The sequence below is a fragment of the Lactuca saligna genome, chromosome 3, assembly GCF_052625555.1.
Source record: "Lactuca saligna cultivar CGN05327 chromosome 3, ASM5262555v1, whole genome shotgun sequence".
NCBI classification, from domain to species: domain Eukaryota; kingdom Viridiplantae; phylum Streptophyta; class Magnoliopsida; order Asterales; family Asteraceae; genus Lactuca; species Lactuca saligna.
Window position 1 is genome coordinate 75,691,345 of NC_136419.1, and position 72,089 is coordinate 75,763,433.

Genomic DNA, 72,089 nt, shown 5'->3' on the forward strand with positions numbered 1-72,089 from the left:
ATCGAGCCCATGACGCAATCTAATAGACCCAACACTAACCTCTCTCTCTCTCTCTCTCTCTCTCTCTCTCTCTCTCTCTCTCTCTCTCTCTATATATATATATATATATATATATATATATATATATATATATATATATATATATATATATATATATATATATATATATAATTTGAATCACAATTATGCCCACCATAGGGGTTAGTGAACTACACAACAAGGTGGGTATATGATTGTAAACGGGAGTTTGACAATTTTTAGAGCACGCATGCAATTATAATCTATCATCTTTTTTCCTCCCAAATTATAGTCTTTCGTCTTTTAATAACTAAAGAACATTATATTATATTAATAATTTATTCGTTATTATGACTTCTTCAAACTCATAAAAACTTGGATCGCAAAGACAAGATGAGCTCAACTGGACATATCTCGGACTTAACACAAAAGTTATGGGTTTAACATAATCCTTTTCAAGTGGTCAAATAATTAGAAACCATCTTTTATCAATCCTACATGCTTCAATCTTAGGAGCTATTTTCTCTAAAGATTTTAGCACTTACATATTATTTAGCTCTCAAAAACTTGATAAAATTTAAATCAACTCATTACACGCCCAAACTTGATTAGTTACATGTTTCGACCTTGTTTCTTTGTAATCAAACTCAAACTGCATAGTGTAGTATGAACAAGTTTGAACTCGAATATCTATTGAAGCAATATGAGTAGTATAGATATAAACATTTAAATGTGTTAGTGTCGTTTTCCCATTTTAAAATATTAGATTTTTACAACATAAAATTGAAGATATTTTTCTCATTGGTTGATTCTAAATATAAATGCAACAACTAACATTTAAAGATGATGTCAAACAATATTTTATAGACATCCATTATGCTAAATATCACCATTTGTGGGCCTTTGTTTTTTTCCCTAGTTGATTATTTCCACTTAATGTTTTATTGTCTAAATCATTTGCTACATAAATATGATATTTTTTAAGCATTTTAAGAAGAGATTAAAAATCATACAACATTATACATAATACACAATTCTCCATACCTCCAATATTTATAGGATTCTCTTTGCAACTTGCATCATATCTTGAAAAAAGTGGTAAAATAGTGTTGTATAGCTCTCTTTATTTTGTAGCATAGATAAGACACATGATTATATCCACCGAATCCAATCTACTAATAAAAAGCTTTTTGTACCATATGATCGTGTCCAATCATGCTTTAAAGTTTAAACAATATGGCTTCATTTTGTTTAATAGAAACGAAACAAATAAAGTAAGTAATTGAATTAGCAACATAATAATAAACAAATTAATGATTGAAATGTGTTTGTTGTGTTTAAATTTAAATTGGTAAAACAAACAAACCACAAACCTCATAATATAAACTCCATAAACACATATATAGATTCATATTAATGTTCCATTAAGACATCAAAATCTCTCCTTATAAAAATCAAAAACAAGATGATGAAATTGACAATAGACAACAAGCATGCTTAAAAAGCATTACCCTCCGGGATTAAAGATCTTTCAACAACCCAAACCCCAAAAAATTATTTGTGAAAAAGAAAAAACTTGCATCAAATGAGAAAATTACCATCATACCCAAACCCTAAGTGAGATATCTAAGAGGCAGTCTTTTGTGCTTTTTGTGGTAGGATGTTATCGGGTAAGGTAAGCTCCACGGGTGTTTCACGCACCACACCAATCATGGAATCATATTCTTCATCTTTTCGTGCGAATTTCTTACGAAGTTTTTTCTCCAATTCAATCTCCTCAAATCCCTTTGCGTTTTCAGAAGCATGAACCATGGCTAAGTTGGTGTAATTTGTGGCTGATTGGGATATGAATGCGATTTCTTCTTCTGTTAGCTTCCTCATGAACTTTGCGGGGTTTCCTCCCCATACCTATTCATTCATTCATTGAAAAAATTAAAAAGGTTAGGGCGGGGTTCGTGGTGGGAATCGGAATCCGTGATTCCATTCCGTTTCTTGTTTGGTAGTTGCCGAAAACGATGGGATTCAATTCCTTCGTATTCCGTTTTGCTATTCTATGTAATTATTCCTAGGGTTGGGTGAAGGGAATTCTATTTCATTCTCCTTTTTTTTTCATTAAAAAAAGACCAAAATACCCTCGTTATTTATTTTGAAATAAATAAAAATAGAAAATTAATAGTGAATTCCTAGGGTTGGGTGAAAGGAATTTAATTTCATTCTTCTTTTTTCATTAAAATGACCAAAATACCCTCATTGAATATATTGAAATAAATTAAAATAGAAAATTATTAGTGAATTCCATTTCATTATTCCTAGGGTTGGGTTAAAGGAATTCAATTTCATTCTTCTTTTTTCATAAAAAGACCAAAATACCCTCATTGAATATATTGAAATAAATTAAAATAGAAAACCAATAGTGAATTCCATTTCATTATTCCTAGGGTTGGGTTAGTAAAGGAATTCAATTTCATTCTTCTTTTTTCACTAAAAAGACCAAAATACCCTCACTATGTATATTGAAATAAATAAAAAATAGAAAACTATTAGTGAATTCCTAGGGTTGGGTGAGAAAGGAATTCGATTTCATTCTTCTTTTTTCCTAAAAAGACCAAAATACCCTCGTTGAATATTTTGAAATAAATAAAAATAGACAATTATTAGAGTTCCTAGAGTTGGGTGAAAGGAATTCAATTTCATTCTTCTTTTTCACAAAAATGACCAAAATACCCTCGTTGAGTATATTGAAATAAATAAAAATAGAAAAATATTAGTGAATTCCTAGGGTTGGGTAAAAGGAATTCAATTTCATTCTTTTTTCATTATAAAGACCAAAATACCCTCATTATGTATATTGAAAAGAAAAAAAAAATAGAAAACTATTAGTGAATTCTATTCCATTATTCCTAGGGTTGGAAAGGAATTCAATTTCATTCTTCTTTTTCATAAAAAGACCAAAATACCCTCATTATTTATATTGAAATAAATAAAAATTAGAAAATTATTAGTGAATTCCATTTCATTTCATGCCAACCAAATGTGTGAATGATTCCAATTCCATTCCATATTTTCATTCCTTTCAAAAACATTCTGCAAACCAAACGTCCCCTAACTGTATAAAAAAAACAATCAGTTTATTCAAAATCATAAAAATGAAAAGTTTATATTTTTTTCACACAATTCACCAAATGAAATCCTTAGTGCGTGTTTGGTTCGTTGTTGGAATCAGAATTTGTGATTCCATTCCATTCCTTGTTTGGTTGCCAAAAACAATGGAATTCAATTCCTTCACATTCCCTGTTGCTATTCTATGCAATTATCCTATTTCATCATTCCTAGGGTTGGGTGAAAGGAACTCAATTTCATTAAAAAAGACCAAAATACCCTCATTATTAGTGAATTCCATTTCATTTCTTGTCAACCAAACGCATGGCAGATTCCAATCCCTTTTATAAAAAAGAATCAATTTATTCAAAATAATAAAAATGAAAACTTTATATTTTTTTTCACACACCTCGCCAAATGGGATCCTTGTGTTTTGCTTAACAAGAGCTCCAGCTGCAACCATGGCATTTTTTTCAATGTGGGTCCCATCAAGCAAGGTGGCACCCATGCCCACAAAAGCTTCATCTTCAACAGTGCATCCATGTAATACAGCACCATGACCTACAAAATAAAAGGGTAAATTAGTAATTTACAAAAAAGACAAAAAAAAAAAAAAAAAAGTAGGTTGCTATTATTTGCATACGCACCTACAGTTACATTGTTTCCTATTGTTGTTGGGAGAACATTTCCACTAATGTTGGATTTGGCTACATGAACAAGAGCATTATCTTGAATGTTTGTTCCAGATCCAATACTGATACTGTTCACATCACCTACAAATAGAAGGGTAAATTAGTAATTTTGAAAAAAGATAAATCAAACACCACAGAAAAACCTTAAATTGATACTTCATACATTATGTAAAACAACAGATCACAAGACTTAAGAGCATTGAAACAAGTATGAAATATGAATAACTGAATATGAAGAAATTTGGTCAAAGTTTTGCTTACCTCTAAGAACACATCCATACCAAATAGAGGAACCACGCCCTACTTGAACATCACCGATTACAGAAGCACCAGGAGCAACAAATGCATCTTTGTCAACCACAGGGTCTTTATTAAACAGATTCATCAGTGTTCGATGCCTAGACACTAAAGAGAGATTCGAGATAAGTTAAAAACACAATTCGAAGAACAGAAAAGGTTCGACGTATCAGTCTACTCTTGCATATGTTCATGATAGATCAAATTCATGTTACAAACAGTGAAAGTGAGAACGAACATGATTCTCTAAAGAACGAATCTAAATTTGATGAAAAAAAATGAGCATGAGGTTATTTCAATTTCAGCCCTAAATTGTTTGTGGTCTCTTTGGCATTACAACAAACACATGGAAAGCAATATGAAAAGAGCGATGTTAGGAGAAATGGGTTTCGGAATTAGAGTGAAATAAGGATTGTGTTGGGGGAGGTTTACCTTGTTCTTCGAAGAGGTGACTGCCTTGGAGGCTGCAGCCGACACGATCAACTGTTTGGCCAGCTACACGGATCCAGGATCCGACGACGTAGATTGCTCTTCCTAAAGTCCCCATTATTTATCGACGCAAGAACCCTAATTTCTGAGCTTGGTATGCTGATTCTCCGATCGAGAGGCGTTTCTTATGCTCTGCGGTCTTGAGGAGAAGGGAGTGTGTTGAGCAACAGATTGGGGAAAAAAGGGGAAAATGAAATGAGTTTAAGCTGAGTTGGCCCGAGTTGAACCGAGTCGGCTCAAGAAAGGGTTACGATTCAGTGCGACCGAGTTTTTTTTTTTTTTTTTTTTTTTTTTTTTTTGTCCACCTTATTATTTCAAGATTTAATACACTTTTATTTATACGACCGTATGTAACCAGTTTTTTGAAAGTTTTTCCTACATATGAATATGAGTTTTGAACAATTAGGATTATTAAAATGGATAGTTGGTTATTTATTTGTGTTCACCTTCGTAATATTTTTGTTTCGATATATTATACGTCTTTTACGAGGGCTTTTTTCGATGGTATCAACTGATTCAAATTTTTTGAATCCTCAAGAAGTTGATTTAGAAAATGCTTCAAAAACGTCTTAAAACTTGAAGATGTAATCGCTTGTGCTCTGGGATTTTTCACCTCTATAGTTCTAAATAACAACTTTATTTTTATCATGTGAAGGGTGCCACAAGATAGTTGCGATAAATAGAAAATATAGATTTGAACTAATTTTGATAGGCTTTGATCAATGCTCCAAATTGCATTTAAAACAATATCATTTAACCTGCCTCCAAAATTTTGATTTATTAAATCATTGAAAAACAAGAGCTTTCATTTGATATATTGTCCATTCTACATAGCCTTCATTTTAAATATGATATTTTAGCAACCTCTAACTCCAATAAATTCTTTTTTCACATACATTTGTTTTTTTTTTCACATTTGAAAGTGGTATAGATTCAGCTATCATTTCCAACTTATCGATGTTATATTTTTGTTCATTAATTAATATGTTTTTATTCTTTTATACTAGTTTATAACCGTGGAAACCACGGTTGTAAAATTAAGTAAACTTTTATAGTAAAACCTCAAAATTACTAATTAATTATTTCAAATAAACTATTAATTAAGAGATTTTTTTAATTATATATAAAATTATAATCATTGATTTAAATAAATATGTGAAATTATATCACTTTATAATTTGTATTAATTTCATTTTAATGCTATTAATTTAATGTAGATAGAGTGGAAAATTTAAAATTTCAAATGAATAATCAATATATTGACAAATGGCAATTATTAATTAGAAGATATAATAAGGTGACATTTGGCAAAAGAAGAATATAAATATGCATTAATTAAGAGGTTTAATAAGATCACACATGTCAAAAGGAGAATAAACATATTATTTTACTAGTTTATAACCCGTGAAACCACGACTACAAAATTAATTAAACTTTAATAGTTAGAACACAAAATTATTAATCAATTATAATCGTTAATTTAAATAAATATGTGAAATTATATCACCTTATAACTTGTATTAATTTTATTTTAATTTTTATTGCATTGTTATTAATTTATTGTAATTAAAATGAAACTTTTAAAATTTGAAATAGAGAATTAATAGGTTGACAAGTGGCATGCATTAATTAAGAGGTTTAATAGGGTGACACATGACAAAAAAAAAGAATAAAATGTGTATTAATTAGGAGTCCTAATATGATGACACATATCAAAATGAGATTAAAATTATTCTTTTATTAGAATAGGGATTAGAATAGGGATTTTAGGCGGAATGCTTTGAGCTTATCAACGTTTTTAGAAGTTGAAAACATGGAATTAACATCCACTGATACCACAACATGAAGGTTCTCATCTAGTAACCAACTATTATAAAACCTAAAATAAAACTAGAGGTTCAAAGTTGACATTCAAGCTAAGGAGGATGAAAGGACGGTGATAGGAAAACTTACATGGAAAGCAGTATTTGGGCAATGATTGTTGAAACTGATAAAGCATGCTAAGTTTGGCATATTCGAAGCTCACAAATTTGTAATGGAGAACCCCATATGATATTTAAAGATATTCAGTGTGATAATGAATGAGTTAAATGCATCTAAACTAGCCTCGTAAAAAAAGTTGAATTAAGATAATCACTTTTGAACCTAACTGCATTTAACTCCTTAAGAAATACACAAATACCGTTTCTAGAATTCTCTATGGAATGTAGATCACCCTTTATGGAGCATATACACTTGCGATAATGAAATCTTCCAAGATCCTATGTACATAACCAAATGAAAGACAAATAATTTTGGTTAGACATCATGTGCTTGAGATTGAATGTTAGGGATTCCAAAGTAATATAAGACCTCCCGATATACCAGTTATGTTTACATAAAAAAGATCCATAACAGAAAGGTCCAAAATTTTATAAAATAAGTTTTTAATGAGTCATCGAATTGGGTTTGGATAGACATAAACTTCAAATTATGTGAGATTTTTAGTTTTCTCACCCACCCTAATTTGTGGTTTCTACTTACTCCCATAATATTCAAAGAAAAGAAATTTATCATAAGGTATGATCTTCACTATCACATTCGCCCATCAATCTGAATTGATCATGAAAATCATTGAACTCAAAACCAAGCTTTTCACCAATGTAAATGGTATCTACAACTTCCAGAGTTTTCTAAGGTTATCTTCAATCACATGAGTTAAAGTTAACCCAATAGTTATGTTATATATGACCTTGTAAAGGATTTTCATATATGAGGAGTTACCATACATAGAAGCCTATTTTTGGTCCTTTATTTTGAGAGAATGAACGAATCGTTTGGGATGGTGTAGCACCTGGTTCCCGGTACGTATTTCTTGTAATTAATAATTCTTAATTCATGCATTTTTGCCTTGGACTCGGCGAGCTGAAGGACCAACTCACCGAGTAGGAGTGGGATGAGACGCGGGGTCTGAGCCTCGGACTCGGCGAGTCGGTTCCCCGACTCGGCGAGTAGGCCCTGTTTGGGTAAAAACCCTAACTGGGGTGTTTGCACCCTATTTAAGCACTCTAACTCGGCCTCCCTTGTCCCTAGCACTTCCAGAGAGCTGTGGAGAAAAACCCTAACCCCTATATTGTTCTTGTGAGTGAATTTTGCTTGGTGAAGGAAGTTTGGACCTTAGAAGAAGAAGGAGGAGGTTGAAGAGTTCAAGAAGGGGAGTAGATCTGAAATCTACACTATGAGAAGCTTCCATTCAGGTAGAAAGGAAGACACAGATCTAGACCTTGTGGACGTATTACAAGCATAAATTTTATGTGGTTGAAGTGATTGAGGTCCCCATTGAGTGTATGACCTCATAAAGAGTTTGGATTTGCCTTTTGGAGCTTATAGGGCCATGCATGCACGTAAAGTTTGCCACTTTATGTGATAAGCATGCCTTAGGAGCATAGATCTATGGTTTTGAAGCATTGCATGTCTCAGATTTTGTCTATATGGGAAATGGGTCAAGGGACTCGGCGAGTCCCAAAGTGGAACTTGGCGAGTTCTTTGAAGATGGCCTTAGACTCGACGAGTTGGATGAACAACTCAGCGAATCCTATGAAGATTGCCTGGTACTCGATGAGTTGTTCTTCAAACTCAGCAAGTCAGATGAACAGTTACTGAGTAAGAGGGGTTTAAGTGTTGAAGGTCCAACCCTTCGTATCTACACACGGAATTAGCAATTTAACGTGTAGCAATGGTCCTAGAAACCCAAATCCTCATAAAGGATGCTCTGGTGAGGATTTGGAAGCGAGTAGGAGATCTGCTCGTATGGACTCAGTGAGTTGTTCTTGGACTCGGCGAGTCGGATCGCGAGCTGGTTCTCTCGTCCCAAGTAGTGAGTTAAGGGTAACTCAGTGAGTGGGAAGAGGGACTTGTAAAGTAGGACCGGGTTAGTGGGAGAAGGACTCGGCGAGTCGGTGCCATGACTCCGCGAGTCCACTCAACTGGAAGTTGACTTTGACCAAGGAGTTGACCTTGGACCAGGGGTGGGTCAGTCATCTGACCTAAGGGTGTTTATGAGTGGCTAATCTATGTTTATGATTTATAGCTGGAGGATTACCGATTCAGCAGTCAGGCGCTTAGCAAGCAGACTTTCAGTAGCTACTTTTCTAGGTGAGTTACCTTCCAGTAGCGGTGGGTCTAAGGCCACAATGTTGGCCCACTAGTAGGAGACGTATGATAGATGATTGTCTTTGTGATATCATCTAGGTTTGTTACTACCTGATATGTTATATTCTAGCATGATATGTTGTATGTGATAGTAGTGGAGTTCGGTTGTTAGGACCGAAGGGTAGTCGGACACCCCAAATACGTCTGACAGTATGTGATGGTATGTTTGCATGCTGGCTTGTTATGTTATATGCGATAGAGGTAGTAGGAGGGGACTAGTCCCCGAGTTCGGTTGTTAGGACCGAAGGGTAGCTCAGGAACCCCAGATATGTCTGATAATATGTATATGTTATGTTATATGTGATAGTAGTAGTAGGAGGGTGAAGTAGTCCCTGTGGTTCGGTTGTTAGGACCGAAGGGTAGTCAGCACCCTAGAATGGCTTGACATGGGTATGTCGGCATCCCAGAATGGTTGTACCGGGTAGGTCGGGCACCCCAGAAATGCCTGGCAATATGTATGTGATATGATTGTATGGTATGTGGTACGATGGGGGGACTCATTAAGCTTCGTGCTTACAGTTTTCAGTTTTGGTTTCAGGTACCTCTTCAGCGAAGGGGAAGGATCCGACGCGGTAATGGCACATCATACACACACTTTAGATTTCCGCATTATGAGATGTTCTGGGATTGTACTCTGACATTATTATTATTTTCATGTTTTGGGTTTTCAGACACGAAATATGTTTTATGAAATGATATTATCGGATGATGTTTTACTACAAATATTTTACAAACCACTTATTTAAATGAAATTTTTGGGCATGAAAATTGGGTTGTTGCAGATGGTTTTAGAGATTTTAATTAATTAATTTATTTATTTTGTTTTAAGGACAAAAAAATAAGGGAATACAATAGCTAGAGAGAGATAAGAGTTGAGTGTGTCATTTATGTGTGTAAAATTTATCACATGTGTAATAGGTGTCGACACAATGTTGTTTAACTTTAATTTGGGCCCAAGGTCATGTGCATCCACATTACTATCTAGATCTAAATATGGATTTGACTCGACCGACTCATGTATATGAGGATTAGCATCATCGGTTATTAAATTTATGGTTGGAATCCTCTTATCCAGGATAGGGGATAAAACCTTTGGTATGTGACATTTGCGATTACAAAAATACATTAGGACCGGAGACAATTAAATAAAGGAATTCTTGGATCACCGACAACCGGAGACTCTACCGAGGGAGGGTTTACGTTATGGTTACCTTTATCCTCCTTATTTCCAAATTCATTATCTTCCAGATCAATCTCGCTATCTATAATTATGATTTTGTTTTTAGCTTCATACCTATCATCCACTTCATGGTCATGCATTTTTAATTCTGGTTCCTTTGTAAAAGGTGGCCCCTAAAACTAAGGCCCTTCGAACCCAAATGAACAAAACTTGATTTCTCCATGTAAATTGAATTTCCCCATTAATCCTTTTACCATAGTTAATGTAAGTGTAACATCCCGTTTAAAATATAGCGATGAAATAATAAACCTGGAACCCCCGGAAGCAATGTTATCATTATTTTACATTATTATTGTCTAAAATCAGATAACAACTAGTTGGGCGTTGGTTTTAGGAAACCAAATGACAAGAATTGAATCTCCAAGGGTTAATGTGTAACTTTATGACTCAATTTGTAGAGATTTTCATAAGGAAAGGGGTGTTTGGTATTATTTGGATTTAATATGTAATGATTTATGGAAGCAGGGACTAAAGAGTAAAGTTTAGACCTAAGCTGAAAAGAAATTGTCATAGAGGGGCCATTTGGTAAAATATTGGGTCAAAGTTGAAAGGATTTTAAGGAGTCAGGGTCTAAATGGTAATTATTGGACTTTATTTGAAGAGATTAGAATGGGAGGGACCAGATTTGTCATTTTCTCTATATGTTTGCATGGAGCCGGGTATATAACCTCCTTACCCTCTCAAACCCTAACCCTAAAACTGGTTATGATACAGCCGTCACCCCCTACCTCCCTCCAGCCACCACCCCTAACTTCCAGCCGCCACCACCGTTGCTAGCATCTCTAACCTCCGAACCTAACCATCATGTCTCGTCCTTTTGACCGAGAGATTCATTGGCTACCAATTTGGAGCGAGGAATGTCAACATGAGGCTGTGAAACCTCTTCAGTCGCCATTAAGCTGCCATTCTTGTTGTTGCCACTGTTGTCATTACGAATGAGAGGAGAAGTCATGAATCGGAGCTAGTTGATAAGAAGGTTATATGGCCTTTATTCCATCGGAGAAGGCAACTCATCCTCTTCCTTTCACTACTGTGGTTCTGATGACCTTAATCACCACCTTTAGCCACCGTTGTGGCCGTTAGGGATGCCACTATCGTCGTGTAACAGCCCGGATTTCCAGGTATCTTTTATTCATATATTTTTTTGGTGTTTTTTGAGGGGCTCGGCGAGTTGGAGCTCAAACTCACCAAGTAGGGTCGCGGTTCTGGACGCGGGTTCGTGCCTGGACTCGGCGAGTCCAAGGAATGGACTCGGCGAGTCTGCGCTGTTTAATGAAACCCTAATTTCCTGGTCTTAAGCTTTATTTAAAGGACCTTATGGCCCTTCATTGCGGCTACCTTGATCCTTGAGAGCACCAAAGCAGCTAAGGGTTCCTGTGAGTGAGATAAGAGGCCATTGTTCACCAAATTTGTGTGTATTTGCAAGAAAGGAAGGGGGAAAGTCAAGCTAGAAGAGTTGGGAGCTTGGATCTACTTCCATTTTGCCAAGGGAAGCTTCTTGAGGTATCTTCAGAGCTTATTTCCGTGTTTTTGTTCATATGGTCAAATCTAGGGTTTCTTCTTGCCTTGTTTGCTTTGTAATTGAAGTGTGAGAGGTCCCATGGGGGTATGGTACCTAGATCTAGACCTTAGCAGGTCCAAAAAGTCCCAAATGCCATGCTTTATGTCCTTCCTTTTGGGTTGGAGACTAGGGTTGCCATCTTAGAGGTCATTTCTCCAAAAAGAGCCTTGTAAGTGTTGCATGGTAGCCAAGACTGTGACTTTACGTGATGAATGAGCTTAAGAGGGCCAGATCTACGAGTGGATGGAGCGGATCTGACCTCAGAAGCAAGATTGAGTTGATGCATGGCATGGACTCGCCGAGTCTGAAGAACAGACTCGGCGAGTAGCATGAAGATTGCCCTTAACCACTCGGTGAGTGGTCCTGCCGAGTTATGGTTGACTCAGTGAGTCATGGGGAGTTAGAGAGGGTTGACAGGTGGACTGAGTTGAGTTGGAACTCGCCGAGTTGTTCTTGTGACTCGGCGAGTTGAGTCGTGGTGGCCCTGCGATTCTTGCCAGATGGAACTCGTCAAGTCAGGGGAGTACTCGACGTGTCTAAAGAAGAATCCTAGAGAGTTGGTGAAAAACTCTTAGACTTGCTGAGTCGCTCTAGTGCACTCGCCGAGTCCGGTCAAGTTGACCGTTGACCAGAATTGACCAGTGTTGACTTGATAGGGATAGTCAACTTTAGTGGCAAAAGTATTAATTAGAGATATATGATGTTATAGGAGGATTATAGCTCGGGGGATCGAGCACGAGTGATTTCCAGGATTCGCAAGTTATCGAGATATACGAGGTGAGTCTTCTCACTATACTGTACCCGGAAGGGTTTGAATGTGTGACCGGAAGGTCGGATATGATATGAGATATATGCATTATGTGTGATAAGTTACACGTTATATGTGCCATGTATGATATGCTTGATATGGGCCGGAAGGCATTATGTTATGGGCCGGAAGGCGAATATGTTATGGGCCGGAAGGCATTGTAAAATGGAACGTAAGGTTGACGTGGGTAGGACCGGAAGGTTTACCCAGTCGGGACGGAAGTCCCCTGAGACACATGGAACGGAAGGTCAGGGCCTGGAAAGGCGTATGTGCGTAGGTTCTATTCTGGGGAACTCACTAAGCAATTATGCTTACAGTTGTTGTGTTATGTGTTTCAAGTACTAGCGAGGACCGTGGGAAGGCGCCGGTGTGATCGTACACACTATCGGGAAAAAACAATTTTATGATCTTTGTGATGTATTCGGTTGTGACAATATTGTTTACGTTGAATTTAAAATATTAATCGATGTTTGGATGTTTGAAAAAATGAAAAATTGGTTTTAAAATTTACGTCATTACACGTCGTCACACACCACCAAGTGGTGATTGTGTCCAAATTCCGAGCAAGGTCTCGTTGGGGGTGTTATTGCTTGACTGAGAACCCAAAGGAGATCACCGCCACCACCTTGAGGTGGTGGCTGTCATCCCAAAACGTTTGTTGTCGTCGTCGGGGGCCACCAGGCGGATGGTTGGGGTATATCTCGCATATCAGAAGCATGTATGGATAGGTGATTTTTTTTCTTTGGTGTGTTTGTGTGTATAGGGTAGATTGGCCGAAAAATTAGGAACCACCACCACCGTGAGGTGGTGGCTGCCACCATCGACCACCATAAGGGTGGTTGTGTGTGTATTATTTTATGAGTGTGTGTTATTAAGATATTATTGTAATTTTATTATAATTCGTATCGAAATAATGAAAAATAAAAGTCTAAACCACCACTGGTCGTCGTGTTGGGTGGCGTTGTGCTTGCCTTGTTGTGTTTGACTTGTTTGGGGATGCTTGGTCAAAGCGGGCCCAATGAAGCCCTAATGGGCCCAAGGAAACCCTAATTCACCTAATAAAACCATAATGGGCTCAATGAGGCCCAAAGTGACCTAAAAGCCCAAACATTCGACTAATAGGCTAGTATTGGGTAGAAACCCTAATTAGGGGTTGGAAAACCCTAATGGCTTAAAACCCTAATTTTGGGAATTGATCGGGACACACATAGGAATTTGTTAGTAAACTTAAAATATTAATTAATGATCCATTTCAAATTAACCTAAAGCAATATTGTACTTAATATATTAAATCCTTAGTGGATTAAGTCCTTAATGGGTTAAGTAGGAACACTTAACCCTAATCGTCATTTCATGTGAAAACCCTAATTTCACATGAGCTTTGAGTTGGGCCTTCCTATTGGGCTTTGGCGATTAGACTATTGATGGGCTATCCAAGAACAAGTTAATGGACCAAAATAATTAGATGAGCTTTAGGATAAGGCCCATGTGAGGACTGGGGCCTAATTTGGAAAATTAGGCCATAGATGGGCTATAATTGGGCCTTTATGATTATGAGATATTGGGTCATTAGTATACCAATAGTTTGGACTAGAATTAATGGATGGGCCTTAAGGAAAGACCATGTAAAGGTCTGTGCCCAATTTGGAAAATTAGGCCATATGTTGGGCTTTGGCCCATTACTTGACTATTAGGCCTTTTGAGTGTGAGTTGGACCTTGGGCTTGGAACCCAGTTATTAATTGGGTATTTTTTGATGTTGGCAGTTTGGGAATCTGTCAACCAGCAGCTGGAGTTTCATCCACAGGACTTCAACAGTGCTAGGTGAGCTACCTCACTATAATATAGGGTCTAAGGCACCAAGGCTGGCCTATTAGATATGTTATCCTAGCCGTGTTAGTATGTTGAGTATAAAGTTAGTGTTGCATGCTAGTGGTTATGCCAGTTAGGTAGATCTGTAGGACTACCTGTATTGTTATATGATTATCTGCATGCTCAATGGTTATGTTATATGTTGATATGTTATGTGGTATGGGTTGATGTGATACTGCTCAGTACGGTAACCAACAAACCCGAGAGCATTCTAGTTATAGGCTAAGGGAGACTCGTATTGTAGGATCGATGGCAATCCAAATGTGAGCTGGGGGCCAGAAGGCAATCCAAACTCACACTGTGGGCCCATGGGTAATCCAGTTTGTAAAGTTGTGGACCCATTGCATGTTGTTTAGTTTGTTATGTTATGATATTGTTGACATGGTTATGCAGATTGTATGTGTATCAGTATTTTGGGGGAACTCACTAAGCCTCGGGCTTATAGTTTCAGTTTATTGTTTTAGGTACATCAGATGATCACGGAAAGGTAAAGGCGTGATCGTACAACTCCTCACCTTTTATGACTATGTTTCTGGGATACTCTGATATAGAATTGTTTTGAAAACAAATTGGTAATAACTAATGGCTTTTAAATGTTTAAAAAAGTTATAAATTGGCTCGAATTTTATGGATGTTACAGTAAGAACCTGAAATATATATAGTTTTGACTTCTAGTCAAATATTGATCTAAAGTGCAAAATGGTCATTTAGAGGAATTTAGTAAGTTTATGAAGTTTTAACTTCATGAATATTCCAAGATAAGTTTAAGTCACTTAGATGAGATTAACTAAGTGAATTCAATAAAATAAATACATGAGAAGATGTATTTTTGGCTAAAAGGGAAAAATCAGAAGTTTTATGCTTTTTGGGCCAAGTTTGTGAATTAATAGATTGAGCCCATAACAAGTCAATTAGAAGTGACTTAATGGAGTTATATAACTCATCCCCACCTTCTTGTGGATATAAGATTTGTGGAAAACGAAGATAAAATGAAGAAGATATGCATTGTTGAATATGCATTTGAAAATAGGACAAATTTGGTATTTTAAGATTTTTACATGGCTTAATGGCTTAAGTTCCATATTAAGACAAAAGTAATTATATAGAAGTGTAGATATTTTCAATACCTTCACATTGATATAAAGGCCACTGAAAACGGGTAAGACACGAAGAAGTTATGCACGTTTGAAGTTAGAAGAAAAATCATCCGTAACACCATAAATTTTCAAACAAAATTTTCATTTTCAAAACCACATAATTCTCAATATCCTAATTCAAAACCACAATATCAAATTGTAAAAAACACAAATTCATAAATTATTTGATTAAAATCCAAGATCCCCAAAAGATAAACTTCATCTCATGTGTACAATCAAGTTGGCGTCTTCCCGTGATCCTGAGAAGTACCTTAAACACATATCACATAACACGGTAAGCACAAAACTTAGTGAGTTCCCAAAAATACCACATACGTCACATTAGCCTCTCATGGCTATATCTCAATGAATACCCTTCGATCAATGTGTCTCAATGGAGACCATCTGGTCCCACAACTCGGTTTGGACCCTCCGGTCCTAACTCAATAAAGCTCAGCATAATACATTACATAAATCACAAAGACATAATGCAGGATATTACAATACTCAATATAAGCATACAAGACCCTCCATTCACACAAAGTACCACTCATAGTAAGTATAGTGAGAAGACTAGCCTTGTAAGCAAGCAAATAAACCTCGTACCCCTCGAACGGTCTAATCCTCGCCTACATGTCATAATCATCTCTAATTAACACTTATAACCACAAATCTAAGTAAATTCAGTTAACCTCCCTCTCTAACTCTTGGAATGGGTAAAAGACCATTTTACCCCTCCATGGTCTCCATAATCCATGTCTTGATAAAACCCTAAAAGTCAATAGAAGTCAACACTCGAGTCAATAGTCCATGTTGACCCAATTCATCGAGTGCATCTATGCGACTCGTCGAGTTCCTTCGTTTTCCTTAGAATATTGTGAAAGTCCAACTCAACTTGCTGAGTTAACTCATCATCTCGTCAAGTTACAACGTGTCCAGACTCATCAGGGAAAAATCCTAACCGACTCGTCGAGTCCCTTCAGTCTATTTTTTCATTCAGACATTTATAGGAAGAAATGATTTCTCATACTCTGGATATAACCTTCTAAGGCTCATTTATCACGTAAAGTTGCAAGCTTTACATTCATGCATGGCATCTAGGTATCAAAATGCCAAAACAAGCTCCATAAAGGGTTTCATGCATGGAGACTTTCCCAAAGCTGGATAAAGCTTGGATCTTTCGGCTTATGGGACCTCAATATGTCCAGATCTGGAGTCTCAACTCCATGACAAGCTTATAACATTCTAGAACTCCAAGAAGGATGGGAAAAGGCTCTAAATTCTCTAAAAATGAGATCTAACCAAAACAATGAGCAAGATGGTGACTTTTTACCTTCAAACAGAAGCTAGGAATGAATGAACACCATATCCAAAAGCTCCTTCTCGTCCAAAGTATTTTGCTCTTCAACTTTCCTCCAAGAATGCACTAAAACTCACAATATTAGCCTCTATTTCTCACACACAAGGTTATAACTCGACTAGGGTTTCACACAGTGTAGTAGGGTGACAAGGGTAGCAGAAATGAGGGCTTAAGGTCCTTTAAATAGAACATAAACTCGAAAAATTAGGGTTTCCTCACTCAGCTCCTACTCGTCAAGTCGGGGTCCTCCGACTCGTCGAGTAGACTCAAAAAATCCTGCGGCCATAGTATTCTCTACTCGACGAGTTGGTGCTTCCAAATAGTCAAGTTTCCCTCTTAAAATGAATAAAATAATTTAAATGTCATACCTGGGAGTCGGGATGTTACAATTCTCCCCCACTAGAATCAAACTTCGTCCTCGAAGTCATCCTCTGGAAACAACTCGGGGTACTGCTCTCGCATCTCAGACTTCGGCTCCCAAGTCCACTTGGATCCCTTCTAATGCTCCCAATGATCCTGAACTAAGAGCACCTCTTTATTCCTAAGGACCTTCACCTTCTGATCCAAGATCGCTATCGCCCTCTCAATATAATTCAGGCGATCATCAACCTGAATGTCCTCTAAAAGGACCATTACTGTCTCATCTGCTACACACTTCCTCAACTGGGACACATGAAAGGTCTTATGAATCTGACTCAACTCTGCAGGCAGCTCTAACCGATATGCTACCTTCCCCACTCGAGCGGTCACTCTGAAAGGACCGATATATCTAAGACCCAACATTCCCCACTTCCTGAATCGGATCACCTCTTTCCATGGGGATACCTTTAGGAGGAAAAAATCTCCGACATGAAACTCTAGCTTTGAATGGCGCCGGTCGACGTAACTCTTCTAGCAACCCTAGGTCGTCAGTAACCCCTGTTTGACGTGCTTTGTCATCTTGAGCACTATCTCAATTCTCCCCATTGCTCTCTTCATTATCACACTTCCTACCCGGACTATCTTAAGGCGATTGGTGAAAATGAGTTGTTGTCCATAATCACAGGGGCGGAGCTTCAACTATTGATTTGGGGGGGGGGGGGGGGAATATAATATGTATAAAAATCGATGAGCAGGGGGGCCACAACCAAAATTTTATATTTTGGGCCTAATATATATAAATTTAAAGTAGAGGGGATAATTGTAACAAACAAAAATCAGGGGGGCCACATCCCTCCCTGCCCCTAATAAAGATCCACCTCTGTATAATCAACTATTGAACACTTATGTCTGACAAACAAGCTGATACTGACCCATAACGCAAAATGAGTGGATGGGTCCTTGCACTGAAGACCAATTATGGGTATCACTGTCAGAACCCGTCTAAAGAATGAACCTCAATACTCGGCTCTTAGGCACTATAAGAATGACCTGCCGATCCACATGGTACCGATATCTACACTAGGTCTGACTTCCAATAGGACAAAACCACTCTACCACCAACCTAGGTCGATTCAACTCCGATCCCGAACTAAATGATCGTGCCCGAGCGGGGCTATCCACTGATATCCGAAACATAAGCTCCAACTATCTCCAATACGTAACATGTCCCGAATTAGAAATGGAATAGCCATAGGCTACTCTTAGCACCTTCAGTAATACGACTCCACCAACATGTAACACCGTAAATTTTCAAACAAAAATTTCATTTTCAAAACCATATAATTCTCAATATCAAATTTCAAAACCACAATATCAAATTATCAAAACACAAATTCATAAATTATTTGATTAAAATCTTGGATCCCCAAAACATAAACTCCATTTTGTGTGTACAATCAAGCCAACGCCTTCCCGTGATCCTGAGAAGTACCTGAAACACATATCACATAACATGGTAAGCACAAAGCTTAGTGAGTTCCCCAAAATACCACACACATCACATTAGCCTCTCATGGCTATATCTCAATGAAGACCCTTCGGTCAATGTGTCTCGGTGGAGACCCTTCGGTCCTACAACTCGGGTTGGACCCTCCGCTCCTAACTCAATAAAGCTCAGCATAATACACAACATAAATCACAAAGACATAATGCAGGATATTAAAATACTCAATATAAGCATACAAGACCCTTTGGTCACACAAAGTTATCACTCATAGTAAGTATAGTGAGAAGACTCACCTCGTAAGTAAGCAAATAAACCTCGTACCCCTCGAACGGTCTAATCCCCGCCTACATGTCATAATCATCTCTAATTAACACTTATAACCACAACTCTAAATAAATTTAGTTAACCTCTCTCTCTCTCTAAATCTTGGAATAGGTAAAAGACCATTTTACCCCTCCATGGTCTCCATAATCCATGTCTTGACCAAACCCTAGAAGTCAGCACTCGAGTCAACAATCCATTTTGACCAAAATCGTCGAGTGCATCTATACGACTCGTCGAGTTCCTTCGTTTTCCTAAGAAGATCATGAAATTCCAACTCAACTCGTCGAGTTGATTCATCAACTCACCGAGTTACAATGTGTCCAGACTAATTATGGAAAAACGTTAATCGACTCGTTGAGTCCCTTCAGCCCATTTTCTCATTCAGACAATTTTAGGCAGGAATGATGTCTCATACTATGGATCTAACCTTCTAAGGCTCATTTATCACATAAAGCTGCAAGCTTTACGTTTATGCATGACATTTAGGGCTCAAAATGCCAAAGCAAGATCCATAAAGGATTTCATGCATGGAGACTTGCCCAAAGCTGGATAAAGCATGGATCTTTGGGCTTATGGGGCCTCAATATGTCCAGATTTGGAGTCACAACTCCATGACAAGCTCATTACACTCTAGAACTCCAAGAAGGATGGGAAAAGTGCTCTAAATTCCCTAAAAACAAGATCTAACCAAAACAATGAGCAAGATGGTGACTTTTTACCTTCAAACAGAAGCTAGGAATGAATGAAAACCATATCTAAAAGCTCATTCTCGTCCAAAGTCTTTTTCTCTTCAACTTTCCTCCAAGAATGCACTAAAACTCACAATATTAGCCTCTCTTTCTCACAAACAAGGTTATAGCTCGAATAGGGGTTCACACAGTGTAGTAGGGTGACAAGGGTGGCGGAAATGAGTGCTTAAGGTCCTTTAAATAGATCACAAACCCAAAAAATTAGGGTTTCCTCACTCAGCTCCTACTTGTCGCGTCGGGGTCCTCCGACTAGTCGAGTAGACTCTAAAAATCTTGCGGCCAGAATATTCTCTACTCGACGAGTTGGTGCTTCCAAATCGTCGAGTTACCCTCTCAAAATGAATAAAATAAATTAAATGCCATACCTGAGATTCGGGATGTTGCATCATCATAAGTTGGAATGGAATCAACATATAAACATTGCTGATCTGCGGCCACCACAACGTGGTGGAGAGCCACTACGTTGTGGTTATGCATAAAAAAAACAAATTATAATATGTTTAAATAGCTTATTTTGACCATTCTTCATTGGGGGTCGATTAGGAGCTGAAATGGGGTGATTATGATGCAAAAATGGTGTCAATATGAGCTAGAGATGGCAGATTGATAGGATTATCATCCTCTCCACATTAAGGTAAAGACTTCTCCCTATGTTCAAGCTTTAAGCTTGAATGGTGAGATTTCTATTTTGGTTAGATTGGTTGAATTGATCAACTTATTGCTTGATTATGATGTCAATGATAGTGTTTAGATGCTTTAGCCAAGCTTCGAAAGTGATTTCCATGGTGAAATTTATGTATGTGAAGTCAAGGTTTGAAACCCTAACTAGTGAATTTAGGATTGATGCATTAGAGGTTAGATTATAATGAATTATGTATTATGGGTCCTTAATTCATTGTTTGGATTGGATTTAGAAGTAGAAAATGTGAAGTTGGAATGTTGATCGATTAAGTGGTTTTTTTGACCATAAGAGACATTAAAATCTTAATAGGTTAAGACATGTATTAAGACACTTGTATATGTATATAAGTATGCCTAAGAGCAAAGCAGATGGATTAAGATGCATCAATTAAAGAAAGGAGCCAAAAAAAAAGGTAGTTAGTCCTTATTAACTGAGAAGGTGAGTTATTACTCTCACCCATTAGATTATGTATTATATATATATATATATATATATATATATATATATATATATATATGCATGTATGTTGTATCTTGGGAGACTAAGTGAATGTCCCCAAGTCATGAGATGAAGATAAATGAAGAATATACGTGTAAGAACATGTAACTTAGCATGTAAGTATATTAAGGTATGTATGAGGTATGTGTTAGAAGCATGTAGTAGTGCATGCAAATATACCTAGAGTATGTTAAAAAGATGAGAAATATATTTTTTATTACCCAAGAGATAGCAGAAAGTGATAGAATATGATTATGTGAAACATAATCATAAGAGTAAGTATGTCTAGACATTTATGGTATTGTGTATGATACCTATATGTTACTAGAAATAGGTGTAGATTAAGCACGTAATGAGTGGAGCACTAGATATGTATTAGAAGATCTCTTAATGTGATGAAGAGATAGATAGTCAGTGAGACAAGTGTTATGTGACGAGTTACATAACAAAGATAGAGATGTAGAGAAAGATGGTTCCTTCGGGGATAAGAGTATGCTTACTATGAGGACAATAGATAGAGGTTTCCTCGGGGAGAAGAGTATGGTTCCTATGGGGATAAGAGATAGAGGTTTCTATGGGGACAAGAGTATGGTTCCTATGGGAACAAGATATAGATATTCCTTCAGGAATAAGAGTATGGTTCCTACGGGGAGAAGAGTATGGATCATAAGAGGACAAGAGTATAATTCCTTTAGGAATGAGATCATGTCCTTATGGGGAAAGAGTGGATTATTACCTTTAGGAATGTAGATAGATGGTTCCTGCGGGAATCCATATTACTTATGGTTAGAGAAAATAGAGAAAAGGTTCCTTGAGAGGAACAAGATAAGAGAGTTCTTTGTAAGAACTTAGGGATAATTTGTGAGGGATTAAGAGTAAGGAATGCATGAGGGATTCAAGAGAAGAAGAAGATTAAGGATCCATGATGGATCATAAGAGAGAGGAGTAAGTCTGGATGAGCGTGTCCGATAATGATAATGGGACATTGTTCCCTTAATGTATGGTATGAGATGAGACCGTTGGGTCTAAAGGAGAATAAAATGTTGAGGAATCAGAGATGAGAATAGAAAAGAGAAAGAGTAAAGAAGAGATAGAACAGAGAATATAGTAAGAGATAGAGAAGAGACAGAGTAGAGAAGAGAAAGAGTATAGAAAAGATAAAATATAGAAGAATTAGAGGTAGAGACAAAGAAGAGTATTTGCGAAGCATGAGGTAGCCTGAGAAGAGGATTAAGACAGGGCATGGGATGAAAGAAAAAAGAAAGAGAATAAGAGTAGATGATAAATCAAGAGACATATGAGATGAGGTAGATGAAAGATAAATAATATCATTGCATGCTATGAAAGAAAGAGTTAGATGATTGAGTATGAGAAAGAGAAGAAAAAAGATAAGAAAAGGTATAATGAATAACTCACCATACATAGTGTCTAATGTAGAAGAGATTTATGTTTTGCAGGTTTAGGTAGAAGCAGTTGTGGTACTAAAAGACCAGACAGGAGCACAAGGTCAAGAAGTAGCTAGTAGGATGTTATTATTTGTATTTCCTTGTTTTTTATTTTTATATATAGATTTTGTTGTAAACCCGTGTTAAACCTAGGAATTAAATTGTTTTAATTTTAGTAGAATTCTACATTGATAGATAAAACTATGATAACTCCATTTGATAATTGTATAGAAAATTTGGGTCGTTATAGTTAACAAGGATTCACATTCTACCTACTTAAAGATATATATAATTCCAATTTGATTATGATAGGTGTAGTGCAACATCTGGATTTCCAGGGTTATTATGGTGTAGGTTAATCTTGTGATTAAAGGAGAGACTCGACGAGTTGAGGATCCAACTCGCCGAGTTGCGTCGGGCTTCTCACGCAGATTTAATGAGTGGACTCAACGAGTCAGAGGAGGGACTCGCCGAGTAGGTGCTGGGCAGAGAAGCCCTAATTTCTCAGGTTGGGATCTATTTAAAGGTCCTTATGGCCTTCATTTGCGGCCATTACACCCTGAGAAACCCTAGAGAGCAGAGAGAAAGCATGTGGTGTAAGATGAGGGCTAATTCATCATCTTTTGGTGTGTCTTAGCAAAGGGAAAGATGGATTTCGAACTAGGATGTCTTGTGGGACTCAAATATTCAATCATTTCATTCAGAGCTGCTGTGAGAGGTAAGGATTCATGTCCATCTTCGTTTGGGTGATAGATTTCATGAATCAAGGGTTTCTTCTCTCGTTTTGGTAAGAGATCTAGAGTATGTGATGCCCCCTTGTATCTATATCTTTAGATCAAGACCTTGAGAGGTCCAGAGAGTCCCTATTCCCCAACTTTATGCAGTCCTTTATGAGTTTGGAGCTAAGGTTATCATTTTAAGGGTTATTTCTCCATTTATGGCTATATGTGGGTTGCATGAACGTAAAGTTTGAACCTTTACGTGTTTATTCAGCTTGGGAAGGTCGGATCTATGGATTAGAGGAACAGATCTGACCTCAGAAGGTCGTTTGAGTATGATCATGAAAGCAACCCACCGAGTTCATAATTGGACTCGACGAGTCGAGTCGGGTTGCCCCGCGATTCGAATCGATTGGAAACCCGTCGAGTGGAAGGTTCACCCGATGAGTCAAGTGAGGCCTTGGAAGAGTCAGAAGACACACATGGACTCGCCGAGTCTGGTCAAAGTTGACTGTTGACTTGAATTGACTTCTTTTGACTTCGGGGTGTTGGTCAACATAAGTAATGGAGACTAGGGAGGGGTAAAATGGTCTTTTACCCACTTCCCGATTAGAGAGGGAAAGAGTAATTGTTGAGTTATTTAGAGTTGAGATTTCGAGAGTTAATTGGAGATATTGCCTTATGTGTTAGGCGGTGACGAGTTCGAGATTCAGGTGTGAGGGTACTACGTTCTGCTTGCCAGGTGAGTCTTCTCACTATACGTTACCTAGACTGGTATTATGAGTTGACCAGAAGGTCTTATGTGCTATGTATGAGATTGTGTGCCATGTGTGAGATTATGTGCTATGTGATGTATGTATGATATATAATTGTATAGACCGGATCGGAGGGTCCAACGATTCAGACCGGACTGGAGGGCCCAATGAGCTATGACCGGACCAAAGGGTCCAACGAGCTACGAGACTGGAAGGTCCCGCTGAGATACATCGACCGGAGGGTCGTACAGTAGCCTCGAGTGGTGTATGTGTTGTATGTAGTATTTTGTGGAACTCACTAAGCTTCATGCTTACCGGGTTATGTGTTATGTGTTTCAGGTTTTCTCAGGATCCACGGGACAGCACCGACTCGATTGTACACACCAGAAGAAGAGTTATGTTTTGAGGATCTTGGTTTATTATGCAATTAAAAATGGAGTTATGTTTGTAAATTAAACAGAAATGAGATTTCTACGAAAAGTGTTTTAAAAATTAAACGATTATTTTAAATGAAAAATTGTTTTGAAATTTACGGTGTTACAAGTTGGTATTAGAGCCTTGGTTTGAGGGATTCGGATGCACCTTCGGGTAAATCTGGACTCAAACTGAGGAATTTAGAAGAGTTTTCAAAGAAATGATTTTCTAAAGAGAATAAGAGTTCAAAGGGAAAATGAGAACGAACAGTGTGTACAATCAGCCAGAGCCCGAACAGTGATTTCCCAAAATACCGTTACTTTATGCTTATGAGATATGTTATGAGATATTTGATGGGTTTTAGGGAAAACAAATAAACTAGAAAACAATTCCTAAGTTCACATGCAACCTACTTTGGATCTATGTTTTAACTATTGAACATACAACTTTGAATTGCAAAACAAGAACCCTAAAAGAGAGAGGCTATAATTGAAATTTACAAACTAGGGTTTAGTAATTACATACCTTTCAATTGTTATAGTAAACAATTGATAATTCCCTTGATCTTGATCTTGATCTTCTTGTAAGCTTAGCACCACAAGTGTAATGCCTCTAATGGAATGACACCCAAACTAGCAAGAAGGAAAGTAGAAGAGAGAGGGGAGAGGGAGTATGCTAAATCTCGGCCTTAGGGTTTCTTCAAAAGAAAGAGTGACCAAAATATGAACCAGGAGGCTCCTTATATAGTTGAGGGATCTAGGGTTTAGGGAAAACCCTAGTTATCCTTTTCTTAGGGCCTAAGCAAACCCAAGGGCCTTATCCAAGCCCTTATGGACGAAATTATTAGGGTTTCCCCTAAAGATTTCGTCCACCCTTATCCACGGGGGTTCTAGAGCCTTCCACTCAACTATTAGATAATTGCAAACTAGTCCCTGCACTTTATAATTAATTCTTTTAACCCCAAACTTAATTCTAATCAATTTCTAGCTAACAATTAATTAAACAAAATGATTTCTTATTAATATATAAAATATTAATAAATTCATTTATATTAATTTATTAATCTTATAATAAATTAATATCTCTCCTTTCATAATTTCCTTGTCTGGTTGCTAGGTTTGAGGGCAACCCAAAAGGACTGTGCTGCTATCTATTCAAGTACATACCAATTATAGTTATGGGCTTAGACACCTAATCCAACAGTCTCCCACTTAGATAAGTCTGTAACTATAATTGATAGTATGCTTTCTAAATTTGACCAGCAAATTGTAGCTTCCAAAAAAAAAAAAACTGCTGCCGAACTCTGACCCAGTCAGTTACGCGTCCTAAGATAAGTGATCATATAATCCTTTGTTCTGCTAGATATCCCTAGACAAAAGACATGGAATGCAATCAACCTCTCTGTCCAGAATCTATGTTTCCCAATTTCTGATTTGTGATGATGTACGACTTCTAATTGAACACATCAATTTAGTCCTGGCTGGGCCCATCACATAAGTCAACACCAAATCATCGAGGGGCCCACATATATCGCTTTTCCCGTTAGGGCAAAAGGAACGAATAAACATTGACTCATATTCTTGTATCTTTCACTCATCAAACCATACATGATAATACGTTTTATAACACCAAGTTACTGATGTGTTTTCGTATCACCAATGCATAGCCGACTTGCAAATTACAACTCATATATCTCTGTTTCAAGATCATAGATGTTATCGTCTCAGTATTACTTGTGATGAATTCCATGAAGTAATACTCTGAGTGTGGGTTTATCCAATACTCAAATCTCACTCTCTGAGTACTCATGAACATTGTAGCAATTCTATTGCTATATCTATCCTCAGAAAATCTGCAATCCAATTCATGACAGTCTTAATTCACTACTTACTTCTAAAAATATGAGTGACTGTGGAGTTTGAATAATCTTATTATTCAGGAAGTAAAACATGCAAAAATTAAACACAATAATAAACAATTGACAAAAGGTAGAACCCAAACTTATAAATAATACTTTATTATTTATTCACCAAAAGTCAATTACATTTACTTTGTTACAAGTTTCAGAAAACTAATCTAACTACTAAAACTAATATCATCTTTCAGTCCTATGCTTCGAGCATGCTGAATATGCTTAGCCCTACTCAGACCCTTTGTGAGGGGATCTGCTGGGTTATCTTGAGATGACACCCTCTTCACTATAAGATGGCCTTCTTCTACTCTATGTCTGATGAAATGGTACTTTCTATCGATATGTCTGGTTTTACCATGATCTCTCGGTTCCTTTGTCAAGGAAACCGCTCCTTCATTATCGCAGAACAGTTCTATAAGCTCCTGGATGGTTGGAACAACTCCGAGATCCCCGATGAAGTTCCTCAACCAAGCTGCTTCTTTCGACGCTTCACTTGCTGCTATGTACTCTGATTCACAAGTAGAATCAGCCACCGTATCTTGCTTGGAACTCTTCCAAGTAACTGCCCCTCCATTTAATAAGAATACCCAGCCTGACTGAGAACGGAAGTTATCTCTATCCGTCTGAAAGTTGGCATCACTGTAACCATCTACTCTCAAAGTATCATTGCCACCAAGCACGAGGACCCAGTCCTTCGTCCTTCGCAAATACTTGAGTATATTCTTTACGACTATCCAATGTGCTCTACCTGGGTTTCCCTGATAGCGACTAACCATGCTCAAAGCAAAGGCCACATCAGGGCGAGTACATGTCATAGTATACATGATCGATCTGACAGCGGAAGCATAAGGTACACGACTCATGTCATCTATTTGCTTATTTGTACTCGGGCATTGAGTCTTACTCAATTTGGTATTGCTCTGGATAGGTAGCTCTCCCTTCTTGGAATTTTCCATACTAAACCTCTTTAGTACCTTATCCAAGTATGTGCTCTGACTAAGACCAATTAGTCTCTTCTTTCTATCTCTCAATATTCTAATCCCAAGAATATAGGCGGCATCTCCTAGGTCTTTCACAGCAAAACACTTTCCAAGCCAAGACTTAAACTTCATTCAAGGTTGGAACGTCGTTACCAATGAGTAATATGTCATCGACATATAACACCAGAAAAAGTTACTATACTCCCACTAGCCTTGATATACACACAAAACTCATCTTCACTTCTAGAGAAACCAAACTCTTTGACTTTCTCATGGAAGCAAAGATTCCAGCTGCGAGATGCTTGTTTCAATCCATAAATGGATTTCTCAAGCTTGCATACTCTATTTGGAAACTTTGCATCAACAAAACCCTCTGGATGATTCATGTAAACATCCTCAGCCAACTTCCCATTAAGGAACGCAGTCTTGACATCCATCTGCCAGATTTCATAGTCATGAAAGGCAGCTATGGCGAGCAATATCCTAATAGATTTAATCTTAGCTACTAGTGAAAAAGTCTCATCATAGTCAACCCCTGGGGTTTGAGTGAAACCTTTTGCAACCAGTCGAGCCTTGAATGTATGCACATTCCCATCCATGTGTGTCTTCTTCTTGAAGATCCATTTGCACCCAACTATCTTACGACCTGGTGCACTATCAACCAAATTCCAAACTTGGTTGTCATACATGGACTTAATCTCGCTGTCCATTGCCTCTTTCCACTTGGAAGCCTCTGGGCCTGCCATTGCTTCCTTATAAGTGACTGGTTCATCTAAGTTTACCAGTGTTCTGTCACTTATGAATGTGTTGTTGGGTTATGAGCATTCTAACACTCCTAAGTGTACATGCAACCCTAAATACCTTGGATCTATGTTTTCTCTATTATACATGCAAATATGAACATCCAAGGTATTATCCTAATCTAGCATACAAAAACTATCAATATAACAAGATAGAATACATACCTCTTTGATGTAGAATGTCTTCATGAAGCTTGAGTGCCTAGTACCCCAAGTGTGACACCTCAAATGGTTCACACAACACCAAATACACTTGGAATAACTTGAGAGAATTCTACACTTCATGAAAAACGGCTAGCCCTCTCTAGAATAATACTAGTGGCCGATTTTTGTCAAGAATAATATCTTTATATAGTGTTACAATTAGGGCAAACCCTAATTGTCATGACTTTCCATTTCCTTGGATCCATGGGTTCAAATACACCATGGAGCATCATATGGGTTTTGGCCCAACTAGATAATCCATGGAGCATTAGCCCACTATACAAGTATGGATGATTTACACAATCAACCCATATATTTAATTAGTCTTCTTTTGATCACTTAATTAATCCTAGATTAATTCTTGATCAATACTAATTAAATAATCTTATTATTCTTATTATTAATATACTAGAACTTATAATATATTAATAACCATAAGTGTCTTATTTCTCTCATTATAGTCTATCCAAGTGCATGATGCCATGCAACCCAAATGGACCATGCCGGGTCGGGTCAAGTCTTACCAATTATAGTTATGGACTTAGACATTAATCCAACAGTCTCCCACTTGGATAAGTCTAAAACTATTATTGCGTATGACTTCAGGAACCAACTGGCAATCGTAGCTCTCAAAAGCTTCTGTCGAACTCTGACCTTGTCGATAAATGCTGACCTTTGTCAATGACTTGTCCATTAGATAAGGGATCATATATTCCTCCATTCTAGATATCATATGGATTGAGACATGGATTATAATCATTCTCTCTGTCCATTTGTTGTTTCCCGATTTCCGATTTATGACGACTGACTAATTGAACAAATCAAATCAGTCCTGGCCCGGCCGAGCACTTCCATTTTTCATCATCAAATCATCAAGGGGCCCACAGATATCACTTTTATCCCGAAGGTAAAAGGAATGGATAAACTTCGACTCATATGGCTTGTTCTACTACTTGTTGAATCATACACAAAGACACGTTTTATAGCACCGAGTTACCAAATGCGGTTTCGTGTAATCAATGTACTATCAACTCATAGTAACAACTCATATCTCTAGGTTTGAAGAATATAAGATATTATCGTCTCATGATCACTCGTGATAAAATCCATGAAGTGATTCCAATGAGCGCGGGTTGAATCCAATACTCAGAACTTATGAGCACTCATGAGTGTTGTAGCCATTTGTCCAACACCTTAGACCTCTACAAGCCAACCCATGACAGCTTAATTCATATCTACTTCCAACATATGACCGACTGTGGATGGTTTGAATAACTTAGTCATTCCGGAAGAACAACCTAGTTTATTCGGGAAGTCAAAACATGCAAAGTGAAACACAATAATAATTGAATCTAATATGGTATCAAAACCTATGAACATAAATAAAACACCTTTTATTTATCACCATATGATTACACATTATTTATTGTATACTATTTCAACTATCAACTTTATTCTTGAATTTAAAACAATAGTTGTCCCATGCTCCAAGCATGTACACTATGTTTTCTAAACACTAGTCATGCCATACACCAAGTATGCATACTATGTTTTTCTATGATCTTTACTTTGTGAACTAGATCAATTGAACATAACTTTAATGATTCTCTTTTCACACTCCCAAATCCTTACTGCAAATGCAAGAATTCCAAATTCATGTCATTTACTGAAATCTGTTAGATTCTAAACTTATATGCATTGATCCTCTTGTAATGGTTATGCACAAAGTCAGAAAGACTTGACAACAATCATTACAGAGCATTCCAAAGGAGATCAACTCCTTGGAACCATCCTTCTTGCATTAAGTTTCCTTAATCTTACACAGATTGAAAATTCTAACTTTGAAACATTTCCAGATTCCATTTCGACTATCACTTCTGAACAAGAGTTGCCTCCTTACAGATTATGTCAATATGGTCCTTCCAGAATTATCACTATACTTCTAACTGTCCTTGAGCAACCAATCTTTGGTAAACCTTAGATTGTCCTCGACAATTGTTTAATCCTTTTAGTCATATCCAGTTCTAAACCTTTTCCCTTCTTAATGCCCCAGGCATTTGGAAACTTTTAGAAAGGATGAATATAACACATGTAATCGATCCTATATCCGAAGCATATGGGACACGATTCATGATGTCTCACATAAAGACTAAACCAGTCTTTTGCTATAACATTTCCATTTCTATTTGCCAAGTTCTCATAGTTCAGATTATGAAAAGGGATGCCATAATCATAATCGAATTTTAGAACGCAAATAATGGACCCATATACAGAATTTCCTTATGTTGAGCCATTCCAACATGAAATTCATATATATTTCCTTGACTAAATGATTAAAGCCTCACGATCTAAGCTTATAGATTTGAGATGAAGTATAATTTCCTCTCCCTTAATTATAGCAAAACAACTTTTTCCCAATTGAAACCTTTTGTTTTCTATAATTAACATTGCTGAATTGCAATCTTTATCATAATTATCATGCTCCCACTAACATGATGATTATTAGCATAACACTTATGCTCCCACTAGCTTTGACATGTACTCAGAAAGCTCGACTTCTAGAAATCAATACTTTATTAACTTTCTTACCAAAGTTCAGATTTCTGATACTAGATTGTTTTGATAAGACTTTATCAAAAACATATACCTTCCCTTAGATAGCACACTTGTGTGTCTAAACAATTATGAAGAGGGATGCCGTAATCATAATGGTTAGACCTTTTTGCCACTTCTCACAAGCCCAGGTTAGTGTGCCGGTAAACCACATACGCTCCACTAACGACTTTGAGAATGCAAATATCACAATTGCTATCTAACTAAAATCCACTTAGTGAAAGTGTTTCCTCACCATCATTTTCATGAATCGTAGAGAAACCTTTATGACACTTAGATTTAATGGTGTATGTGTTCTTATCCATGTGAATTGTCAAAACCATAGTCACAAGACAAGGATAATGACAAATCCAAAACCATATGGATTGAACTCAATCTTAATTTCTTGCCACCTGGCAGCTCAAGGGTCTGCCATTGCTTCCAAGTTGTTGTGCAACCAATTGAGAACTCTAAGAACTCAACTTTAACTGGAATGGGCACAGACTATGTCAACACGATAGGTTATAAACCTCAATTCGTGTGCTAGTGAAGAACTTTAGGTTTTATTCTTGATTAGTTCTTGAGACTTTCAAGACCTTTAAGACTCCCACTGTCCTCTTGACCTATAAGACTCCCTTGTCAAACATCCAAGAGATAGTGCAGATTCTAATCAAGAAAAACACTTCACACAATTGGCCTTAGTTGGTCTTTGTTTTATCCAAAACATCACAACTTACCAATTTCAAATGTACAAGAGTAGAAAACTTTTACTCTTACATTTGATAATTGTTTTAAACCTTCTTTAAGACATGTCACTCAAATTACAATCTTGGAGTATGACTCTAAGACTTGTATTGGAACGAAGTATGACTCATCTTCTTGATTTAACCATTTCAACAATTCAAGATCCCTTCTTCTTAGTCATAAGAATGCACTAAGACTTCCTTAGAGAACTAATTTTGATATGGTTTCTTAATCATTGAGATGATCACAAAGCTGATACTAAAGTACTCTCCCATCTTTTCAGATTTGAGTAACTTTTATCCTTCTGCCTAATTTGATTCTTCTTATCCGCTCTGCCATGCATTGGAACCTTTTCCAATGTCTCAGAGTTACACTTAAGCTTGTAAGTATAATCATATTTACTGAGCTTTAGTAAACTATGACAAATAGCCTTATATCTTTTGTGGTGGACTTAATCAGTGCACATGACTATGTACTCGATCCCTTAGTCCATTACTTGACTCACACATCCATGTGAACAAGTAATTAGTCTTATTTTTTTCCAATACTTGAAAGTTCTCATTCATCATGCTATACAACTTGCATGATTCCAAGTCCCAGTCCAATTGAGACTTTGGATGATGAGAATCTTTCCTTATTTGGTAAATTTAGACATTACCACAAATGAAAGAATCAATTACATATTTCCACTCTTGCTATTAATGGAATCATATAAGCAACAATTTTTCCTCAAATGCCATTGTAAGGATATTTTAAAATAAATAAAATCAAAAATTTTCTTTTATTTTAAAACTATGCGGAAAAACTTATCCTTACCATCCATATGAAAACTTGTTGTTATCTATTCCTAAGCAATATCTCATAACTCCTAAGAAGTAGCTCAAGAATCCGATTTCGATTTTCAAACTACGCGATAGAAATTCATCTATGCGATCAGATTCAGCATATTCTTTCTTTAAGTTTCTTCACTTTTCTTTGATTCTTAAAACATCACCATGTGACCCAGTCACACCATGTATCAAGAATCTCAGAATAGAAACTTAGCAGAGTTAGATAGTGGATGTTACCTGAAGTAGAGTCAAACTTGTTGACTTTAACCTCGTTAGGTAAATTTGGCAGCTTCGCAACTAAGGACCCTTCCTTTGGCAATATAAACATATGGACCCTTTGATAATGATACACGGGACTATCACAGACTTAGCCTTTTCTCTTTACCATTTGGTCAACCTAGTTGACTATGGCCAATCCCTTTCCTTGGGAAGAGAATGCTTTTTCTGTATTTCCAGTGTCACCTTGTCAATGTCCATAAAGTTTTAGGAAGTTGATCTTAGCAAATGGATAAGATCATTAAGGGTATTGTCATAGTCTATTTCATAGATGTTCCGAAAGAACTCACTATGTGACTTAGAAAGTGATTGAACCACCAACTTTCTCAAGACTTTGACACCCAACTCTCCCGGCTTGTCAATATGTGACTACATCTCCAAGATGTGACCATATCTAGACCTTACCTTGCCAATAGGGCTTGAGTGACCTTAAACATTTCAAGAACTTGTGGGTTAGGGAGAATAATTGTAGGAGGAGAAAGAAGTATGGTATCCATGGGACATCATCTTCATTAGGAAAGCTTGTTTCAAGAGATTTGGGAAGATAATAAATGTCTAAACCAGACATGTTTTGGGAGATATTCAAGATAGTTGATATTAAAGTCCTTAATATGACACCCAATATGAAATATTAAGGCTAGGACCCATCAAACTATTTTATAACTTAGAAGAGGTATGCCGTAATCCAAGCTAAAAAACAATTTGAAGGTAGGTGAATGACGATTCACCAATTTCCACCAAGATAAATGAAATGTATTATTAGGTTTTAATTGGTTTTGAAACTCCTAGATCTTTTGAGATTCATTGAACTGTTCAATGGCATGTTTCAATCTCGAGTGTGCCCTTCAGGTTTTGTGACTGGGATGCCGAGGATCACAAAACAAGGTGTGAAGTAACCATGCAAATTACTTGGTACACTTAAGTGTTTACCCCTCAATCGATGTGTCGGTAAACCACACACGCTCCATCGATACTATAATAAACATTAAGTTACCCTTTGCCTACCTTGTTAAATACGAGTTAGTGTGCCGGTTAACCACACGCGCTCCACTAACCGACTCAAACAAAGTGCAAAGTGTAATTTCATGGATTAACACCTTATTCACATTTTCCTAAGTAACTAAGATTGGGAATTATTAAGAGTTTAGTTACTTAGTATTTATCATTAATACTTTTAATGAAGGGAGAATTATAGTCTTGTCAAACCCGTTCGGCTAACGACCTTCCACCAGTCAAGCAAGCGGTGGGTGAGAGTGGACACCCATTAAGTTGCCATTTTATAGGCAACAACCTTATACCCACCTTATAGACCGGCTTCGTGAATGAGGCGTACTAGCGGTAAGACCGACTTTACTCTTATACATATATATATATATATATATATATATATATATATATATATATATATATATATATTATTATTAACTTATAATATTATAAAGTACAAGGGTTGAATTTTAACTTTTAAAATTCTAAGGGCTAACTTGGAATTAAAGTATTCATAAGAGAAAACTTTACAAATTCCAAAACTTGAGGGCAAGTTTTGAAACTATTCAAAACTAATTAATTCCATAACTTATGTGTTTAAAGTAGTTTTAATCCAAAAACTCTTCAAGTTCCATAACTTATGGAAGACTTTAAACTAATAAAAGAATTATTTTTTTTTCTTTATTTTTTATAACTTATGGAATTATTTAAGGTTACATTATTTTTTTTTTATTTATTTAATGAAGAGACTCTTGGTCCTCCATAACTTGAGGACAAATTATGGAGTCATAACTCCAATTAATTAGAACTAGACTCTTCATTTTTGTAACCTTTGCCAATTTTATGAGTTTTATGAGTCTTTAATGTGACTCTTCATGTAACTTGAGGACAAGTTACACAAACACATTTTAGAATCAACTCTTAGATTAATTTGGATTGAAAACAACTTTTTCACTCAACTTTTCTATTAATCTAAGCAACTCATAAGAACAAGATAATTCAAATCAAACTTTTTCATGTAATTAGTCTAACCTTTAAACTAATACAAAACATGAATCTATTGACAAGTATCTTTGAAATTGGATTAGCATGAACATTACCACAACAAAAACAAGTTTATAAGTTCAAAAACAACTTAGGGTAATGTTCCTAGTCCATTTCTAGCCAAAAACCTCGAAAATATGTTGTCTGGGGTCCAACTCGTCGAGTGCATGAACATAACTCGGCGAGTTGGATGCATTTTTCTTAGGACTCGTCGAGTCCCTTCATGGACTCGGCGAGTCTGCTGGGCTGACAGCACCAATTTCGATTTTTCAGCTTCTATTGCAGGTATAACAAGAAAACAAGCCTAGGCTCTGATACCACTGTTGGGTTATGAGCATTCTAACACTCCTAAGTGTACATGCAACCCTAAATACCTTGGATCTATGTTTTCTCTATTATACATGCAAATATGAACATCCAAGGTATTATCCTAATCTAGCATACAAAAACTATCAATATAACAAGATAGAATACATACCTCTTTGATGTAGAATGTCTTCATGAAGCTTGAGTGCCTAGTGCCCCAAGTGTGACACCTCAAATGGTTCACACAACACCAAATAGACTTGGAATAACTTGAGAGAATTCTACACTTCATGAAAAACGGCTAGCCCTCTCTAGAATAATACTAGTGGCCGATTTTTGTCAAGAATAATATCTTTATATAGTGTTACAATTAGGGCAAACCCTAATTGTCATGACTTTCCATTTCCTTGGATCCATGGGTTCAAATACACCATGGAGCATCCATGGAGCATCATATGGGTTTTGGCCCAACTAGATAATCCATGGAGCATTAGCCCACTATACAAGTATGGATGATTTACACAATCAACCCATATATTTAATTAGTCTTCTTTTGATCACTTAATTAATCCTAGATTAATTCTTGATCAATACTAATTAAATAATCTTATTATTCTTATTATTAATATACTAGAACTTATAATATATTAATAACCATAAGTGTCTTATTTCTCTCATTATAGTCTATCCAAGTGCATGATGCCATGCAACCCAAATGGACCATGTCGGGTCGGGTCAAGTCTTACCAATTATAGTTATGGACTTAGACATTAATCCAACATGTGTCACCATCTGAAGTAATATGAAAACCATACAACTCAGGTGGCACACTTACCCTAGTGGATCCTCGAAGAGGTAATGATTTATCAACTGGTTCAATAGGAACGGTTTCCTCTGGTTGAGTGCTAGTGTCATCTAATGTTCCTTCATTGGTTGAATCTTGAATTTCCTCAAGGTCAATGGTACTACCACTGTCCTCTTTGAATATGATCTCTCTTTCCAGAAAGACTCCTCTTCGAGCTACAAACACCACGTTTTCACTAGGTCTGTAGAACAAATATCCAAAAGATTGTTTTGGGTAACCAATGAAAACACATTTCTCACTTTTAGCTGCTAGCTTGTCGTGAGTCTCTTGTCTTACGAAAGCTTCACAACCCCAGACTTTAATATGTGCTAACGAGGGAAATTTCCTTGTCCACATTTCGTGAGGTGTTTTGGCAACCTTCTTTGAAGGGACAAAATTGAGGATGTGGGCGGCTGTCTCTAAGGCATACCCCCAAAAGTGAATAGGAAGCGAGGCACGACTCATCATAGAACGAACCATGTCTAACAAGGTTCGATTGCGCCTCTCAGCTACACCATTTAACTGTGGTGTCCTAAGAGGAGTCAATTGTGAAACTATCCCACATTCTTTCAGATAGTCGTTAAACTCGGTACTAAGATACTCCCCGCCTCTATCGGATCTAAGTATCTTTATCTTTCTGCCCAATTGATTTTCGACTTCATGCTTAAACTCTTTAAACCTTTCAAAGGTTTCTGACTTATGTTTGATCAAGTCGATGTAACCATATTTGCTATAATCGTTAGTGAAAGTCACATAGAATCGATTAGCATCCCTTGTGGTTGATCTGAAGGGCCCACACACATTTGTGTGTATGAGATCCAACAAACCTTTACCTCTTTCACAAGACCCTGTGAATGGTGATTTTGTCATCTTTCCCAAAAGACAAGACTCACACATATCATCTGATTTTAGGTCAAATGATTCCAACACTCCATCCTTTTGGAGTTGGGCTATGTTTCTTGTTAATGTGTCCAAGACGACAATGCCACAAGCATGCCTTGTCTACACTATTAGACAAGTCAATATTAAGTACACTATTTCCTAGGCTATCAACACAAGTCACTGTTTCATACACACCATCACAAGGTAAAGCATCGAGCACAAACACACCATTCTTATAAAAAGAAATTGAACCATTCAAATCATTAAAAGAATATTTAAAACCTTGTCTGAACAATGCATGAAATGAAATAATGTTTCTCGTCATCTCATATGAATAGCAACAATTTATCAAATCTAATCTAACATCATTACTAAGCAAAAGTTGATAAACTCCGATCTTGGTTACTGGTGAAGACTTCTTGTTTCCCATGATCAAGTTTATCCTACCTCGCTCTATCTCCTCACTTTCCCTTAGCCTCTGCAAATTAGAACAGATGTGAAAACCACATCCTGTATCAAGGACCCATGAACGAGGAGATAATGAGTTATTAGAAAAAATAGTGTAAATACCTGCCGAGGATGGCTTCACTTTTCCATCTTTGATGTCCTGCAGATATTGTGGGCAGGTTCTCTTCCAATGCCCTTTTTGATTGCAGTAAAAGCAAACAGCTTCCTTTGGATCAGAGACATGGGGAATGGAAGCATTAGGCTTGGCTTTCAGGCCATTGCTAGACGACCCTACTTGTACCTTTGCCTTCCAGTTTTGCTTAAGAGGACCTTTCCTCTTTTTCCCCTTTCCCTGTCCAATAGCTAGAACAGGAGCACTAGCAGGAGTGGAGGCTATACTCTTACCCTTCATTCCTGCTTCAGCAATCTGCAACAAGTTGTGCAATTGGGCCAATGTCTGCTCAGTGTTGTTCAAATGGTAAGTTAAGATAAACTGACCATAACAATCAGGCAACGAGTTCAAGACCATGTCAATGGCGAATTCCTCATCAAAATGAATGTTGATCTTGACCAAACGCTCTATGTAGCGTTGCATTCTTTGCACATGAGATACAACCGATTCCCCCTCTTTCATCTTGCAAGCCATGAGTGACTTGACTACTTCAAATTTTTCTTGACGAGCTCGCTTATGGTATTTTTCCATAAGGTCCTTGTTCATCTCAAAAGGCCAGTAGTCCTCATAGTACCTTTGTAGTTCTGGGGACATGGTTGCGACCATGATGCATGCCACTTTGGTAGCATCATCATAGTGCTTCTTGTAGGCAGCGTACTCTTTGGGAGTGGCTTTGGACTCATCAAGTTCCTTGAGCTCCTTTTCAAGGACATACTCTTTGTCCTCGAACCTAAGCGCCATCTTGATGTTGCGCATCCAATCATTATAGTTTGAGCCATCCATAACGACTTTGGAGGAGATGTTTAGTAGAGAGAAGTTGTGGCTGGAGGATGATGAAGCATAAGTGTTTCCAGGAGCAGACATCTGAAAAAAAAAGGATAGTTTTAGTTAGATTTCAAGACACCTCAATATAATAACCCAAAGATATCATATCAAGGTTAGGATCCAACTATGACGATTTACAACTTAAAAATGGGATGCCGAGATCCAAGTTCAAATCACATAAAGGTAGGTGAATGACGATTCACCAATTCCACTATTAGACAAAATAAACGAAGTGAAATTCCTAATTCTTTTGAGATACATTAAAACTATTTAATGGCATGTTTTAATCTTGGATTATGCTCTACTATTTGTGACTGGGATACCGAGGATCACAAATTAGATGTGAATAACCATGCAAATGTGCTTGGTAACCTTATTGTCTTTATCATTAACTATTGATGTGCTGGTAAACCACACACGCTCCATCAAAATGACAATTATAAGATACCCATTACTATTCTTTATTAGTGACTTTTAGTGTGCCGGTTAAGCACACACGCTTCACTAACGACCAATAAAGCATAATGTGCAATTTCATGGATTAGCATACTTTTCACATTTTTCCTAATAGTAACTAGAGTTGGGATTTTGAAAAATAATGTTCTAGTACTTTCTTTAATAGCATTATACTTTTAATGAGGAGTAGTTGTCCTATCAAATCCGTTCTGCTAACGACCCTCCACTAATCAAGGAAGCGGTGGATGAGAGTGGACACCCATTCAACTACCATTTTATAGGCAGTTTCCTTATACCCCCCCTTATAGACTAGCTTCGTGAATGAGGCATACTAGCGATTTGACTGACCATATTCTTATACATATATAATGTTTAACTTTTAATTATAATATATATAAGGTGTGTTTTAAAACATTTTTAAAACTCCAAGAGTTTATATAAATTTTCGAAATTTAAACTATTAAATTTTAAATTTAAATAAACCAATCAATTAGATTTAATATTTATCTATTAATTAACTTTTAATTAATTTATTAAATCTTGTAAGGATTATCTAATCAAATTAATCAATTAATTTAATCCTAATCCTTATCCCTCTAAATTTCGAAAATTAGGGGTAAAGGATAATTATCCAATTAATATAATCAAGTAACAATTATCCAAAACAAGAAACCCTAAAATCTCTAGCATATTTCGAAATTCACAAGGGAGGAGGCTAGGGTTTTCAAAACCCTAACCCTAATTTTGATTAGGGTTCTTTGGAGGCTAGGGTTTTCGAAAACCCTTTGATCCAAAACCCTAGAAATCGAAAAATGGCCTTTAGGGTTTAATAGCTATAAACCCTAATTTGCAATTCAACAATTATAGCAATTCAATTTAAAATAAACAATGGCTCTGATACCACTGATGAGTTTTAGGTAAAACAAATAAACTAGAAAACAATTCCTAAGTTCACATGCAACCTACTTTGGATCTATGTTTTAACTATTGAACATACAACTTTGCATTGCAAAACAAGAACCCTAGAGGAGAGAGGCTATAATCGAAATTTACAAACTAGGGTTTAGTAATTACATACCTTTCAATTGTTATAGTAAACAATTGATAATTCCCTTGATCTTGATCTTGATCTTCTTGGAAGCTTAGCACCACAAGTGTAATGCCTCTAATGAAATCACACCCAAACTAGCAAGAGGAAAGTAGAAGAGAGAGGGGAGAGGGAGTATGCAAAATCTCGGCCTTAGGGTTTCTTCAAAAGAAAGAGTGACCAAAATATGAACCAGGAGGCTTCTTATATAGCTGAGGGATCTAGGGTTTAGGGAAAACCCTAGTTATCCTTTTCTTAGGGCCTAAGCAAACCCAAGGGCCTTATCCAAGCCCTTATGGACGAAATTATTAGGGTTTCCCCTAAAGCTTTCGTCCACCCTTATCCAAGGGGGTTCTAGAGCCTTCCACTCAACTATTAGATAATTGCAAACTAGTCCCTGCGCTTTATAATTAATTCTTTTAACCTCAAAATTAATTCTAATTAATTTCTGGGTAACAATTAATTAAACAAAATGATTTCTTATTAATATATTAATCTTTTAACATATTAATAAATTCATTTATATTAATTTATTAATCTTATAATAAATTAATATCTCTCCTTTCATAATTTCCTTGTCCGGTTGCTAGGTTTGAGGGCAACCCAAAAGGACTGTGCTGCTATCTATTCAAGTACATACCAATTATAGTTATGGGCTTAGACACCTAATCCAACAAATTATGCATGCTAGAGATAGGCTAGGTATTTCATATTCTAGGGCTAGAGTGGCCTGATTTGTGATGCCTTAGCCTAGGAGTTGATGTTATTTGTGTTGCACTTTTCGAGTAGGTGCTGAGGGTGAGTGTTCATCAGGAGATCTTGTAGAGAGGGATTTGAGTAGAGATGTAATCTAGGATAGATGCCTAGATAAGTATTGTGATGCCTACCGAGAGAATAGTAAGATACCACGAGGGGTAGAGTTGTAGAGTTCGGTGCTATCTTTGAGAATGAGCAGAGTAAGTGGAGTTACCACCTAGAGTGAGTTCTATATATTATTCGATGCCCGAATGCTGCTTGCTTTGTTCTTTGTGGGACCCTCGATGATGGGAGCTAGCTACTGAGTGAATATGACGATATTCAGGAGGTAGATGGATGACATCATTAGGAGTTCCTCAGCAGCTAATGGCGGAGAAGTGTGGGAATCTAGGAAGAGCCTCGAGAGAAATCTTAGTCAAATGAGTACGCATGTAGGGTAGAGTATTTCGCTGAGGAGCAAGCACATGTGAAGGAATTGGTGAACGAGAAGGTTAAGTAGCTACTTAGGAGCTATAGGATGGTCCATGTGGAAAGTATGGGTAGATGTGGCAGGTAGTATGGGCCCGTACTACAAGTAGAGGACCTATACTCGATACAGGGAGTATTCTGAAGGTTCTAAGTAGCAGATTGAGAAGTGATGTTATGGTTCGAGTACCATAAATTGGGGCAGATTGAGAAGTGATGTTATGGTTTGAGTACCATACATCGGAGCAGATCGAGGAGTGATGTCATGGTTCGGGTACCATGAAATTTAGCAAATTGAGAAGAGATGTCATGGGCTGAGTACCGTGGTTCGTAGCGAGTGATGTTTGTGGTTCTCCGATCATCCGATCATGATTGATTAGGCGGAAATTAGACACGATGGAGTTTTAGGCCTGAGGGCCATGAGTGAGTCTGAAGAGGTATCCCTTGAGAGGGAGGTCAAGAGTTCCAGAGTATTCTGTGTAAGATGTCAGATGTAGTCACGATACTAAAGGATAAGTAGAGATGGAATTTATGGGGGATTGCGGCTTGAGTTGAGCAATCAGCCGATAAAGGAGATGTCACCTTCAGTGACCTGAGTGGTACTATTTATGTTTCTTGTGGGGAACATGAGAGGCGTGAGATTTCGACTTTTGGATTTAGGAATAAACCCTGCGGGTTGATATTGAGGACGATTTTCCACCAGAGTATCACGCAACATGTCTGCCACAAGGAAATGAGTTACCATGAGCAGGTAGTCAGTTGGGACTGAGATGGTCAAGGACCACGTTACAGCAGGTAATCTAGACGAGTATATCAGGACGGTGGCTCTTCTGTCTATGATGGGTATTGAGTATGGTAGTGGGTCCCTGTTCTTGTGATGATTCATGTGTTGGAACGTTGGTGGAGAAGTCGAGGTTGAGGAGTATGATGATTCATTGCTTCAATCTAAGAGTTAGAGATAATTTTAGACAGTTGGGATGTTCGGTATTGGGATGGTATGAGACTTTGAACGACTAGAGGCAGTCGTGATGAGAAGTTCCTGAGGATTTCATCTAAGATTCAGAGTATTTGAGGTTGCTTGATCTCTTTAAAGGAGATTATGGGGCGTTGCATAGCACCTTCCCTGGGCAGGTGCGATGTTGCTAGTGGAAACAGTCTGTGGAATGGTTGGTGCGCCAATTGGTGATGGTTCGAACCCTAAGTGGGGGAGAACCGGGTATCGTATTGAAGGAAGCAGAGATTTATTCAAGAGCGGTTAGGAGGGGGATTTAGAGACCTGTGGTACGAATTCACGAGACCAGAGATATTGGTGATCGAGGAGAGTAGCGGAGCGAGATGATGCATGTGGTATGTGTTTGAGAAATGGTGACTTTCTCGGGTAGGTGGTCAATGGTAAGGAACCTGGTGGTGGTCAGGTCCGTTCCAAGTGGAACCCTCGTAAGGATGGTATTTGCAGTTGAGAGCTTCTGAGTCGAATTAGGGATTGTATATGCCCTTTGGGGTATATAGAAGATGATCGAGCAGCCAACTCCCAGGTCGGTATGTGTATTCTTGCATGGGTTTTGAGAAGTGGAGGAAGGAGTTTTGAATGGTCAGCATCATGCTCTGAGGCGCGAGCGATTTCCCCGTGTTCCAAATGGGTGTTGGGATACTCTGAAGTTGCGCGTTGTGTGAAATAAGGGATATGTATGAATTTCTAAGGAAATGCATTGAGATAATTGTGTATGATGCCATGAGTGAGAGATCAGTGGTTGAGGCAGGGCATCGTGATGTTCTGTGATGGTGATCCGAGGTATCCGGGTATACATCTTGATTTCGGGTATTGTCGTCAGAAGGGATTATTTAAGAATGTGAACTTCAGCAAGGAAAGGTATTTTTGCTATGGCGGTTGCCATCATAATCTGTGATGCATATTTGGGACAAGTGTGTGTAGCTATCTATGATAGTATGTGGAGCATGAGTTAGTGGACGTAGTGTGGTGTTGTAGTGAGAAAGAGATTCTGGGGTGATGAGAGAGGGAGTCGTGATACTACGGGGAACCGTAGTATTCATTAGTCCGAGGGTGTTGTGATGCTATGGGGAGCCGTAGTACTCACAACTCAGAGAGAAGGAGCTGCGATACTACGGGGAGCCATAGTATTCGCTAGTCAGAGGGTGTTGTGATGCTATGGGGAGCCGTAGTACTCACTATTTAGAGACTATTGTGATGCTACAAGGAGCCGTAGTACTCATTAGTCATCAAGAGGTCATCGTGATGCGGTGGGGAGCCATAGTACTTGCTAGATGACAAGAGAATGTGATGATGGATTACTTTTCGACCAGGGTATGATACAAAAGAGTTTTGGGCTTGAGTAGCCCTAGTATTGAGTTTTTAGGGCCTGGTGGTTGAACTAGGGGCGAGATTGGGGTCTCCATCCTTGTCGGGAGTCATTATTTTTGATTTGAATTGTGATTATCGCAACATGAGGGGATTGGAAAAGTGGTATTCGCACAGGGTGCATGCTGAGTCATGAGATGAATGTTTCATCGGGACACAAGGTTCCAACTTTGGGGTCGGACCAAAATCTCGAGTTGAGTTTGGCATTGATGGTGTGTGGGTAAACGAGATGAGATTATATAATTATGAATTGAATTCTTGGATGAGGGGTGTTGTTGCCGTCGGATGTCTAAAACCTGTATAGGTCAGTACTCGGGTGTGGGGGATACTGCGGGATACGCAAGAGATATGGACAATAGACATCAGAGGTCGGGGTCGAGTCGATCCTCGGTTGGATTGTAGTTTTCATATGAGGTAAGAGAATTTCGTGAGGCATTTTGGATCATGTTATAGGTGACCTTTGAGGTTCAACTGTGGAGTCAAAAGTTAACCTGGTGCTCAGTATTGAAGAGGGATATGAGAAATGAGCTAGAGATTATTATGATGATGTTTGAGGACACTCCCGAGCGAACGTGGTTATTTCTTTTGTGACCGAGGGCAGAGTGTTGAGGATTCTTTGTTCGGGTAGAATCTGATAGCAGTTTAGTGTATGTGCCTCAGTGGGGTGTGAACCCTTTCGTTCTTGGGGCATGTTTCGGATAACTTGCATGTCCGGTTTGGTGGGCGATAATCGGTTGTGGGTTTGGTCTTATGAGAATAAGAGAGCCAGTGAGTAATCAGGGTTGATATTCGAGGATTGAATATCATGGTGATCGCTAGAGTAGGCGGACTGGCGGCGGGTCAGGCCACTAGAGTTTCCGGTTATTGGGAAGGAGTATTTTAGCGGCGAAAGAGTTGGGTTAAATTATAGTCTTGGGAATTTTTGTGTGGTTTCAGGTGTCCATGGAGAAGATATCGGTGTATTATGAGATCCTCTCACTGGTGCCTTTCGGGTTAATGATTTCAATCTATGTGTGGTTAATGAATGATTTCGAGGGCGAAATCTAATTCAAATGGGGGAGAATTATAACATCTGGATTTTTAGGGTTATTATGGTGTATGTTAATCTTGTGATTAAAGGAGAGACTCGACGATTTGAGGATCCAACTCGCCGAGTCGAGTCGGGTTTCTCACGCAGATTTAATAAGTGGACTCGACGAGTCAGAGGAGGGACTCGTCGAGTAGGTGCTGGGCAGAGAAGCCCTACTTTCTCGGTTGGGATCTATTTAAAGGTCCTTATGGCCTTCATTTGCGGCCATTACACCATGAGAAACCCTAGAGAGCAGAGAGAAAGCATGTGGTGCAAGAGGAGGGCTAATTCATCATCTTTTGGTGTGTCTTAGCAAAGGGAAAGATGGATTTCGAGCTAGGATGTCTTATAGGACTCAAATATTCAATCATTTCATTCAGAGCTGCTGTGAGAGGTAAGGATTCATGTCCATCTTCGTTTGGGTGATAGATTTCATGAATCAAGGGTTTCTTCTCTTGTTTTGGTAAGAGATTTAGAGTATGTGATGCCCCTTGTGTCTATATCTTTAGATCTGGACCTTGAGAGGTCCAGAGAGTCCCTATTCCCCAGCTTTATGCAGTCCTTTATGAGTTTGGAGCTAAGGTTATCATTTTAAGGGTTATTTCTCCATTTATGGCTATATGTGGGTTGCATGAACGTAAAGTTTGAACCTTTACGTGTTTATTGAGCTTGGAAAGGTCGGATCTATGGATTAGAGGAACAGATCTGACCTCAGAAGGTCGTTTGAGTATGATCATGAAAGCAACTCACCGAGTTCATAATTGGACTCGATGAGTCGAGTCGGGTTGCCCAACGATTCGAATCGATTGGAAACCCGTCGAGTGGAAGGTTCACCCGACGAGTCAAGTGAGGCCCTAGAAGAGTTAGAAGACACACATGGACTCGCCGAGGCACCCCTGTGTACTCGCCGAGTCTGGTCAGAGTTGACTGTTGACTTGAATTGACTTCTATTGACTGCGAGGTGTTGGTCAACATAAGTAATGGAGACTAGGGAGGGGTAAAATGGTCTTTTACCCACTTCCCGATTAGAGAGGGAAAGAGTAATTGTTGAGTTATTTAGAGTTGAGATTTCGAGAGTTTATTGGAGATATTGCCTTATGTGTTAGGCGGTGATGAGTTCGAGATTCAGGTGTGAGGGTACTACGTTCTGCTTGCTAGGTGAGTCTTCTCACTATACGTTACCTAGAGTGGTATTATGAGTTGACCGGAAGCTCTTATGTGCTATGTATGAGATTGTGTGCCATGTGTGAGATTATGTGCTATGTGATGTATGTATGATATATAATTGTATAGACCGGACCGGAGGGTCCAACGATTCAGACCGGGCCGGAGGGCCCAATGAGCTATGACCGGACCAAAGGGTCCAACGAGCTACGGGACTGGAAGGTCCCGCTGAGATACATCGACCGGAGGGTCGTACAGTAGCCTCGAGTGGCGTATGTGTTGTATGTAATATTTTGGGGAACTCACTAAGCTTCGTGCTTACCGGGTTATGTGTTATGTGTTTCAGGTTTTCTCAGGATCACGGGTCGGCACCGACTCGATTGTACACACCAAAGGAAGGGTTATGTTTTGAGGATCCTGGTTTATTATGCAATTAAAAATGGAGTTATGTTTGTAAATTAAACAGAAATGAGATTTCTATGAAAAGTGTTTTAAGAATTAAACAATTATTTTAAATGAAAAATTGTTTTGAAATTTACGGTGTTACATATAGTTATCTCTAAAATGCTCTTTTTATATGATCAAAAGTTTTGTTTTCCCAAAGGTGAAAGGTAACACCGCACACTTTAACCCGCACAATTCTATAGTGACCAGTTGGGGATCCATTCTAAATTGTTAACTTTATGAACCAATTGAACCATGTTGATTTCCCTTCTTTTTGGAAGTTTCTTGCATTGCTCGAGCTTTTGAAATTTAATAGTCTTAAGTCCCCCTACATAAAATAATGCGACCTCATGTAGCCTATCTGTTGTCGGTCCACTATAGAGGTGTGTTAGGCTTTGTATGTTATTGGCTTCTCTAAGAAAATAACGTTTCCCCTAGATCTTGAGATAATGTGATTTTGATTGTGGTACAAAAATGTTTTTCATCCAATAAGTAGATTCATCTTGAGTGGATTTTCGATATCCCAACATGAATGAGATCTGATTGGGCGTGTAACGTTCATCATGGATCCAAGTGTGGATTGAGGTGGCTCATCCCGATGTGTTCATGATGGGTTGGATAATATTCTTTTGTCTTTTTTCAAATTTAGCAGCATTTACGGTGATAGTTTGTTAAGACTATCCTTCAAAAGTTTTACATCTAGGACTCACTTTCAAGTATCTAACAAAGACAAAATTGTTACCATAAGCATCCTTCTATTTGGTAGTGTAGGCATCTACAATCTTGGTCGCAATCTTTGAAACATCTCCATATACTCGAGCTTTTGTAACCATCATGCGACTTGATATGAATAATGTTGTGATCAGTTCAACAATTTGATTGATATGAATAATATTTTGGTCAATTTAACAATTTGATTGTTTGCTTTTTGTGGGTCATTTCACAAATGATTTTTTATATAATAATATTTTATTATTTAACAATTAAAAAAAACAACTTTATTGCATCTAAAAATAAATTTAAGGCACAAATTCACATTTAATACCATAAGATTTTTAAATCTGTTGTTAGATATCAAATTCGAGCATTGGATTTGGAAATATAACATTATAACCCTCCTTCATCTTCCCAAATATTGATAACCGACTTCCCGTTCCCCCGCCACATTAAATTCAACGGCTACACACCTGCAAATTCAAATCTCAAAAACCATCGCCAAGTGCTACACAAACTCAAACAAACACACACCCAATTCCAATTCCAATTCCAATTTCAATTCTTCAAGGCTCCTTACCATTTAATTTCTCATTGATTGCTTCAACTTCCGTTTCTTCACATTCCGATTCTCTCCTCCATCGCCACTTCAAGTCTCTTCGTTGAGTCGTGAAAGTTTCACGAACAAGCATTCAACAATTCCCCGAAATCAATCTCTGATTTCTGTTAATACTCGCACAAAGGTATGTTTACAGTGATTCCATTTGAATAGTGTTGTGTGTTTATGATTTTGTCCGGTTAAATGATGAAAAACGAGGGTTTTGCAGGTGGGTTTCTCAAATCGACGAAGAAGATGAATGATCTGATGACGAAATCGTTCATAAGTTATGTAGATTTGAAGAAACAAGCCAAGATCGACATCAATTCAGAACAAACGGATCTCGAAAAAGGTACGCAAGAACCCAACATTACTCCCTCCGATGAAGCATACCTTTCTAAATTCTTCCAAGAAGTAGACGCAATCAAATCCAACATGGAAGAAATCACGAATCTTCTCTTCGATCTTCAAACTCTAAACGAAGAGACTAAATCCACTCACAGTCGCAAAGTCCTCCGCGGATTACGAGACAGAATGGAATCCGACATGGTTTCTGTTCTTCGAAAAGCAAATGCTGTCAAAACTCATCTCGAATCTCTCGACAATTCCAACGAACTGAACAGAAAATCTTCATACAAAGAAAACAGCGCTGTGGATCGAACTTGGGTTTCTGTAACAAACGGGTTACGATCAAAACTCAAAGAACTAATGAACGATTTCCAAGCTTTGAGAGACAAGATCGTTTCAGATCATAAAGAGTATCTCAAGAAACGATACTACAATGAAACTGGAGAATTCCCAAGTGATGGAATGATGGAAACGATGGTTTCTGGAAATGGGAAAGTGTTTGAAGGAAAGAAGGATTTGGTTATGGAGAATAAAGAGAGACATGAAGCTGTGATGGATATAAAGAGGAGTTTGAATAGACTTCATCAAGTTTTTCTTGATATGGCAATTTTAGTGGAAGAACAAGGGGAGAATTTGAATGACATTGAAGGGAATGTAGCAAAAGCTGGAAGCTTTGTTAATGGTGGAACAGATAGCTTGTTTTATGCGAAGCAGATGAAGGATAAACATAACAAGAACTGGGTTTGCTTCATTTGGTTTATGGTGATAATTATATGTTTGGTTTGTGGCATTGCTATGTTATCTTCTTTTTGATAACGTGTTCATGAATCTTTAGGGTCCCTAATGCTATGTTAGGATATGATTTGTTCTTTTGATTTTTTGAGTTTTCTTAGCTCAAGATTTAGACCTTAGGGTATGAATCTTTGTGATAACGAAAAAAAATTGACTTTAATCAAAGTTCTTGAATGAATGTTTAGTTGTTTTTGTTGCTTTATTGTTTGTGTGTTATGTTTTCCACATATTTATTTGCAACTAAATTGTGTTTTCATAATACAATAATCACAAGTCTCTCTTTACGAAAAACAAAAAAATTAATTCAATTTAACCAACACTAAGTTGTTGAGTAGCCACCCATGAGTTCTCCGGCTCTAAATCAACATTTCCAATCTGAAAATTATTTAAATTTAAATATTAAATAATTACACATTAAAATGAACAAAAAAAATTTATATCCTTTATATAAAAAGTGTCACATGTTGAATTACCTGAGCATTTTCCACACATACAAAATCTTTGTAGCACGCTTCCATTGTCAAATGTGGGTTCCATAGAACCGCATCCGGCCAACTGCATGGAGGGCAAATAAGTAATTTGACAACAAAAGAAACTAAAAAAGATTAACAACTTACTTTGTATTCTTGATTGATATGATGTCACCAAGACCATTATCCAAATATAATTCATTAGAGGCACCAAGATATACGCAGTCAACAAATCCAGGGTAAGTCACCACGTCTCTAAAATCATTTAAATTACAGTTCAGAACAGAACAAAACAGTACAGAACAATACTCAGTACAGTACAAAACAAGTTGTACGGTCTGTATTGGTATTGGACTGAGACTGATGTCAATGGGATAAAAGTTACATTCTTTGTCCTACCCACGAAAAGGTGGGACTGGGACAAGGACGGGTTCTGGATCTTTCATTTGTGCAAAAGACGAAAATGCCCTTATACAAATACCTTTCCTCTTTACCCTCAATGGGGTTCTTAGGGTCCGGATCCTTGTTGAGTGTCTTACAACCTTTTAGACCTTTAACTGATGCACCCGATACAGAAGCCTTCAAAAAACCAATTAAATCTTTTAAATATTTACACAAAAAATGACATTTATATTATTTATATTATTTTGACTGATAATGATAAGGACACTTACACTGAAGTAAGTATGAAGGGCAGTGGTGAATGAAAATGGTTTTTTGTCAGTGTTTGTGATTTTTAATTCAGTTGAAAGGGTTTTCTTGTCTAGGGTAATCTGCAAATAAAGGAGAAAAATGTGATAAATTTTGAAGTATAATGTTTGTTTGATAAGAAATTAAGAACATGGTTACCTTGTATAAAGCGTGAAAGCTGTAATCCCACATAGATCGACTGTATGGGCTATCTTTAAGCTCTAGAGTGATAACAGGAGTTCCATCGACATTTTCAGAATCCACAATTGACCAATCGGAATTCCTTGCAAATCCATGCTGTTGAAAATTTTATGTAGAAATGTTTCAATTTGTTACAAAAAGTTTAACGATTTATGGATCATGGATGCAATCGTTGTGGATTACATACCTGTTGCATAGGGCCAGGTCCGAATTGTGGGAAACAATGCGGGATTCCTCCACTGTTTCCAAAAGAAATAACGAAATGGAAGAAAGAATGAGACTCGAGAGTGGAATTTACAGTGATTCTAGGATTCTAGAAGAAATGGAGTTATAAGATTTGGATTTAAGATGAGAAGAAAAGTAACCTTATGGGCTTCTGTCCATTGAAAACAGCATCTGGACGAACAAAAAGGAGATCCCTGCTTCCGACTTTCCAAGATGTAACACAGCCTCCATATAAGTAGAGCTCGGCTTCACTGAAAAGTTATTGAGATGAATGTAGAATGACCTAATTTGAGGACCTGATTGTTCAGAATGCAATAATAATCACTCTGAAATCGGAAATCCAAGTATATTATCGTATATTCCTATCTACATTATCCACATAGTTCTCAATCGTTTCTGATTAAGGAACAAATCAATCGATGAATATTCACGGAATATGTTAAATCAATCAAATCGAAGTACCTTCCATGGGAAGAGGTTAACACAACCTTGGGCAATTTCCCCAATCCTTCAGTAACTTTAACTCCCAAAGTCGCAGTATCCTTATTCACAGTCGCAAATGCCATACCTGAATACCTGTCATCAAACACTAGTTAAATCCCTCGAAACTCGGTCAATTTCTCAACATCGAGCTCTTTTTTTTGAAGGAATTGGTCGGAATTTTTCAATCTTCAGTTCATTTTGATTAAGAAAAAGCGATCAATTAGGATCGAACGTTGAACTGAAGATGGAAACTTTGAGAAGGGGAATTGAAGAAGGAAACTCACCGGTTGACCCGGGGTAGCTTAGAAGAAGTTAGGGTAGGAAGAGACCACGTCATTGATATTGCCCCCATTATCGTCTTCTTTGCTGAAAAGAATCAAGTTAATTCGCACACAAACACACAGATTTGTAGTAGCAATCACGAACGATATTTTTTGCACTGAAAAATGTCGTTATTCATCGTTATGCTCACCATAGATATCGCATATTCGAGCCTAGACATAATTACGGAATTGACCTTTGAGTTGAGATAGAAAATGAATTACAACTCAAAAAAAAAAAAAAAAGGAAATATAATATTAAGATGGTTTATTAAACGAGCTCAAACTCGAGCCTATATCACTAAGTTCGATTAGGCTCACGAGCCTATATATATAATATAATATATTATTATTTTTATATATTAAAATAAATATTTGAAAAATTAAGGATTTAGGGTATTAGTAAACGACCTTCTTAACGAGCTTGAATCATGCTTAAGCTCATTTAGGCATGTTAGATAAAAAACGAGCCGAACTCGAGCCCAAACCGATCTTGTATAATTCTTTACGAGCTCGAGCTGAGCTTAGTATAAGAACAATCGAATTGAGTCGAGCTCGAGCTCGAGCCTTATATAACTTAAACAAGCCTGAGCCGAACCTGACCAGGCTCGAGCTCGTTAGGCTCGTTTGCACCCCTACAATCTACAATGATGAAAAAATTGCAAATTAAATCATAACAAGTTATTGCTATAATTGAAAACTGAAATAATATTGTACTTATGTTTCTTTGACAATATTAGCTTAAAGTACAATGTTATAATCTAAGAAAACCTCATATAAATGCTTTAACACAAAGACAACACAACCACACTAACACACAAATGGTCTCTCTTAGAAAATGCATAAATGATATGTGTTTAAAAAAGTATCATAAATGGTCTTTGTTTAACTATATTCACAGACATTAAGAAAAAATCATAAAGACTACAAAAAACAAGTCGTTTGATCGTTATAAGAAATGTCAAAGTCATTAAAAATTGTTGGTGTTGTCTTTAATTTGACATCACCTTCTAATCTTGTACTTAACCTACGTTTGCATTTTGCTTTTCATATCTGAATTTTTGTGCATTTAATATAATCTAATATGTTGCTTATTGAGTTTCACTTTTACATTTGGCTCAACATTTAATAGCAATGTAATTTAAAACTACAATGTTATAATTGGATTCAAGTTCTTTCCATAAATCATTATAAAATGTCCAAATAAATAACATACTAAGTGCTATTTTTTGGTTCTTTTCGACCGGCTTTGTACCAGAAGCGCACACAAAGTCAATTATACATAAATGGACCCAATCAAACTAAAAAAATATATATATACAAAAATGGATTTAAATCTTACGTAAATGGTCCCCTATTATTTTACAGTTACATAAATAGTCCATGTTTAAAAAAAATATTAAAGGAATTGTCTGTGTTTCGTTGTTAAATATTTGTTTTTAAAAATTTCATATTTAGCCATTGTATATTTAAAGTGAAATAATATAAATGTAAATTTGTGTGTTCCCAATAGATAAATGATGAAAACACTGTAGGAATCATCCATGTTTAAAAAATTACAAAAATTATCGCAAGTATGAATATATTAAATCCTTGTTAAAAAAATACTGAAGTTAGACGCAAATGTTCTTTCCAAAGTAATCAAAAAATCAACATTCAATACTAAAACAGTTTTAGTGAGACTTGCAAATAGGAATTAAAATTTCCCATTAAAAAGGTGAAAATGTCAAGTCGGATGCAATTTGTTCCTATAATTTTTTCATTATTAATAAGAAAAAGTATATATATATTTTTTTCAAAATCATTTATAATCCATAGATAAATAGTAACTAAAACTTTCCTATCAAGATTCAGATAGATACCTTAAATGAGAAATAGATTAGCACGTGTAACATGTTTGCATTGGAATATGCAAAGTTGTATCAGATAATGTTGACGGTTCTTATATTGGGATAATTTTTGGTTCCTTTTTCTCCTGTTAACAATTTATAGAGTGAAAGATTTGGTGCCTTCATTTTTATCTTGGTTTGGTCACACTTCTCTTGATATCTCATATCTTACAATAAAAAAGCCAAATTATAAACATTCTATATAGGTCTATGTTCAAATTATTTTTCCTCTCAAATGAAATGAGAAAAATATCAAAAAGATTTTGGGTGATTTTTAAACCATTCAACCTACCTCTTTTTGAGAGAATTATAGAAAGTAGCAATGTACCATCTTCTCACTGCTATTTTGGGGAACATACTTTGTTTCGTTACATGATAACATTATACTTACAATTTTAAACGATAATATAAACATATCACCTGAAACTTATAATGTGCTAATCAATTTTCATTTTACATATTAGTATTATCGGTATGAAAAAAATATTTATATTATAGGTAACTAAATGCACTTACATTTCCCTTAGTTGCAAATAGATGTACGTATGTTGTTATTGTAGGTAAATAATGTAAGTAAGTTGCTATTATGGGTAAATACAATAAAGAAAAGTGCTATTATGGGTAAAAAACAAAGTAAACTATCTATATCAATAAAAAGAGTAATTACATTTCTATTTCTTTCAATTTGCCTTTCTTTTAATCTACTTTTTAGCTTTCTTTCCATTTAACCTTTTATCAGTAAATTTAACTAGACTTTCGGATAAATACTATATGTCAAACTTCAAATTTTTGTAAACTTTATGAAAATGGTATCACTTACCTTGTTAAATCGTTGCACAATGATCATATTGTTTACCTTTTTGGGCTGATCAACATTGCTATGATGAATCGCAATCTCATCATTAGAAATTCAATCAAATTCTGAAAATTCCAGATGTTTAAAGCTTTACATGTAGATAAATATATAATTCGACCTTTAGGGTTGTTCTGTTGGGTTTTCTCTTGGGTTTTTTTAGCACATGAGGAAAGCTCACTTCTTTAGTCCATATATATATATATATATATATATATATATATATATATATATATATATATATATATATATATATATTGTAATGACCCAAAAATCAAGGATAAATATTTCATTTTTAATATAGAAAAACGCATATATCTTTAAATCAAAACATTCCAAAAACATAATTAATTAAAAACATTCATCAGAGTATGTCCTAAAATCATATAGTGCAGAAAACATGGGTGTGTGCACTACGATCAAGCTGAGCCCTTCCTTTCCAAAACGATGATACCTGAAACCATAAAAAAATTGTAAGCATGAAGCTTAGCGAGTTCCCCAAAGCATACCCCCATACAATCCACATAACACATATAACATTAGCTGTCAAAGCTATCTTTACCACATACCACATATCATATTAGCTATACAAGCTATCTCCACCTGAAACCATAAAAAAACTGTAAGCATGAAGCTTAGCGAGTTCCCTAGAGCATACCCCCACACACTCCACATAACACATATCACATATCACATTAGCTGTAAAAGCTATCTCTACCACATACCACATATCATATTAGCTATACAAGGTATCTCTACCACATAACATTAGTTATAAAAGTTATCTCTACAACATAACATTAGCTATAAAATCCATCTCTACCATTAGCCATAAAGGCTATCTCTACCGCCAGCCATAAACTTTATCTCTACCGCCAGCCATAAAGGCTATCTCTACCATAGCCATAAAGGCTATCTGTACCGTATACTACCACATAATCATGCCACACATCTTTACACAATGAGTATACCAACTATCACAAAATGGGCCGGCCTTGGTGCCTTAGACCCAATGGTATGGTGAGAAGACTCACTTCGCACTGCTAAAGTCTCACGGATAAACTCTAGCTGCTGGTTGATAGGTTCCCGAACTGTCAATCATCAAAACGACACCAAATTAATAATTGGGTTCCAATACACAACCATAATCTACACTTGGGGTAAATGGACCATTTTAGCCCTAACCTAGCTTGGTACAAAACCAAGGTCCACACTTACACCTTGAAAGCCCAAAAGCCTAATAGTCAGCCAAGGCCCAACATATGGCCCACTTATGGCCCAATTTTCCAAATTAGGCCTAAGCCTCACTTATGGATATTATCATGAAGCCCAGTAATTTCCTTTGGTCCATAAATATGTTCCCAATTGGCCCGCAAAGGCCCATATCAGCTTAGTCCAGTAAATGGCCTAATAAGCATCCAAACCCAATTAGGGGTTTTCACATAAAATGACGATTAGGGTTAAGTGTTCCTACTTAAACCATTAAAGACTTAATCCAATAAGGACTTAATCCATTAAGTCCAACATACAATGAAATCGGGCTTGAGTCATCACTTCACTCCATTGGTCCAAAATGCGGGTCGCGATAAGTGCAACCAATAATCCCAAAATTAGGGTTTTCCAAACCATAATTAAGGTTTCCAACCCAATCATAGCCCAATAGGCCCAATAGCAAGGTCTTTTGATTATTTAGGGCTCATTAGGCCTATTAGGATTTCATTGGGCCCATTAGGGTTTCATTGGGCCCACTTTGTCCAAGAATCCCCAAATGAGTCAAAACGCAAACGAGGCACACCGCCACCCAACACGGCGGTTGGTGGCAGCAGTCACCATCTCACAGTGGTGGTTACAGATTTTTCTATTAATCTTTTGCTAATTACAATTACAATGATACTCTCAATTAACACACACACATACATGTACACTAATCTAACATACAAACACATTAAAATAATCACGACATAAGATGTAACATGTGTGATTCAAACCAGAATAAAAGAGACCTACAAATCGTCTTCTTCCTCAAATTTGATCCCAATGTTGGTGGTGCTAAGGTTTGGATAAAATGCTAGTGTGTGTCTCTACATGTGTGTGTGAGTGATATATATATATATATATATATATATATATATATATATATATATATATATATATATATATAGAGAGAGAGAGAGAGAAAGAGAGAGAGAGAAGCGATCAAATGCCATTTCAAATTTTAAAGGAACCGCTATTTTCCAATATTGAATGTTCTAAACTTCACGTAACATCTGATCGATTTAGCCAATTTTCGATAAATCGAGATTTCTCTCTCTAAATCAGTTACCTGAATCGATTAACACGAAGAGTGAAGTTTGAAGAACAGTGCCAATGATTTATGAAGCTAAAGCATAAATGATCTGTATGCGAGTTTTGAAAGAAAACATATACCGGGTTGGGAATTTTAGATAGGAAGGAACCTATTGGATGGTTTGCTCTGATTTTATGAGATTGATTGTCAATTTGATTGAAACTGAATTAAAAGTATAATCTATGTGAGCAGCAAATTTAGAATAAGAGAATGGCATATTGGTATTTTAATTTTGTGGGAAAATCATTTCAGAAGGCTATGAGGAGATGCCATGTGTCAATATGACACTCTTTTATTAGAATAGGATTATATGAATCACAACACAAATAACATCAAAGTTTACATGTGACAATTGACATGTCAACTTGATTAAAAAAGTCAAACAATTTTTTAGTAATTAAAAATACACACAACAAAGTATGAAACATGATTTGTTTTCTTTTTCCAGTTTCATTCCTTGTCAAACTCTTAAACAAACCGCAACCTTCATCGAAAAATGTACACTTAATTGGTTAGCATGATGGAAGATCCTTTGGTGGAGGAAAAACCACTTGATCTTTGCCGGGCCTACTTTCCACCATGAACGTCATCTTTAATCCCCATCTGGTGTGTAACTCCAAATGACAGTGAAAGAACGAAACACCTATACAAGAATTAGCTACATATGTTTTTTAACGATGTATGTGTGTTTTTATTCAAATAAAGCCCACAATGTACCATTTAAACCCTGCCCCTGAAAACCTTTGCTAATTAAGTCCGAATTCTTACAAAACAACCCCTTGCTTGACAAATTCTTTTCAACTAAGGTACATAATTTACCCTTTTTGACCCCAGCCATCCAAAATCCTTTCATATCAAGTCCAGATGATACCAAACACACCTTGTCCTCTAAAAATCTCTACAAAACAAGTCCCAAAATTATGCTTTAACCCCTCGCCCCCCGACGAATAATCCAAATTATAACATTCGGCTCCCCAAAACCAACAATCCACTAAATAATATAGATTTAGGGCGACTATTCGTTCATCAATTTTTATCTATTTATTTATTAAATAAACAGAATGTTACACACACAAACACACCCATATATATATATATATATATATATATATATATATATGTGTGTGTGTGTGTGTGTGTGTGTGTGTGCATGTTTCCTACCCTAATGTTTATGAACTCATAAAAACTCCCAGCCATCAAGAGAGATAGAGAGAGTAAGAAGAAACAATGGGTTTTTCTTAATTCTCGGTTTTGAAGGTACACATGAAATATTTGATAATTTCCTGGAGATCCAACAGTCTGTTTTCTTTGATTTTCGAACAACAACTTCCCAACATCGAGGCATTCAGATCCAATGGTTGTATTGTCGATATCGTCTCAAGAACCTCGGGAATCACAACATCTGTTAACTGCTGAACATAATCAACAGTTTTGGTGATATTCTTCTTTGTCTTTGATTATTTGATACAATATACTTGATGTCATTTTGTTCCAAGTTTATGATGATTATTGTATGCTTCTAGTAGATCTAGAAAAGACTTTGTATTGCTCTAATATTATTGATAGTGGATTTGTAGCAACTCTAGTAGTTCCATGGTTTTACTCTTATTTCTTGAGAGGTTTCCATGCTAAAAATTTCTATGTCTTTACTGGTTGACTACTTATTCTTTGGGTTGATTATGTAACGCCCGATTTTAGATTTGCCTTATTAATTGGGGATGCGGCTCAATCATTATTTGTTATGGGGATTAGAGCTTTGGGAAAGGAAGGATTTAGCCTATCTCGAATGTAGTTTCTATGATTCAAGTGACCATGTTTTCAATTGTGTCTTCGGGAGCCAAGGGTACGACTGTAAATTGATGTCTTGGCCTGTTATGCATTTTAAGCTTTATTAAGAAGGTTTTAAGGCTCGGGTGTGATGTTAGGAGCGTAGGGCTTCTCGCCACCTTTGCGTGGATAAAAAGTTCGTCGGAAACGGACTTAGCACGAAGAAGCTATAATACTTTGAAGTTGTTGGCAGAACTGGTCCCTAATGGAGTTTTGTAACAAAGGCAACCCATGCATGTATGGAATGCATGTGTGTGTTTAGTTGGGTATGCCCAACGTATTAAGTCAGATGGTCGTGGGTGTGGAGAGGCGTACGCCCAACGTACGTTCAGAGTGCCCAAAACCCTAATTCCTCTACTTGTGCCGTATATAAACCTCATTATATCCTTCCTAGGTCATTTCAGATAAGCCTACACCCCTTTTCAGGACCATGAAACCCTAAATGACATTGGATGAAGCTTGGAGCTTGAAAGAAGACTTTTAGTGTGCGTGTGTGTATGTGTGTTTGTGTGTGCATGAAGAGAAGGTGGTGTTCAAGTGTTGAACTTGGAAGGGAGCTTGTAGATCCAGAATGTTCTCCTATTTGTCAGACCATTGGAGGTAAAAAGCTCTGGTCTTGACCTTCCATTTCATAGATCCTCTTTTGAGTTGGTTTTGGCCATTCTTAGCCTTCTTTTTGGTCTTTGTGAGCTAGGGTTGTTTTGGGGACTCAAACTTGTAAATCTGGACATTCTAAGGTCCTCTCTCTCATAAAGGTGCAAGCTTTGTGAAATGTTTGAGTCTAAGAATGAGTTAAGACCAGCCATTAAGCTCTTTTGAGCTCTAGAGTCCCATTAAGCCATGCATGTTAGTAAAGTTGCCAACTTTACTTGAAAAGTCATCCATAGGATTCAGACTGGAGAGTTGGGGCAAGGGATTAAGTGATTAAGTGCTTAATAGAAGAGAGGGGCTTAACAGGGGAGTACGCTGGACATACAAGCTGGTACGCGCGGCGTACAAGTCACAAGCTCAGTACGCCCTGTGTACAACTGAGTACGCCCCACACACTCAGTCAGAGTGGGTTCCGCACTGATGGGCCTCGGTTTGGGCCATTATTTGGACTTGAGTACTTTGGACCTTAGTGGGCCATCTGAAATTGAACTTTTGGACTAAAGAACCATTATTGGGCCTTTTTCTAAGGCCCATGAGAAGGGATTGGGCCTAATTGGAAGTTAGAGCCATTCATTGGGCCTTGTGGGTCATTTTGGGTTTGGACTATTATTTGGGTTATGGATTGTTAGTCTAGCTAAGGATGTGTGTTTAGGCTATAAATAAGTTATTAGGCTTAGGGTGAGGCCCATGTAAAGGTTTGGGCCTACTTTAGAAAATTGGGCCATTAGTGGGCCATTGGTGGACCTTTATGGATTTTGGAACTTTGGGCTTGATTGGTTTTAGACATGGGCCATTAGTAGGCCTTCAGGGATATTATAGTATGGACCTCGATGGGTCAGGGGTGAAACAGTCGTTTCACCCCAAGTATAGTTTATGGATCATGGTTTTGGACCCAATAGCTAATCGGGTGATACTGTGATATTAGGCCATTAGAATGTTGAATGTTGAATGTTGAATTGGACTAAATGATTGGGCCTTATGGTAAGACCTTATAAAGGTTTGGGCCCAATTTGGAAAATTGGGCCATGTGTAGGGCTTTGACCCATAGTTGAATTTTGGGCCATTGGATTGGGCCTTAGGCTTGGATCAAGCTAAGATTGGGATCAAGTAGTCTTTTACCCCAAGCATGGACTTATGGTTATGTATTGGAACCTAATCATTAATTGGGTGTTTTGTGATGTTGACAGTTCGGGAACCTGTCATCTAACAGCTAGGGTTGGGTCTGCGGAACTTGATCAGTGTGAGGTGATTTACCTTCCAGTAGAAGTGGGTCTAAGGCACCAAGGCCGTCCCACTAGTAGTTGATTATAATTGAGATGATTGTCTTTGTGATAATTGTCTAGTTTGCTACTACCTGGTATGTTTATGTGTTAGCATGATATGTTTTATGTGATAGTGGTAGTAGGAGGGAAATAGTCCCCAAGTTTGGTTGTTAGGACCGAAGGGTAGGTCGGCACCCCAGATATGCCTTACAATATGATTATGTTATGATATGTGTGGTAGAAATAGTAGGGACTGAAATAGTCCCCGGGGTTCGATTGTTACGACCGAAGGGTAGGTCAGCACCCCAGAATGGCTTGACACGGGTAGGTCAGCACCCCATAATGGCTTGACACTGGTAGGTCGACACACCAGAATGGCCGGACCGGGTAGGTTGGGCAGCCCATAATTGCCCGACAGTATGTATGTTATGTGATTGTATGGTATGTGGTATGATGGGGGAACTCACGAAGCTTCGTGCTTATGGTTTTTAGTTTTGGTTTCAGGTACTTCGTTTTCAAAGGAAAGGAGCCAACTTGATCGCAACACATCACACTATGGTTTTCCGCACATGAGATCCTCGGGATTACACTTTGATATTGTTTTATGATAACATGTTTTGATTATTTCTACTTTGGTTTTGACATGACATGATATTATAGATGTTTATTATACTGTTGGTTTTATAATAACGTATTTAAAAATGAAAATTTTGGCCTGTATTTTTGGGATGTTACAAGTTGGTATCAGAGCCTTTGTTTGAGGGATTTGGGCACACTCTCGGGTGTGTTTGAACTCAAACTAAGGACTTGGTATGAAAATTTTAAAAAGAAAATCATTTTTTAAAAAGAATTTGAAAAGAATTTGGAAGGAGAAAAGAACTTTGAAAAGAACAAGGTGTGTGATGCGTGTAATCAGCCGAGCTCAAGTAAGTTCTCCCTAAGATACCCATACATGTTATCCTATGTTATTATATGATATGATATGATTATGAGAACTGCATGCTAGATTAGGGCTGAAGATCTAGGAAAGATGCCTTATATGCCTATTGTGTGTGCTTGTAGACTTGCATGCTAGTACTGACCAGTCAGTAATAGGAAAGCATGTTTAGGTTATGCCTGATTGTATAAGCATTTGAATTGCATGTACAAATCCCTGAGTAGAGGCTAGAGAGGTTTGATTGGAAGATGATGGTTAGATCTTCCATTGTATAAATACTGCTTGTTTTGTGCTTTGTGGAACTCCTAGTAATGTGAGCTAGCTATATTCATGAGGTAGGTAGTTGGCATTACTTAGAATCTTTAAGCAGCTGAGGACTGGGTGAGTTCGGGAACCTAGGAAAGCCTAGGATACGTTTGAGTGGGTTAGTAGTGAGGTTTAGTGAGACTTGGGTGTACCAGTTAGAGGAAGTGACTTGGAGGATTCGGGAGGATTGCAGAGGAAAGTATGGATAAGTGTGGAAGGTAGCATTGGGCCCGTACTACTAAAAACACAGGATCCATACTCGAATCTGTGAGATTCTTGGAGAATCTGAGAAGCTTCGGGGAAGAGTTTGTGACCCGGTTTGGGGACAAAGGATGTTCCCGTTGTTGCAGCTTAGCTATTGGCAAGTGAGTTAGCGAGCGTGGCAGGGTGTCAGACCCTGAAGGGTATGAGTTCCATGAGGTTGCAGATGCGAGATCGATTTGGATAACTTTGAGAATAGGGGTTCATGCTAGGTGCTTATAGTAAAGGGTCCCGAGAAGAGACCCATGATCCCTGATCATCAAGTGAAAGGCCAATAAGATAGGAGTCAGTGCAACATGTACGGGAAAGTGCACAAGGGAGTTTATTGCTCCAAGGGTTTAGGCTGCTATAGGTGTGGCAGGGTTGGTCATGTAAGCAAAAGGTGATAAGGATTCTTGGGTATATTCAGATCTTTGGAATGTCAGTTCGGTATGGTGTTAAGCATCCAAGAACGAAACTCAGATTTGGGTTCTGGCTCAGGAGCAGGGTCTGAACCAGTCGATGCGCGATCGCACAAGTTCATCTCATCGGAGATTACTTGCAGAGTTATGGCAATGGACATTAGTGGTCTTTCGTTTAGTCAGGGAAAGGACTTTAGGAACCATCGTTAGTCATATCAGGGCCTTTCAGGCCCGATTTGTTGCAGGGGGAGTTAGGGTTCATTTGCAACCCAAGGTATGTGGACCCTTATAATCCTTTGGGAAGGAAGATCCTATAGTTGGTCCCTGTCATCAAGATCAAGATTTCGTTAGATGTTCGCGGGTATCTCATTATTTTCCACTTCAAGTGGATATAGGGAATATGTACTGATTTAGAATTTTAAGTGAGTTTGGATAAATCAGATATTATGTCGGTTTCTGCTACTGTCTGGGTTATCAAGGATTGTCATATGCCAATCTACATGCCGGAAGTCCTTGATGAACCTACAGAGGGATGTATCTGTTTGAATAGTGTCTAAGGCTGCAACTATATTAGGCAAGTACTTGACCCGGTTGTGCATGGTCCTTTTGGGTTTCCTTCACCAAAGCAACTTGACTGGAGAAATAAATAGAGAAAGAGGTTATTATGATTTATTAATATGTTATAAGAATAATATATTAAAAATCATATTTGTTTAATTAATATTGGTCAATAATTAATTAGGAATTAGTTTTGTGATCAAGTGTAATTAATTAAACTAGAGGGGCTGAATTGTAATTATGTGATAGTTGCAAAATAGGGCAATGGTTATCCTTGTTAAAGGATGGACGAATTCAAGGATAAGGATATCCTTAAAATCGTCCAAGGTCCAAGAGATAAGGGTTTTCAAGGCTTATCTTGTGGTTGCTTTGTGGGCAAGTAACTGGATAAGGATAAGGACTGAAACCCTAATCCCAACCCTATATAAAGACCCCTAAGGCCTTAGGATTTCATCCACTTGATCCCTAGAGCATCTAAGGATGATTTCTACCTCCTCCCTTCTCTTTCTATAGCCTCTCCAATTGCTTGTGGTGTTTGTGAGCCATTAGAGGCATTACACTTGTGGTGCTTGCTTTCAAGACTAAGGGTTTGAAGATTTAAGTTGTTATTGCAATATAACAACAAGAGGTATGTGATCTCACCTTATATATGAATTTCGAAAATAGCATGCTACATTAGGGTTTTATCCATGTGATGATAATGTTGTGTATCTAATAGTGAAAACATAGATCCCAATTAGGGTTGCATGCACACATAGGATTGTTTGTATAAACCCCATCAGTGGTATCAGAGCCTTTGGTTAACTTGTTTTCAATTAGTATTATTCAATTGTATGAACTTGGCAAATTAGGGTTTATAGCCAATAAACCCTAGGAAGCCATAGATTTCGAGATTAGGGTTTCCTCACCCTAATTTCGAAAATCTTGAAAGGGTTTTTGAATCCTTTCCTTTTAATCCAAGATTTCGAAATCTAGGGTTTGCAAACCCTTAGATTTCGAGATTTTCCTCCTTCCCCAAGATAAGATCCTAAATTTTAGGGATTTAGATAATCCCATATCTTGTAATTATCTTTTAATGGTTAAATATGGTAATTAAAGATTTTGAATTATCCCATCCCCTTATTTTCAAAATTTAGAGGGATAAAATGGATTAGGATAAGTTAATTGTTTAAATGGTAATTATCCTCATGATTTAGATAATCCCTTATGATTTAATAATTTAAATTAATAGTTTAATTTGTGATAATTATTAAATCAAGAGTTTTAATATTTAAAATTTTAATTTAAATGGTATGAAATTTCGAAAATTTTAAGTTGGAGATTAAAAACCTAGTATTTTTGAAATGTTTAAAATACACCCTATACTATTATATTATTACAAGTTTAATACATACATATATATATATATATATATATATATATATATTTGTGTGTGTGTGTGTAATTAATATGCTAGTCTTACCGTTAGTAGGCCTCATTCACGAAGCCGGTCTATAAGGTGGGTATAAGGTTGCTGCCTATAAAATGGCACTTAATGGGTGTACACTCACACCCACCGCTTGCTTGATCGGTGGAGGGTCGTTAGCCGAACGGATAGGATATGCCAACCTCATCCTCTCATTAAAAGTATAATATGAAATACAAAGTAACTACATGTTTTCAAAATTTTCCCAATCCTAGTTACTTTAGGAAAAGTGAATTGATGCAATCCCATGCAATTACACTTTGCACCTTGCTAAGAAGTTAGTGGAGCGTGTGTGGTATACCGGCACACTAATTGGTTCTAAGCGAAGGTGGCAAAGGGTGATTCATTGTTTATCATAGTTCGATGGAGCGTGTGTGGTTTACAGGCACATCGAATAGGTGATTGTTACAATGAAGGCACCATGTGAATTTGCATGGTAATTCACACCCACTTTGTGATCCTCGGTATCCCAATCACAAATGAGAGGGACAAATCGAGATTTAAACATGCCATTGAAAGGTTTCAATGAATCTCATCCAAACCTAGGAATTCTCAATGCATTTAGAACTTAAAGTTATGTTTTCATGATGGAGAATTAGTGAATCATCATTCACTTACCTTTAAATTGTTTGCAGGTTGGATTACGGCATCCCTTTTCTAATGTGTAAATATTGTTGTTGGATCCTAGCCCTAATTTTTCTTATTGGGTGATAATTAGGGATTCATATTCTAATCTATCTTTGTCCTTTCTAATTGTAGATGTCGAACGCTGCTGCTAGTTCATTCACATTGATGAGCCTTTGTCAAAAGGTGACTTTCGATGGGACGAACTTTAGCGAATGGATAATATACATTCGCACAATTGCTCGCTACGAGGACAAGGAGTATGTCCTCGATGAGAAGCTCGAGAAAATCAACCCTGAAATCGCTACTCCGGCTTAAATGACCGCTTTTGAAGCTCACGAGCGTGATGCAACGAAGGTACATTGCATCATGATAGCCACTATGAACTCCGAATTCCAAAAGTCCTATGAGGACATGTACCCGTACGAGATGCACCAAGACTTGTTGGAGAGATACCACCAAAACGCGAGACAAGAGCATTATGAGATTTTTACTAACATGATTTCCGCTAAGATGGGTCATGGAGAGTCTCTTACCATGCACCTGCAAAAGATGCAAAGGTATGTCGACCGTCTTCGCAAGTTGAATTTTGACTTTGGGGAAGACTTGGCAATCGACATGGTGCTTCACTCTTTGCCTCCAAGTTACAATCAATTTAGGATGACCTACCACATGAACAAAGAAGAGGTCACCCTAAGCAAGCTCCAAGGTCTCTTGAGGGTCGCTAAAAGCAACTTCAAGGACAAGTCTGTTGCACCAACTCCCAATCCACCCGCTGCTCCTGTTTTGGCTATTGGACAAGGAAAGGGAAAGAAGAGGAAGGCTTTGTCTAAGAACCATCGCAAGGTTAAGCCCCGAGATGGTGACTCTTCTAGTGGGACCAAAGTTGATCCTGCTAAACCCTGCCCTAACCCAAAGGAGGCAGAGTGCCACCACTGCCACAAGATAGGACACTGGAAGAGAAGCTGCCCAGAGTACCTGCAAGCCATCAAGGAAGGAAAGATCAAGCCGTCTTTCGCAGGTATATACACAATTAAATCTAACGATTCATCTCATGATATTTCTTGGGTTCTTGATACCGGTTGTGGTTACCACATTTGTTCTAATGTGTAGGGACTAAGAAGAAATAGAGACGCGGAGTATGGAAGAATAAGTCTAATCATGGGGAACAGAAGATCGTCGCCTGTGAATAAGATTGGAGTATATTCTTTAGTGCTTAGGAATGGTTTATCTTTAGATTTGAACAATTGTTGCTATTCGCTAGAAATGGCTAGAAACATCATTTCACTTCATGTTTTGTTTAGACAAGGTTTTAGATTTTCTTTTAATAATGATAATGGTTCTATTTTGGCTTATCTAAATGGTGTCTTTTATTTTGAAGCTATACCATGTAATGGAATTTATGAAACCGTTATGATTGTAGATAACTTAGGAAATGATGTTTTATGCATGGATTCTTCCAATAGTATGGATAAGGCATCCTTGTGGCATTGTTGTCTTGGACATGTCAACAAGAAACACATAGCCCAACTCCAAAAGGATGGAGTGCTGGAGTCATTCGACCTTAGGGAAGATGACACATGCGAGTCTTGTTTACTTGGAAAAATGACTAAGTCACCCTTCGCTGGTATGTGCGAAAGGGGTGAGGGTCTATTGGACCTCATACATACCGATGTGTGTGGACCGTTTAGATCAACCACGAAGGATGGAAACCGCTTCTACGTGACTTTTACCGATGACTATAGTAGATATGGGTATATCTATTTAATCAAGCAAAAGTCAGAAACATTTGAAAAATTCAGAGAGTTCAAGAATGAAGTGGAGAATTAATTGGGCAGGAAAATCAAGATGCTTCGATCCGATCGAGGAGGAGAGTACCTAAGTCTTGAATTCCATGATTATCTCAAGGAGTGTGGAATATTTTCACAATTGACGCCACCTAGGACACCGCAGCTGAATGGTGTGGCAGAAAGGCGTAATCGAACCTTGTTGGACATGGTTTGCTCTATGATGAGTCGTGCTTCACTATCTATCTCTTTTTGGGGGTATGCCTTAGAGATTGCCGCCCATATCCTTAACCGAGTCTCTACTAAGAAGGTTGCCAAAACACCTCACGAGATGTGAACAAGGAAAGCTCCCTCGTTAGCACATATCAAGGTTTGGGGCTGCGAGGCTGTCGTAAGATGAGATACTCACGACAAGCTCAAACCTTGTAGTGAGCGATGTATTTTCATCGGCTACCCGCAGAAATCCTTTGGATATCTCTTCTATAGACCGAAGGACAATGCTGTCTTTGTTGCGAGGAGAGGAGTTTTCCGAGAGCGAGAACTCATAGACCAAGGAGACAGTGGGAGGCAAATCGAGCTTGAAGAGATTCAAGAGTTGATAGATGAAGGAACCTCTACCGCTGGCATTCAACCCGAGGAGGAAACTCCGGTTGAACCGATTGACATATCATTACCTATTAGATGTTCCGAAAGAGTTAGAGTTCAACCCCAGTTGTATGGTTTTCATATTACTACCGAAGGGGACACATATATTAGTGATAGTACACTAATAAACCTTGATGAACCTAATAGCTATAAGGAAGCCATGGCAGGCCCGGAGTCTGCAAAATGGAAAAAGGCAATGGATAGTGAGATCCAATCCATGTATGATAACCAAGTTTGGAATTTGGTTGATAATGTGCCCGGACGTAAGACCGTTGGGTGCAAATGGATCTTCAAGAAGAAGATCGACGTGGATGGAAAAGTACACACGTATAAGGCGCGATTGGTTGCAAAGGGCTTTACTCAAACTCCCAGAGTTGACTATGATGAGACCTTCTCACCAGTTGCGAAGATAAAGTCTATTAGAGTGATGCTAGCTATTGCCGCATTTCATGATTATGAGATGTGGCAAATGGATGTCAAGATCGCTTTCCTTAACGGGAAGTTGGCTGAGGATGTTTACATGGCTCAACCGGAGGGGTTTGTGGATCCGAAGCATCCAAATAGAGTGTGTAAGCTTGAGAAGTCCATTTATGGACTTAAGCAAGCGTCTCGCAGATGGAATCTTTGCTTTGATGAGAAAGTCAAAGAGTTTGGATTTGTACGAAGCGAAGATGAATCGTGTGTATATGTCAAAGCCAGTAGGAGTATAGTAAGCTTCCTCGTTCTATATGTCGATGACATATTACTCATAAGAAACGATGTCCCGACTCTACAGGAAGTTAAGTCCTGGCTTGGGAAGCGCTTCGCTATGAAGGACCTCGGAGAGGCTTCCTATATTTTGGGAATAAGGATAGTAAGAGAGAGAAGTAAGAGACTAATAGGACTTAGTCAGAACACTTACTTAGAGAAGGTTCTAAAACGTTTTAGTATCGAAAACTCAAAGAAGGGAGAATTACCGATACAAAGCAATGCGAAGTTGATTAAGAATCAAAGTCCGAGTACCGAAGCTGAGATAGCTGAAATGAGCTGAGTTCCATACGCTTCCGCAGTTGGCTCAATCATGTACGCTATGACTTGTACTCGCCCTGATGTACCCTTTGCTTTGAGCATGGTTAGTAGATATTAAATGAACCCTGGCAGAGCCCATTGGATTGCGGTGAAGAATATCCTTAAGTACCTTCAAAGGACGAAGGAATGGTTTTTAGTCCTCGGAGGGAGTGATGACTTGAAGGTGCGAGGGTATAGTGACACCAGCTTTCAAGCCGACAGGGACAACTACCGTTCACAGTCGGTCTGGGTCTTTACCCTGAATGGAGGATCAGTAACTTGGAAGAGTTCCAAGCAGGAAACCGTAGCTGATTCAATGTGTGAATCAGAGTACATTGCAGCGAGCGAAGCGTCGAAGGAGGCAATATGGTTCAAGAACTTCATCGGTGACCTTGGAGTTGTACCTGCCATAAAGGAGCCCATAGAGATTTTATGTGATAATGAAGGAGCGGTTGCCTTGACCAAGGAACCGAGGGATCATGGTAGATCTCGACATATCGACAGAAAATATCACTTCATCAGACATCGTGTAGAAGAAGGACAACTCGTAGTGAAGAGGATATCATCAGAAGATAACCCAGCAGATCCGCTTACGAAGGGACTGAGTAGGGTTAAGCACTTGCAGCATGCTAGGAGTATTGGGCTAAAGGATGATATTAGCATAGATTATATAGTAGTAGAAACGTGTAATAGATAAATGTAATTAACATTTGATGATTAAATAAAGGAGTTTTATTTATGAGTAATGTTACTGTCTTATGTTAATTGTTTAACTATTGTTTCACTTTGCATGTTTTGACTTCCAGAATAATTGAGTTTATTAAGAATAATCGAATTATTCAAATTGTTCACAATCGTTCATATGTCGGAAGTAGATATGAATGAAGATTGTCATGAATTGGTGTGTAGATTGTCTAAATGGTATTAGACATAGCAAAAGATTGCTGCAACGTTCATGAGTGCTTATGAACTGGTTTTGAGCATTGGAACAAACCCGCGCTTGCTGGAATCACCTTATGGAATATGATATAAAAGGTGATCGCGAGACGATAATATCATATAGTCTTAAAACCTAGATATATGGTTTGTTATTTGTTAATTGATTGTACATTGATAATGCGAAAACGCATCAGTAACTTGGTGTTATAAAACGCATTGTTGTGTATAGTTGATTAATGAATAAGTAAATGCATATAAGTCAAAGTTTATCTGTTACTTTTATCATAAGAAGGAAAAAACGATATCTCGGCCGCTCGATGATTTGATTTGACTTATGTGCCGGGCCCGGTCAGAACTAAATTTATGTGTTCGATTAAGTTCTATGTCAAATAAATCTGAGATCGAGAAACCAAAATGCTAGACAATTGGTTCCATATAAATGTCAGCATGATATCTATACAGAGGACTGTACGATCCCTTATCTAAAGGACAAGATTGATTAGATCAGAGTTTAACAGCGTCTTTGAGAGCTACGATTGCAAACCGGATTGTACTTGTGCATATAGTTACTAGACTTATCCAAGTGGGAGACTGTTGGAATAGTGTCTAAGGATGCAACTATATTAGGCAAGTACTTGACCCGGTTGTGCATGGTCCTTTTGGGTTGCCTTCACTAAAGCAACTTGACTGGAGAAATAAATAGAGAAAGAGGTTATTGTGATTTATTAATATGTTATAAGAATAATATATTAAAAATCTTATTTATTTAATTAATATTGGTCAATAATTAATTAGGAATTAATTTTATGATCAAGTGTAATTAATTAAACTAGAGGGGCTGAATTGTAATTATGTGATAGTTGCAAAATAGGACAATGGTTATCCTTGTTAAAGGTTGGACGAATTCAAGGATAAGGATATCCTTAAAATCATCCAAGGTCCAAGAGATAAGGGTTTTCAAGGCTTATCTTGTGGTTGCTTGGTGGGCAAGTAACTGGATAAGGATAAGGACTAAAACCCTAATCCCAACCCTATATGAAGACCCCTAAGGCCTTAGGATTTCATCCACTTGATTCCTAGAGCATCTAAGGACGATTTCTATCTCCTCCCTTCCCTCTCTATAGCCTCTCCAATTGCTTGTGGTGTTTGTGAGCCATTAGAGGCATTACACTTGTGGTGCTTGCTTTCAAGACTAAGGGTTTGAAGATTTAAGTTGTTATTGCAATATAACAACAAGAGGTATGTGATCTCACCTTATATATGAATTTTGAAAATAGCATGCTACATTAGGGTTTTATCCATGTGATGATAATGTTGTGTATCTAATAGTGAAAACATAGATCCAAATTAGGGTTGCATGCACACATAGGATTGTTTGAATAAAACCCATCAGTATCTTGCGGACTGGATTCCGCGTGTACCGTTATCATCCTAGATCTTTGTCGGGATCTGTGCTGGAGTATTATTCATAGAATATTGGGTCAGGATTAGAGCGATAGTTCTCCAGTAAAGTCAGGGTTCAGTGATTCTATCATTTGTTCGTATATGGTCGAATTTGTCTATGGATGAACTTTGGAGTTCAAGGCACTACTATTGCTAAGATAGGATTAGTAGCACGAAGATGGTGATGTCAGTTGCGGGTGTTAGATGCATGAGTGGTTGGTCATCGGATGTTCAAGAGAATTGTATTTTTGCATGGCCATTGTACGAATAGAGTTCAATGGTGCTGCGAGATGGGAAGTGGGAACGAGGACTCGTCAGTCAGAGTGAAGATTAGAGCCTCTAGTTGTTAGAATGGGAGGTGGGTTGAGGTGTCAGACTGGACCAAATTTCAAGAGTATTCATCAAGGTTTCCGAGTATGGGCGATCTTAAGGTTTAACCGGTGATTAATCGCTAGCATTGGTAAGCACAGGTTGTCATTAGTGGGATACTAGAAAGAAAGAAGGATTGGGAATCCTTCAATTCTCGTGTTCCGTGAAGACTTAGTTGAATCTAAGTGGGGGAGAGATTTTTTATAAAGTCCTCCAAATGTGTGTTCTGGTTGCACGGGGTGCAATCTCTTGGGTACCTTGTCAACTAGAAGGGTATTCTGGTCGATCTGGCCAAGATAGAGGCCGTGATGCAGTAGGAGATTTCAAGGTCTCTAACTGAGATTCAGAGTTTTCTCGGTCTAGCAGGTTATTACCGGAGATTTATACGGGACTTCTTCGAGATCGCGGTTCCTTTGACCCGGCTGACCAAGAAATCAGTGGCCTTTTGTTGGGGGCCTGAGCAGCAGGCAACCTTCGAGACTCTCAGACAGCGGTTGTGCGAGGCACTGATTCTCACCCTGTCAGAGGGTGTAGATGATTTTGTGGTTTACTGTGACACTTTGATCACGGGCATGGGTGCGGTACTGATACATTGGGGTTACGTGATAGCAGGTTTCGAGAGCCAGGTTAGAGTTTTGGTTAGGGCTCAAGTTCAGTGGTGTGTTAGGTCGAGTGTGTGTTCGACCCGGTTTGGAAAGTGTTGTAAGACTATGGGGGTAGCCGTAGCATTCACTGGTAGTCAGATATTATGGAAATTGTTTTAAGACTACAGGGGTAGCCGTAGCATTCACTAGTCGCCAGTTAGTATAGAAGGTGTTGTAAGACTACAGGGGTAGCCGTAGCATTCACTAGTGGTCAGTTAACATGGGACGTGTTGTAAGACTACGGGGTAGCTGTGGCATTCACTAATGGTCGGACAATGATAGAGTGTTGTGAGACTGCGGGTGTAGTCGTAGCATTCACTAGATTTGTAGATGGCATGAGCGTGTTGTTGGAAAGCGGAAGGAATAGTAGCACCCAACAATTTGGGTGTACCAGTACGGATATGGAAATCCACGGATTGGATTTCAGAATTACACAATGGATTAGATCTGGTTGAGCCAATGATAAGACTATAGGAACGCCACTACAATTATGAGATCAAGGAAGCAACAAATTGCTTAAGGTCATTTATGATATAAGCCTACCATTGGTCATGTAACAATCACTTTTAGCAATAGATTCGGTAATGTCAGGATTCAATGCATGGACCCGATCAGTTGGATCAGGAGGTTGTTAGAGCCACAATGGCAAGATAACTAGTGGCAACTATTCCTATAGAAGGATTTCGTTCAGGAGTCGACTAAGTAGGGAGCCCTTTGGCTCCACAGCCAGGTCGTAACCTGGTGTTTCAGATGATTGGTGAACGAATTGAGACCAGGGAGGTCTCGTTAGATTTTGGAAAGCAGCCATGTGGCAACATACTGCTTTAGGCAGTTCAGTGATCAGACAGTTTCTGCGTCTGGGCATTGTTAGTATTTGTGTTTTAGGTTGCAAGTACGGAAAAAATAGTTGGTTGATTGGGAAGTGATAAGTCACTCATCGTGGGATTAAATAAACTCAGAGTAGTTGATTTGACTATGTTACGCAGCTCTCGTATGAGTCTAACTATTACAGGGATGAATATTCTACTCGAAGGATTATTGGATCCTTCTGTCAAGTTTAAGTGCTATATAGCCGTTTATGGACAGTGATTTGCGCTCTTTTCAGTAGCAGCGTC

General features: G+C 37.7%; 3 protein-coding genes across 4 annotated transcripts; 1 reads left to right on the forward strand and 2 right to left on the reverse strand.

Annotated features, from left to right (window-relative positions):
• Nucleotides 1-1,400: 1,400 nt before the first annotated feature.
• On the reverse strand, nt 1,401-4,764 carry LOC145036900 (gamma carbonic anhydrase 2, mitochondrial-like). The gene is made up of 5 exons (XM_078985425.1): nt 4,539-4,764; nt 4,071-4,214; nt 3,765-3,890; nt 3,527-3,678; nt 1,401-1,926 (listed from the first exon to the last, which is right to left on the reverse strand). The coding sequence occupies exons 1-5, from the start codon at nt 4,651-4,653 to the stop codon at nt 1,645-1,647; spliced, it is 819 nt and encodes a 272-aa protein (XP_078841551.1). The 5' UTR covers nt 4,654-4,764; the 3' UTR covers nt 1,401-1,644.
• A 42,442-nt stretch (nt 4,765-47,206) lies between these two features.
• SYP112 (syntaxin of plants 112) lies at nt 47,207-48,440 on the forward strand. Of its 2 annotated transcripts, XM_078985427.1 has the most exons (2): nt 47,207-47,335; nt 47,420-48,440. In XM_078985427.1, the coding sequence occupies exon 2, from the start codon at nt 47,446-47,448 to the stop codon at nt 48,349-48,351; it is 906 nt and encodes a 301-aa protein (XP_078841553.1). In that variant the 5' UTR covers nt 47,207-47,335; nt 47,420-47,445; the 3' UTR covers nt 48,352-48,440. The 2 variants fall into 2 exon arrangements, with proteins under 2 accessions (XP_078841553.1, XP_078841552.1); XM_078985426.1 differs by lacking the exon at nt 47,207-47,335 and having other exon boundaries at nt 47,338-48,440.
• A 40-nt stretch (nt 48,441-48,480) lies between these two features.
• Nucleotides 48,481-50,856, reverse strand: LOC145036903 (Galactose mutarotase-like superfamily protein). Its single transcript, XM_078985428.1, has 10 exons — nt 50,684-50,856; nt 50,379-50,492; nt 50,057-50,167; nt 49,879-49,930; nt 49,650-49,787; nt 49,475-49,573; nt 49,282-49,379; nt 48,948-49,055; nt 48,804-48,885; nt 48,481-48,705 (listed from the first exon to the last, which is right to left on the reverse strand). Exons 1-10 carry the CDS (start codon nt 50,749-50,751, stop codon nt 48,640-48,642), a joined length of 936 nt encoding a protein of 311 aa, XP_078841554.1. The 5' UTR covers nt 50,752-50,856; the 3' UTR covers nt 48,481-48,639.
• Between the last annotated feature and the right edge of the window lie 21,233 nt (nt 50,857-72,089).

Excerpts from the sequence above, each read along its gene's own strand:
- LOC145036900 (XM_078985425.1), bottom strand. The coding sequence starts at position 4,653 with ATGGGGACTTTAGGAAGAGCAATCTACGTCGTCGGATCCTGGATCCGT. Across the intron at positions 3,891-4,070 it reads GTATGGATGTGTTCTTAGAG|GTGATGTGAACAGTATCAGT; the intron begins GTAAGCAAAACT and ends TTCTATTTGTAG. Across the intron at positions 3,679-3,764 it reads AGGAAACAATGTAACTGTAG|GTCATGGTGCTGTATTACAT; the intron begins GTGCGTATGCAA and ends TTTATTTTGTAG.
- SYP112 (XM_078985426.1), top strand. The coding sequence starts at position 47,395 with ATGATGAAAAACGAGGGTTTTGCAGGTGGGTTTCTCAAATCGACGAAG.
- LOC145036903 (XM_078985428.1), bottom strand. The coding sequence starts at position 50,751 with ATGGGGGCAATATCAATGACGTGGTCTCTTCCTACCCTAACTTCTTCT. Across the intron at positions 49,931-50,056 it reads AATGGACAGAAGCCCATAAG|TGGAGGAATCCCGCATTGTT; the intron begins GTTACTTTTCTT and ends TTTTGGAAACAG. Across the intron at positions 49,380-49,474 it reads CCCTTCATACTTACTTCAGT|GCTTCTGTATCGGGTGCATC; the intron begins GTAAGTGTCCTT and ends GGTTTTTTGAAG.